General features: G+C 40.4%; 2 long non-coding RNA genes across 4 annotated transcripts; one reads left to right on the top strand and one right to left on the bottom strand.

Annotated features, from left to right (window-relative positions):
- The first annotated feature begins 17,855 nt into the window (after window positions 1–17,855).
- Window positions 17,856–43,266, top strand: LOC123023752. Of its 2 annotated transcripts, XR_006414788.1 has the most exons (4): window positions 17,856–19,304; window positions 38,548–38,703; window positions 42,524–42,562; window positions 43,034–43,266. It is a non-coding gene; the product is annotated as an uncharacterized LOC123023752 (long non-coding RNA). The 2 variants fall into 2 exon arrangements; XR_006414787.1 differs by having other exon boundaries at window positions 42,524–43,266.
- Window positions 43,267–44,922: 1,656 nt separating this feature from the next.
- Window positions 44,923–66,115, bottom strand: LOC123023751. 2 transcript variants are annotated; one of them, XR_006414785.1, is made up of 3 exons: window positions 56,040–66,115; window positions 54,304–54,462; window positions 44,923–53,582 (listed from the first exon to the last, which is right to left on the bottom strand). It is a non-coding gene; the product is annotated as an uncharacterized LOC123023751 (long non-coding RNA). The 2 variants fall into 2 exon arrangements; XR_006414786.1 differs by having other exon boundaries at window positions 65,154–66,110.
- Between the last annotated feature and the right edge of the window lie 5,974 nt (window positions 66,116–72,089).

The following is a 72,089-nucleotide window of genomic DNA, read 5'->3' as shown; positions in this document are numbered from 1 at the left end:
AGTTGTTTTCAGATGGAGTTAAAGATCATTTGGAAGAAGGAAAATCCATTATTCAGTCAAACCATTGCAAATGTGGCCCTATTTACAGCATATTTTGTGGAAATTGAACACTTGGAAGAGTGTTTTAGTAAATTTCCATTAAAGTTCCAAATACTTTCTGTTGCTTCCAAAAAAACACAGATCGGCTGTTGCTGTCTGAGTGATGGAAAAAGGTTTGGATGACCATCTCATGCCATGGATTAAAGAATATGTATTTCAAGAAGCAAATGGAAAGCAAGAAGAGGATTCTGACTTTTTAAAAAGCCTGCACAGTGAGTACAATTAGTGCTGCAATTATATGTGACTTGTGGGAAGAAAAGGAGAAAGGATACTAGAAGTGAGAATGTGGGTCGAATTATATAGTTTTCTGCTACACCAACACAAATCCTGTGATCTTGAAAAGGATTGTATCCAGGGAGACAGAGAAAAACCTAGCATATGACATGCTTTTGTCTAGAGTGAATATGCATGGCTGTGTGTGTGTTAGACCCAACTTACACAGTTGTGCAATGTACCTGAATTTAATTTAAATTTATATAGTTGAGTCATAACATGCTCGTTTGCAAATTAAAATGAAACGTTAAATGTTTATGCATTGCTGTTGTGTTTTTCATTTCCATATTAATGGTTCCAAAATGTCATTCAATATCTTCTCACTCTTTCTCTCCACCCCTCTGGTGATAGGAAAGTTTCCATGCTTTGCTAATTGTGTAAGCCTAAAAGCAAATGCCATTTGAAAAATATCTAAATAAACAGATTGGAACACTGAGAACTAGAATTCCTAATTATGGAGCATGTGTACAATATTGCATACAAATATATGCAGATCATGTACATGCTACTTTCAAGTGTGGGATATCTCTAATTCTTATAAATTGAAAACAAATTTATTTCCTTAAGAGCAAAACTGTAGGAAAATGCTTACCATATCCTGACCAAAGCTGTAATATTATGGTCCCTGGGAGGGCCAGCGAAGGATCCTGTGGTCCTTCCACAGACAAAGAGAGAGGTTCACCATCAGCTGACCCTTTCTTGTGGAGTCAGAAACTTCTGTTTCCATTACTCCCATGACATCAGTGTTCCAGTAGCAGTAAGGAGACAAGTATATCTTGTGTAGATTTGAAGTCTCTCAGTACAAAGTCCCTTCCTTCCCTGGACATCTCTTCCGCTACCCAAATGAAGGGAAGTACTCAGTCCTGGAGCTGACATTCTTCTGCTTCCTTCTATAGGAGCCAGTTGGAGGGAAAACAAAAAGGGAAACCAAGTGGGAAGGTTAAAAAAGGCAGGGAAACTTTCACACATTTTCTGTCTTGCCAGTGCAACCATGACGGACTTTGGATTGAGTAGTTCCTTCATCACTAACTCTTCCTTCCCAGTAAGGTTGCTCTTAGAAATTTGAGAGGCCCAGATGAAATCACCCAGCAGACAGGAACACTCCATCCCCTGGGCAGCCATATTGTCATTCTTCACATGGAGAATAGCTTAAAATTAGACTTATAACCAGTAGAAGTAATGTGTGGAATGTGGTCTTTCAAATGCTTCTAGTGTAAACCCATATATTAATTATAAAGCTGGGGAAATGATGTATTTATGACTAAATATATAATTATACATGCAATATCTTGAGCCTAGCACCTTGGTAGCAGTCTATACACATAAAAAACTTCCAGTTAAAATAATACTTTTCTGTTAATTCCCATAAATTAACTGTTAATAATACTACAATTTAAGAGAATGCAAAAAGACCTGAAGAACTTATTTCTCATGGAAAAGCTGAAAGTATTGCCATATTCCAAGTAACATAACCAAAGATATCTTACTGAATCATAGAATTACAGAATATTAGAGTTGGAAGATGCCAGTAGGAAATCAGGTCCAATTCCCGGCACAGTGCTGAGCACCAAGATTAACTATCTCTCTCAGATGGCTGTCCGGTTGATGGTTGAATGCCTCTAGTGGTGGAACAGCCCACCACCTTCCTAGGTCATTGGTTCCATTGCTGCCCTGCTCTAACAGTCAGGAAATTTTCTTCTGATATCTATCTGGAATCTGGTGTCCCGTAACTTGAGCCTGTTACTCCGTGCCCAGCATTCTGGGATGATCAAGAAGATGATTACTTCCTAGCTGACTTGCAACATCCTCTAAATCATTTGCAGTCTGTCTATTTCCTCACTGTAGCCTATATATTTTATCCTAAACTTATCCAGCTTCTTCAACTGGAAGTGTTCTTAGAAAATATGTCTTTGATCCAGAGTATCTAAGACATTTTCAGCCATTTGCACTCTTTCTTTCTCTTGCACATGTTGGAAATCAAATATACATGTGCCTGCCCAGCAAAGTGTTTTCCCTGCATAGCCTTGATTCAGAATGGCACAGACTTTAACAATCTTACTGATGATTTTACAGACTGAAATATATAACACATACAGACATATATTGTAATTATACATGTACATAAGGTTGCTCAAAATTATCTTAATCCAGTGCATGTGATTCATACTAGATGCAACATTGCAATCCAAAGTGTAAATGCCATTGAGATGGACCTAAACTTTGTGTGAGTTGATTGGCCCAAAGCCATCCTGTACAGCCTCTCTGCTGGCCACTAACTAATGACCAGTAATTCCTGTGCTGTAATTCCAGCATTGCAATTACTCCTGATTAGAAAGTGTGAGATTTTCTTTCAGTTTACAAACAGTGAGAACTTTCCTTGTACAGAACTGCAAGTGCAAACACAAAAGAAGCATGGTTTTCATAAAATGTGTATTTTTAAAATATAATGTGCATTTTTTCAAAAGATACCTATTTTCACGCTTAGCCAATGGTGAAAAGAAAGCAGTTTAAAAAACTACACACAGAAATGTACACTTTTCCCATCTGAATGAACAGTAAAACAGTTCACAAATGAAAATGAAAGCAAGCTGAACTGAGCTTTGAAGTGAAGTTTGGAGGATTTTGGCAAGTGTACCTAATTATCCAGTCCCTCAGCAATATAGAAATTTAATGTCCCGTGTGCTGTATCAGTAATGGCTATTCCATAGATCATACATTGTATAGCAGTAAAAAGGGGCACAGGCCACAAGTCACTAAATGCATACTCACAGCCCGTTCTGTCTTGCTTATCAATGTACCTGTATTTCCAAACACATATTTTTTTTTGCTCACATATTAAAGGTAGTGCTGGCATCAGCCATGACTGCTTAAAAAGGTAAGAGAAAATGCACTCTAGTAACAAATACTGTATTTTTTCATGACATGTGTATGTTGATTATGACTTTCAAACAGCATAAATTCAACTGGGCCCCTCCAGATATTCTGGACTTCAGTTTTGATCAGCCTCAGCTAGCATGGCCAAAAGAAAAGGATGCTGTGAGCTGTCGTTCAAAAAATTGAGGTCACCAGGTTGGGAAAGACTGGCTTAACTTGTTTCTGAACTCCACCTATTTAGACTTAGGATGGAGAGTCACATGATGGAATATTCCCGCTCACAGAAAGGAATCCCTGGAGATGAACACTGCCACATTAGAACACATCTTCTGGTCTTCTGCCTGAAAGGAATTTCTGTGGATACAGAGAGGAACGTCCTTTTTTATCTGTGGCACAGTCTAGAAACAGATGCTGACCTTCTCTTTCAGGAATGGCTTGTCCCTAACATTGGCTCAAAGCTGCCACCCTCTGACATGACAACTCCGTTTGTACTTGAAGTCTGTACATTTCCATCCCTAACAGAGAACGTCTGCTCTAGAATGTTTGGAAAAACTGTGCATGTCGTGGGTTTTGGATATGGTGTTTTATATTTCATTTTGGAAATGATTCCAGCTGAAGTTTTCCTTCCTGAAAGTGGAACTTCTTGCAACTGTTTCTCCAAAACACACACATGCACACACACACACACACACACACACACACACACACACCTCTAAGAGAGCTAGCTGGAGCGAAACTGTTATTTTTGATAAGCAGAAAAACCCAGAAACTCACCTTTCAACCACATGATTAGCAGTCAAGCGCTCTGTGCGTGTGCATGTGTGAAGTGACCCTCCTCACAGTAACATTTCAGCTTCTCCCTCTCCTCTTTCAAACAGGCACTCGTGGTAGAATACACAGAGCATAGCTAACGTTAAGCCCGGCTTAAAAATTATTGGTATTTAAGGGAGGCATAATACCATTAAGTCTAAAGCTATTAAGACTTCTCAGTGAAAACATACAGGATCATTTGATGCTGTTCTGACAGAGGGCTTTAAATAAGCCCCACCGTGCGGATGCTGTCGATTTTCTGTTTCCATAAGGGAGAGAATGTCAGGAGAGTGGTAGTGATGGCACTTGGTTTGTATGAGCCTAATAAAAGGACGAGATGTAGGCATGTTTCTCCAATTCTGACTTCCACCCCTATTCCTCCCCCACACCCTGCCGGTCAGAACTTTGAAGTTTTTTATTTTTTGTTGTTTTAGCTTTGCTCTCTTCCTCTTTGCCAGGCTAATAAAAAGAATTATTATTACTACCACATTTGTGTCTCTTGGATTTTTTTTTTAATTTTGGCTAATGCAAGCACTTTTACAACATAATTGCACAGAAAAGAGCAATTAGAATTAAAGGAGCCTTGGCCAATAAGTACAGCACTTATTGCAATTATACTAGTAACATAGGAAACTTGAAGGCCTACTTGAATTACCCAAATGATGCTTTAAAAGAGAGGGAGAGAGAATTGCTTTTAAACTTAACAAAACTCTGACTGGTAGAGAAGGGGAGGATCCAAGGGGGAGGTTACCAGATTTGCAGTCTGAACTGTTCATCGGCCACACCATTGGCCATCAAGGAAAGTCTGTCCTACCAAGCTTTCTATTTTCACAACAGGATATCTGGTTCCTTTTATGAGGATACAGCTAGGTTAATTTGGTTTAGTGGTTTGTTGGAGGTAAGCATGCTCTTCACAGCGCAGACACCAAAATCCCCCTTTAAAGCAGTTTCCTGCTAATAGCCAAGGTCTGATTGGCAGTTTTGCATTGTAAAGTGCGATTTGGTTGGATAAATATGTTTAGTCTAGTAAGCACTTTAGTGATTGAGTGTCTGTTAATGGATAAAGGTGGATTACGGAGAAACCTCTACAGCCTGTCATTGAGCACTTAGAATGGTGAGACATCAGAAAGAGAAGGAGGGGGGGAATAAATGGAAAATGTGGACAAACTCTGCAAAACCCGTGGCACACTGGAATGTTTGGTGGTGCTAATTGTGTGTATTGTTTGAATTCAGAATCTTATTGGAGAAAATTACACACACCACACGCGCACACAGTTGACCTCTTCATCTGACTTCCAGTTGCACGCTTGTGTCTGCAGAAGCATACAAAGTCTTTAGAGGCATTGCATGAGTGCAAACAGAATTCCTGTTGGGGCTTTATGTTAAGGAGTTGTGTCCTTTCTCCAAACATCACAGATCCTGAGAACATGGCAGATTTCATGCTTCACATACCTCTGTTTGGAAGCAGGCTCTTGCTTAGAAACATCAAATGTCCTGCCCATGTATACAGCCTCAACCTTAAGGATAATTAGATGGAAGTAACCTTGTGGGCCTTTCCATTCAGTCCGCAATAAAGATAATAGGGCAAAATAGGAAAATGTAACAGACAGAGGCATGGAGCTACAAATTGAGTATATTTCAGATTACTTTAAAATATTGGGATGTCTTATTATTTTTTACTTAACATTTTCACATCAATATTTGGTTTGATTATTACAGTGCACTGCTAAACCTACATGGCAATGAGGCTCCTTAATTTCAACTGAACTTATTCCCATGTGAGGGTGAATACTCTTGAACACTACGATCCTATGCATGTCTACTCAGAAGCAACCCCCACTGAATTTAATGGAGCCTATTCCCAGGAAAGTATGCATCAAAGTCTCTCTTTTCTTTTCTTTTTCTTTCTTTTCTTTTCTTCCCCCCCCCCCCCTTCCCTTCTCTTTTTGGTAATACCTGATTCTCAAATTACATTTTCCCCCCAAAGGAAGCTTGCCTGTCATTAAGAGACATTATATTAAAAATCTATTTGCAGCCTACAACTTCTGCAGGCACCACACCCAAGCATTCCTTCCTTCCCTCCACAAATTGGAGGATTTTCTATTTCTTTTAATATAGGCAATTCGAGCCTTCAAATAAAGCATCAGGAAAGAAAACATAAAAACAAAACAAAATGGAACAGTTATTCCTCACTTCACCAATGCCTTCATACTCAAGTATTCATCATATGGAAGCATTTTATAAGATATTGAAAACTTGCATTGTTCAGTGTTCTAATAGTTCCGGGTACCTAATAAATTATTTTTTAAATACCCTCACACATTTAATAGACAGGTTGAAAGCTACTTTTCTTTCTGGTGTTGTATGATTTCCACCTGGAACATTTCTTTCTTACATGGTCACTCTTAAACCCTTGTGAAAGTAACAGGGGTGCAGTATGAGCCGGGCGGGGCTGGCTTGCCATTACACGGCACCTGTACCTGGTGGTGGAGCCAGAGAGGCGCCATGATGCGCCATTCTCCTTACACTTCTTCCAGGAGGTTCTGTCCCCCCGCCATCTCCAAGGTGCATGCCAAGGAATCCCCCTCATCATTCCCCTGGGGTGCCATTTGCCACACCAAAGGATCAGCAGCCCAGGCTGTGGGCATCCCTCATCGTTGTCTGTCACTCTCAGCAAAAGCTGCACTGCTGCATTTCATGAGTTCCCCTGGAGCTTGCCTGAGCTGTGAGATCCTACAGATGCCCGGCCAGTCTTATGAGTCCCAGGAGGCCACGCAGCAAGGAAAAGGTGTGGGGGTGGAGGGGCATGCAGCAGCTAGGGAAGGGCATGTGTTGGCAGTGGAAATGGTCTCTAGTTTCTGCTACCAGCCCTTGTGTGAGATGGACTCTACCTGTGACAAAGCACTTGGACAGAAAGTGGCAGCTATTCTGGTTTAGAGCATCCCATGTCCCAGCACTGAGAAGTAGGGACATTCCGTGAGTTTCCACCTAAATGTCATTGCTCATAACGGGCTGTAAATCAGAAGTCTTTCTTAACAACTTGCATAACCACAAATATTTAAACGAAGTAAAATACAATAAAATAGAATACCAATGTGATTCCTTAAATAAAACCATATCAATTATTTCAAGTAACTTGGCTTGAAAGAGGAAATGATCCTGAAACAGTTCTGAAATATATCCAATTTGACAGCAACACTGGAAGAACCACCCTTGGCCCCAAACTCTCATGATATAGGTGGTGCTGGTGGGAGTTTTTTTTCCTAATGCTAAGGCCACATGGAGTGGGGGTAGAGATTTCATGCAGATTACCACTGGGGAGGGAAGGGTGATCCCCACATGTTGCAATCTCTTTATAAACATTTTATAAACATGCAACAAGCTTAAGAATATAAGAAAAGCCATGCTGGATCAGACCAAAGTACCCCGTAGTCCAGCACTTGGTACACACAGTGGCAAACCACTTGCCCACAGGATTGACTGCTCAAGCAGGAAGGGGGCAAGACCTCCTCCTGCCCAAGCTCCTCAGCAACTGGTGTATGCAAGCACGCCACCCCTGGTAACGGAAGTAGCACATAGCCACCAATGGCCTTTGTTAATCATGTGATTAATGCCATGTGTAGCTAGGCTCTCACAGGCTTGTTGTGAGGTTAAAATGTGAGTGAGGCTGGGGCCATATATACTACCTTGACCGCCAGGATGGGCAACTCAAAGCATAGCAGCAGATGAAAGATGTGTAACCCTAATCAGCCTTTTAACTTCTTTGCCACCCTTCTCTTCTGCCCCTACCCCAGCTTCCCAATTATTTCTTTTAAACAGATTTTTCAAAGAGATCAGTGTGGGTGGGGTAGATGGACGGGGGCTGTAATCTGTGCATAGTGGTGACTATCTGGGATGGATATTCATAAACATTCAGGTGCACCTACACAAGGTACTCACATATGTCTCATGATCTCTGCATCTGTGTTTAAAACTTTGGAGAAATGTGTCGTGTGTGTTTCCTTGCACCTATATGTTTGTTTGTTTGTATCGTTTTAGGTTATTACATAATGTAGCAGTACAAATGTCATATACTCACAATATATTTAGCTAAAATTCTACGTGATTTGGCAGGCTATTCTTCTATGTGACTATGTTAGTAGAAACAGGGCATGACTGAAAAAAGCAGCACTCCAGACAAACATCTGGACCACCATCTGTTAGTAATAAATATATTTAACCTGTGCAGTACTTACATTTGATACAGCATTTTCTCAGCCTGGCAATGCTAGGGAAACTGTCATAAATAAAGGCAATGCTATTTGCAGACAGAGAAACTGAGGCAGACCTTATATTTTCTACAGAGTCTAAAGAAATAAAGTTGATTGAGAGGACAGCAACAACTGTATTAGGAAAGTGACTTGATAAAAATGTACATTATTACCATCCATCTATCTATCTCATCCTTTCAGACTACAACACCCATTAGCCTCAGCCAGTATGGTCAATCCATGGTGCTAAGCCCATTCCCAAAATAGCTCCTGCTGCATTGCTGAAAACAAAAAGAAAATGCAATGACTTGGGAGCCCCCTGATGTAGGAATTGTCAGCCTCCCCTGTCGGTTGCACAGCAGCATGGAGTTCAGATTGCACATCCTCCTACAGATGTCCATAATCTGATGAACACCTGAACAGTGTGCATGTGTTCATCCAGGACCCATCAAAGGGCATCCCTTTAACTGGAATAACATTTGACCAAATTATGTAACTCTCACATTACTGTTGAGATATTCGAATTTCTTGATTAACCAACTGTAGAAATAAGGAATTTTCACAACTTAAAAACAATCAAGCAGTTTTTTGCAAAAGTATTGATTCATCTCTACACAGAGGTATGTCCACATGTGTTCAGTGGAGCTTATATGTGATTGTGTTCCCTGTAAAAGATATTAGTTTTACATATGCTATCATAACTACTTTGGATGCTCATTGCTTTAGAAATATAATCTACCCACCCCAAACACTTAGAAGCTCTGAAATCAGAGTAAGAGTGCTAATGAAAATATTGCTGACAAGGATTGCTGTGTTTAATATTAAGTGTGGAAGAGGGAAGGAAGGAACGGGAACAATTCAGATAACTTTACAATGTACGGTAAGTCTCAAAACAAAAGGAAAACAAAATTGGATCAGTGGGTATCCAGTAAATCAGTTTCCTGCTAGTGAACAATTACGCCTTTCAGCATTGGCCTGTCGACTGATATGCAGCCTAGGTTGGGATACAGCTAGAAATGCAGCTGGTCACTCTATGGCAGCCTTATGGACTGAAATACCCAGGATTTCTGTCCATTCGCCGTACTGATGGGGGATAAAGGGAGTTAAGGTCCAAAACATTTGACAGACACCAATTTGGGGAAAGCTGCTCTATGGATTCAAGGCTTTTGACAGCCAAATGCTGTGTGAAGGCATTTGGCTGTCATTTTCTGGTCCACTTCCTTCTCTAGTTGTCTGCTTTTTCTTCACTCCGCTGTGGTCACTCCAATCCCATCTCTCTCAAATGCACCACTCAACTCAAAATCACAGCACAAAAATCTCCTCTTTAAAATCACCAGGCTGCCCCTCAGGGCCAAAAAGTGTTCTGGCACCAGGCATCCTGACAGGGTCTATACTTTGTATGGTTAAGTAATGTGTAGAGGTATTCATCAATTCACACAACTATATGTACAACCCTGGTACAGAGGTACACACGCTGTGTTTGCTAGATTTGGAAGCTGTCCAGAGATGTGTAGTGATTGGATGGGTTAGAAACACCCAAATAAATACAAAAATAAAAATAATTGAGTAGGATTCTGGCACTTGGGTGCAAATTGCACATGAATGCATGTGGACACACTCTCAGAACCATCTAAACAAGAGTACTACTCTGTGAATGCACATTTAGTATAAGAATTGGGAGTCTCCTCCACCTGCAAGTTATTATTGTTAGCTGCTGACACCATGTGATTACTCTGATTCACAAGATAAGGTGGGTACTTGTGAGTCCCTATGGCAACTGCAATGCATTGCTGAATTCCCATTGATTTCAATGGATATTACATCCAAGTAAGTGTGCTTAGAACTACAGCCTTGATCACAAAGCATATGGCACAGGGGAATCGCTCTCTATAAAGGTCACTAGTTTATCTGTAGTCAATTTCCACGAAGTAATGTTACCATATTTATAGCAAGTTGTTTCACAATCTCACTTTCACAGACTTCAATGCAGGTGTTTGCACCAACCCGTTGAGCTCCAGCTGGTCCTTATGCCTCTTCTCTTTGGCTTGTATTTTATCTTTACTTATGTATGCTTCCAAACTATTTATTGCATTAATGCCAGCCTCCTTAACTTAGTTATCATTTTTTCCTCTGTTTGCTCTTGTAAAGACCCATATCTCACATTGCACTATTATATTCCCTTACATGAACAAAACCTTAGCAGATGAGACGTGCATAGGGAAATTATGCTTTGTAGCACAAAAATAATGATCCATATTTGAAATGCGAAGCATTGGAAGCACTGGATGGGCATGTGTTTTGTTCTGCTATGAAGCACTTTTCCACCTATCAAGAGGAAGCAGCTGCTAGCCTGATAGAGAGGCCTTCCTTATAAACAAAGGGCACCACCAAATCCCTTTGAGCATGAATATTAGATTTGAGCTGACTTTGGCTGACATCACTAGTGAAGATAGCAATATTCCAAAGAGTGGAACACCTTGTTGTCTAAGAGGTTGCCAGGCAAGATAAGTGAGTGGCAAAGTGGCTAGTGAATGCCAGCATTCTGACAGGATCCGATACAGCCCAGTGTCATCGCAGACCCAACCAGTCCACAACAAGGGGTTGAGATGACTGATAACCATTTGTATTCACCTTCCCTGGACAGCAATAGAACACCATCTGTTTCCATCTGCATACTGCTTGGAAGTTCTTCACAGCTGTATAATAATAAACAATGAAAAACTCAAATCAAGCTTACTGCTTCCATTGCTTTACACTTTCCCAATCTTTGCATTCATTAAACCATAATTTCACTTGTGATTATATTTTATCAGCCTATTGTTTATGGAGTTTTAGATTACATGGCAGGCAGATCAAAACTAAAATAAACATCCAGATAGTTACCTCCCTCTTCCTCTGTCTTTTTTTTTCCATTTTGTATTTGCAAGTGCATTATTACCAACTACAGAAGACAGCCTCCATTTAGCCATAATAGTCTTTAAGCAGCAAAGAATTAACTCCCCCCCACCCCAGCCCTGCACCACCACTACAAAAACAGTGTAGATGTATAACATGATTTACCAGTTGTAGGGCTCTAGGGTCTCCAATTCCCATAAATATAAGTGACAAATTATCAATAAATCATTCCTGGGCCTACCATATTGCACAATGTTTATTGAAATCCCGCACTAATAAATATAAGAGTCACCTTTTTTGGCTGTGCCCTGAGAAACAAAGATGACAGCAATTACAAACAGACGTGAAAAATGAAAAAGCGGGCCTTTACAAGTCACAACCCTTCCATAGCCTTCTTAGTCCTATTGACCTGTTTTACAAGAATTCCTTGTTCCACAATGCATGGCCCTGAGTCAAAATTATTTGTTGTATACCAACAAAATGATGTGTCATATAGTTCCAAAACGGGAAGTACTAACAGGTAACTCCTGACCTCAAGAGGATTAATTCCCTTCCTTTTTTTATTATTATTTGCAGATAATCTGTTTTAGGACCAAGAGTGCTATGTCAAAATAGCTGCTAATACTGTGCTGGATGATTTATGTTTTAAAATTCCAGTGTCACCACCATTAATCCCACAAAATTAAGTGGAAAGTGGAACAAACAGACGTGGCAATGTTCAGGGCTCAGTTATTACCCCTGTTTTATTGAAATGTAGAATTATGGCCAGTGAATAATAAATTTCCTCTCTGACAATATACCCAAACACAGTTGGGCTGACATGTTGTTTACTCTGTATAAATTGTCCCACCGCTTCCAAACAGTGATGTATAGAATTCTTGGTGCAGAATCTGGCCCTTCACCCATTCTTTCTGCTCTTTTGTACATACACCTTTACAATTTGTCAAAATACAATGTCTGCATTTAACCATGTGTTGATGTTTTCATCATTTTTGTGGCTCCATTTTTGGGATGCCACATCCCAGTCTTCATACCCAAGGAGAATGCATGGTGTGTATTTGTAACAGAGATATCTAACTCACTGATCTATCCTGCTTGCACATTTTCACAGTCTTTGCATTTACTGAACCATGATTTCACTTGCGATTATATTTTATCAGCCTACTGTTCAAGAGGCTTTAGAACACACAGCAAACACATCAATACTAAAATAAATGTACAGATGGTTATCTCCCTAGGAGGCATACTTAAAAACCACAGAATTAAAAGATGATAAATGTAGAAAACTAAGTAAAACTTAAAAGCATATAGCACAATATGTCTAACTTCCCCAGTACAGTCCTAACTCAACTACGAACCACAGTAAACAGGTTTGTAAAATGAATTACATATATTCAACTTTCAAGTCTGCCTTGATCAGTTTGGCTGGGATCAGCTCTGTTTGGCCCAAGGCTTCCACCCACAAAAAAGCAAGACAAAACCAACAAGCTATCTCTGTCAGCAGTCATTTTATAAGGCTGTATTTGAGCCGTGAGCCTTCCCACCATCAGCTTGGCAGGGACCAGCTGCTGTTCGGCTCCTCCCTTGGCTAGGCTCCATGCCACAGTGGCCATTCAACCTGGCTGTTATTTAGGATGTGGGACCACAACTGGCTTATTTTCCTCTGCCTACTTGTCCTTTTCCCTCTTATATATTACCAGGATTGTAAGCCCTTCTTTTGCAGTTTAAGCTGCCTTGAGTGAACAAACAGAAAAGATAAACAGAAAAGGCGCGTATAAATGTCATAAGGAAATAAATTAGGACAGAAGCAACTTAAGAATGAAAGAAAATATTCCAGATTGCTATAAATATACAGCCACAATATTTGGATTACAAGAAAACATTTGGGCGTATGGTGTGTGCTTGAAAATACACAGCAGGTGGCCATAGTCCTTTGAGGAGCTGGTGGTTTTTCATATTCAGCCCCACGGAGAACCAAATTTTCTCATATCTCCATTACACAGAAGCCCTCTTTGGGACAGAGGGGGAAGAGCGGTGTGTTTGTCCCCATTCTCCCTCAATCTTCCAAGCTGGTGAGGTACTCTTCTCCAGTCAGGGGGTTACCAGATGCTTTGAACTATTCCGGACGATTGGACATGTGGCTGCAGGTACCATGAGCTTCTCCTGAAATGTAGGGCCTTGCTCTTCCAGAGTTCTAGACGGCACAGAGAGCCTGCACAGTGGGTGCGCCAGTGCGAACGTTTACCCATTAACACATGGAGGGCCACAGGGATGGTGGAAGACCCAGCTCGCCTTGTGATTTCAGTCAGGTCACAAGCAGCCACTACTATGTGCATTCTTGCTTAGTAATCCTATCCTAAATTCTGTTTAACCCTGCCCCATAGTTTTTATCTGATGATCTTAGATTAGTATCAGGTGAAACCTACAATGCTTTTCTTCTAAATTGCCAGGTGTGCTTTCTCAAACCTCAGGCGAGGGGGGAGCAAATCTGGCCTACTTGGGGTGCAAAGTGGCCCCCCGGGATTCTCCTGGCCTCATCCATTTCCTTTAGTCCTACCTCCTTTCTCCCAACCACTAATTGTTTGGTGGTTTCCTGCCTTTTGTGTAGTTTCCCATCCTGAAAATTTGAAATGTTTTTCCAAGGTTGTGTTAGTTCTTCAAGGTAAAAAGTACTAATATTTTTGGCTCTGCCACTGCTAGCATGTATCTGCCCAACTTCTCTGAAAAGGAATTAGCTTCTCAGAATGAAAGAAGTTATGTATCCCAGCTGTAGGGTGATAGGAAAGATATTCCAAGGATGGGCCACATTTTAGAATCAGTTTCAGATGGCTGCCTGAGACAATGCTGATTCGAACGAGAATGTTATTTCTTGTTTCCAGCTTCAGTTCTTTGCTTGGATGAACTAATTTTATTTTGTTATGGCTTTGCAGAAACTCTACTGTTACTAGAAGTTGAAGAAGTAGAAGATTAAAGCTCTCCTAAAATGTTTCTTGTGCACGCTGTTTTATTTCTTCTTCTGACAGATGTCACTTGCTATAAACTTATTTTATTTCACCTATCTTTCCATAACAGCTTTTATGGAATTGCTGTATTATCTTTTCTTTTAAAAACTGTATATCTTTTTTATTCATTTGTATTTAGGCCTATGGCCAATCCACCCACTAAATAAAATACTCCATTATGTCACACTTTCTCTAGAAAGAATATGAAGAGTTATATGTTTATCCCTGATTTTTTATGAGATACAAGCCCACTTCAAGCATTTGCTTAAATGTATGAGAATTAAAGTATCCTGGGATATGGCCCCACCCCCTACATCTCTGGCCACCCTTCGATAGTTCAGACCTGGTTAAGTTGAACTGGGAATGTCTGAACAGAGACACCAGTCCTGTTCACCTGGATGTCAGTAGAACTGTCTGCATGCTTGAAGATCCCCAATTGCTCAAAAACCTATGTTCAAGTGAATGTGAATAGAACACGTGTTCAGACTTCACCAGTTCCGAGCAGTCATGGGTTCTACCACACTCAAGACATTGAAAAAGAAACTGGATAGTCATCTGAGTGGGATGGTATAAATTGGTGACCTACAATAACAGGAGGGTTGGACCCAATGACCTTCTTGGCCCCTTCCAACTCTTGTATTCTAGGATTCTATAACATATAACCTTTCCAACTGCTGAGCTGTCAATATATTCCAACCCTTTACAACAGGATTGGAAAAGCAATTTTAGGAAGGGGCAAAATTGCCCCTCCTACCATCCTCCATGTGCTGAATGATGTCATTGGGCACAATAATGCCCATTGTTGTCAATGCCCACCAATGTTGCTTTCTCATACTGATAGAAGCATGAATCTTCATGTCTTTCATCATGGAGCAAAGGGTTTGGTTGGTGCTGGGAGAAGCAGAGTAGCAAACTCTAGATGGTTTGCACTGTCCTCTTAGGTGCTGTGTATGTTGTACAAGGGGACTGATCCTGAGACTGGGGAAAGCACTGCTGATGCTTTCAAGACAAATTTCTCAAGCAGAAGATGCTTGGAGACCTCCATGGGCTGAATGGAGAACCTTTGTGGGTCAAATTATATCTGCAAGATGGAGGTTCTGCTCCTGTGCTTTAGAATGATGCAAGAAATGTAAAACTCTGGACACTGTATTATTGCAACTAGTCCAGACAGTTTTTGCTACTGTGTGTTGTAGAAATGCAAATCAATAAATAAATGCTATTTGCAAATAAGAGCCACACATCTGTGTACTATGCCTTCTGAGCGCACTTTTCCCATGAAACTTTTTTTAATTTTAAAATAAAGTAAAACAAAGGCAACAAAAACAAGCATATATATAATATAGAATTTATTACACTTAGAAATGAGAGAGAGAGAGAGAGAGAGAGAGAGAGAGAGAGAGAGAGAGAGAGAGAGAGAGATTTATTACAATGCTTAGTCTATGACTGATGTACTTTACAAAACAGCTACAGGGTTTTTTTTAAAGCCTAATTAGGAGCTCATTATATAGTAGAGCAGGGGAAAGATGAGCTATGCAACATACTAAAGGAGCGTCTTTGAATGCTTACTGCTTGTGTGCAGGGGTGGTTCTGTATGTGTGTTAGTCAGATGGGTAGCTGTACTTGGTTAGAAGTTGATCCAGTGCTGGAAGGGACACCCTAGTGCCACCATTCAGTTCCTAATCAAAGTCTCCAGTGTATATATGAGGAGTCTGATGTACACCCAGAGAACACGTTAATACTGGTTGCACATTGAAAAGAAGAGAACTCCCCATGCCTACATTGAGCTTTGCGTGGGCAGTTGACCCTAGCAGAGCTTTTACCACAAATCTGCTCTTATGCTTTTTAGCTTACCTTAATAGCAATGACTCAGGAGCCCCCTTTTTAGCAACAACAAATAAAGAGGAGAACATTTTGAGACATTTTAAAGAGCCCCTGAATGTCATAAACACACCTTAACGTGTCTGCTCTTTCCATCGCCAATCTTGTATGGATTACCAACTTTTGACTTAGCTATTCCATCCTTATTAGCTTTTATAGAACTAAGTAATTTTCCTCTTCAAGGCCACTCTTTGGCATACATTTATCAGTAGGTGTACTATACTATTTTATTCCTTATTTTAGAATGTGAGAAGATAACAGCAATGCAGCAGCCTCTTAATGAGCTGACATAAATCCAGTCTAGCCTGGAAGAGTTTTCACTTGCTATTTTTAGCCATATGGCCTGGCTCCCAAAAAATACTCACTGTATTCACAGCTTAGAGAAAGCTAAACAGCAAAGTAGATTGCATATTGATTACCTAGGCAGTACAAAGCTTGTGTCACGAATACTAATGGAGATAAAACTCTTTCTACCTTTAAACATATCTTCATAAAACTTGGTGGGGCAGCGGGGGGGTTCATTATGGAAGGATGTGAGTTTTCTAAACAGTTTGGCTGAAAAGTTTAGAGTTTTAAAAGATTAATTGGAGGGGGGCAGAGAAACTAACTCATTTCCTTATATATTTATTTGACAAATGTTCTCAGACGTAAACCAATGAAACGCTCAACACGTGTCTCTATAACATTGATGTCTTGTGTTATAGCACAGCCTGACTAACAGGGCATTCAGAGAAGCAGGGGCCGGGAATTAAATGCCCTAGAGCTGCTCAGCTTGTCCCGAGCTTCTGGGGCTGTCCTTCTGGCCCCAGTATGCGCTACTGTAATATCAAATTCTCATTATTCTTGGCTGCTTCATCTTCAGGTCCCCAAGTGTCAAGCCCTCTCCCCACAAAGCAAGACATGCTTAGCTTAGCTTCCTTCCTCCATACCTTCTTGCTGCAAGTGGCCTTCTTCCCCGCCCATCCAACCAAAGATCCCAGAAATACCAACTCGCTACTGACTGCTGGCTCCCGTGAGATCTACCCCTCCACTGCCACCTTCATGCCCCTTTGCTCCTCTTCTCTGTGTGCAATCAGGACAGGGTGTGCATGCATACAGTAGAAGACCCTGGCTGCTCACAGCCTTCCTCAGACCCTCCTGGCAACTCTGCCCCTCCACCTAGCTTTCTGTGTTATGCCAATGGCCACAACAGCCAGGGGTGATGGGAGTTGTGGTGGAATACATCTGGAACATGCCAACTTAAGGAAGGATGAGTTAGAGTATCAGACCAGTGTCTGGAGTCACAAGCTCAGGTCTCTGCTCAGCCATGTAGTGTAACTCCAGGCCAGCTGTTGCTGTTGCTGTTCCTACCTCATAGGGCTTTCATGATGATACATGGGGAGGGCCATGTATGCCACTTGGAGAACTAAAGGGTGGGATATCAGTGTAACATATACCCAATGTTAAGCTAGACTCTTGACCTTTCTAACGATGATAGAAATCGAAAGTGTATTCTGAACCATCCACCTTTCTGTTCCAGATGTAACTTTCTGCAGCTCTACCACTGATGACAACACAAAAAGAGAGGAATCATTCTCTTTCATATATTGGAAATGACGTTTTAATGCATCCAGATATCCCTATAATTGTCCCACGGTAGCTCATGTGGCCTGGCTTTCCCTACTAAAGTCTTGCCAAATTGCGATAATGATTTTATCCAGACTGTTTTAAGTACAGAGTTTTTGCTTTGTTTTTTGTTTTCTTAAGAAGAAAACCAAATACAGGGCAATTTTGTCAGTATTTTATGTATAATTATTTAAAGATTTCTGCAAGTCAAATATATTACCACTTCTAGAAATACAGGGTGTAAATTTATTTTCAGTTTTAGCCATAGCTTACTTTGAGGCAACGCTTCAAAAAGTGCAGCTCTGACACTTACCCCAAAAGTCAACTTTTAGTCCTGGAACAGTAATATTAATGCCTCTCTGAGCATGTGCAAAGTGGCAGTTCCTCATGCTTTACATGAAACATTTACACAATTGACAATTAAGTGTTGTGGGGATACACCAGAACATAGGATGATGCCATACCCTGTCTATGTTAAGTCAGACCCAGTGGAGTACTGGCAAAGTAGAAGTGGGGATCGCTTCATGATAGTGGGGGTTCCCTTTTAGCCACACCTCAAAGCCACACCCCCATCCAAGCCACACCCTCAAGCCACACCCATTTCTAAGATTATGCAACCTTTGATTATATAATAAAAATGAGCTTTGTCACTTTGTTTGTCACTTTGTTTGACATGGATGCAAGATGGGAGTATCTCTTTTTCAGGTGAAACAATGACAGCTTCTAGACATTATTTCTCATTATCTTATTTATTGTGAATAAATGATTTTTTATTACATAAATATCCTTCTCTCCAGACAAAAAGATCCCAGAGTGGCTTATGTGGAATAAATAAGGTAGTTCTATCCCACAGGCTTACTATATAAAAACATGACATAGAGGAGAAAGAGACAGAGAAGGAAGAGGAAAAAAGGAAACTCAGGCACTAATTGCTCACACTTACAGAAACATATGTAGTGATAGGTTTCCAAGAGCAGCAATCTGGACTGACACTGTTTGGTTTAACTTTCTGTGGCCTCTGCAGCCACTGCAGCTGTATAACCATATGTATGGGGGATCTTCCATGAGTCCAAAGTACATAGTTTAGGGGTCCCAGTTTCTCAAAATATCCAGTAATCTTTTTATTGTTTTCTCATTGGATCCAAGCTGAACCATGCATAAAGTAGCCTAACTGAAGTAAGAGGGAAAGCATGCCACTGCAAATGCCACCAAATCCTTTGTGTGCTGTTACATGCACATGACCACTGATTAGGAAAGCACATGGGATGAGCATTTCCGTAGTGACAAATCACATGCATTGCACGCATAAAGCTTCAGGCTCATTCCTCAGATAGTCCTGAAAAAGACTCAGTTACAAACCTGGAGACAACACTGAGTTAAATGGGCCAGTGGTCTGACTAACATAGGACTTAGGAGAAGTGATTGGGAAAAGAAATGGGAAAGAGCAAAGAAGGGAAGTTCAAGGATAGGGTAAGAGGAAGTGGAGAAGATCAGTTATTCTTCAGGACAATGACCTGAAGCAGATGTGTGGTTGCAAGCAAACATGGGAGAGGCCTACAATCAGTAGTATGAACCCCACAAGAACAAATGGACAAGAAAAGAATCGCTTAATTCCACGGTAAGTTCAGTAATAGATCCTCCTGACTCTGTAACTACTTCTCTACATCAAAAATCATTAGGTAAGCATTCACTCAGCTCTTAGAGCCACTTACCTTTCTTCCTCGATGGTCATTCAATGTAACCCCGAGTCTACTTACCTGCAACATAGACCTTTGGCTAGATCCTGCAGAAACGTATTGTGTCTCCCATTGAACATCTGTCCTGGTTCTGCAGCTGCTTATTCAACACTGACCTTTTATCCAGAGCCCGGCAGCATTCTATTGCTTATCCTGGAGCTCCACTTCATGAGACGAGATCCTCATCCTACAACTATTGATCAAAATGATCCTGTTTGGCACCCAGAGTTGAAGCCTATGACACACATTTATGTGATTATACAGATGCAAACAGGACAGAGGGACACCTTTCTCTTGGCAATGGGGCCACATCTTGTGACAGATTGTCTCCAGTCCATTTGATTTGATTTTACCTCTCTTGTGCCCTCATGAGCTCATACTTTTCTTTTAATGGACCTTAACTGGAAGCACAGAATTCTGTTCCCCTATCTCTTTTTAAATCAGAATGTTACCAAACAATGATTTCCCTAGTGATGAGGGAACTTTGCTTACCCATTCATTAAAGGGAACTTTGCTTACTCATGTTATGCTTACTGCATCAGTATAATTAAACTATGTCGACCTGTGCACTAGCCTTGCTACAGTGTGCAGGTCTGGAATTAAAACTGGCCACAACTTTTACAAAGAAACATTTATAGCATGGCTTGGCTGAATGAAGCCAAAGTGTAGGAGAGTTCTCTCAATTATCTAGACTGTGCTCCTGCCCAAAACTGACTGGCATTGACTCTGTGTCTGATAGAATCTGCTCCACCATAACTACCACCCTTTTCCCATTTGATTGGTGGCCTCAGCTATTGGGCAAGGCAGTGTGTGGGAGCTGAATCAGCTTGGAAACCCAGCGGAAGGTGTTCATCATGGGCAAAAGTCATATTTTTTACCACCAGACATGGGAAAAGCATGAACATATTGGAACTGAAGTCAGCGCTGTGCTTTATTTAGAAATAACATGACCTAAACGTATTTTGTTTGGAAGTTAAGGATTTGCCCGATTTGAAAACCTTCATCCTCTGCGATTGTTACAAGCACTAGCTGTAATTAATCATTCATGTCATGAGATTATTATTTTTTTCTGATCAAGTTAAATAAGTAAGGTATTCTTGGAGCTTGGTTCAAAGACCACTCGATAGGTTTATTTCTCTGAACATCACAATGAAGGTAATTAGTATGAGATGCAGCTGCATGGCTGTCTGGCTGGAGAAGTGTTGTCTCTCATGATGTATATGTGCTGGTTGGCTGCATTCATCTCCATTTCCTGATCATCCACATCCCAGGAAACAACGGATGGAGGCCATTCCAGCTGTATGTGTAGCTCTGTAGGCTGACTGCAGTATGCTATGATTTAGATCAGTCTTCCCCAACTTGACACCATCCAGATGTTTTGGACATCTGATCACTGGCCATGGAGTTGGAGCTGATGGGAATTATTCCAAATCAACTGGAAGGCAATAGGCTGTAGGACCAGGGATGAGCAGAAAGTAGATCTCCAGATGTTTTCAGCATCAGGTCCCAACATTCCAGAATGGCCATGCTGGCAGGGGCTTCTGGAAATTGAAGCCCCAAAAACCTTTTGACCACCTCTGGTTCAGACAGAACTGGAGAGCCTGTGTATGGATAATACAGTGGGGTCTGGGAAAGGCTGACATATAGATGTCCTTATCTTGTTGAAAGAGATTGGACGGCAGGAATGTCAAAACCTCCAATTCTGGATTATCTAACTTGCTAGTCTATATATTTCCAAGAATTTGATGGCATAGCAGTTCTCTTAGCATCTTCCTCCTTTTCTTTTTCTTTTCTTTTTTTCTTTTAAAAATATTCTGCTCACCCCCTGCAGATGTGTTAGCTTTCCAGGTTGAGTTTTATTTTTAATTTCCTGCTCTTACTTCTAACAACTCTGGTTCCTGTGCATTTTTGCTCTGTTCACACTGGTATTTGCAAGTTCTTCCAATGCCACATCATCAGCAAATTTATTTAATGTGATCTTTAAACTTCTTCCCAACTGCTAATACAATTCTTAATTAAAAGCAGGCCTGACACTAATCCCGGTGGTACCTTGGACACCATTTTCTTTTCCTTTTCACTGTTAACTCCTTGTTCAACCAAAGGGAATACACAGCCTCCTGATGGACCACTTTTGGTTTGGCTAAGACATAAGCATAAGCCTTGTGCTGGTAACTGCCAGACAAATAAGTTGCAGAGACCATTTGGGTCTGTGCCAATCATCTTTCTTTTGATACAGAAGAAGCACATAAACTTAGTCCAAAGTCTCCCCCCCCCCCAGTTTAAAAGAGATCAACATTGCTGAATATAGTTTGCCAGTGTTATATAATATAATTTGGGGGCAAGAAATTGGAACTCATGTGCCCTATAATATTCTCACTCGTATGTGGATCCAAAAATCATGCATACAGATGTATCTCACCTTCCAAAATGTAAACCTGGAATCAACCAGATGTACCACAATCTTAACTCACATCTAAGGTGTGGAGCCTCCTTTGACCAAAGGGCCAAATTCACTTTAAGAGAAGGCCTCAGAGGAGGGCTGCGGCCAAAGCTGTAAAGATGTAAAGAAGGAATGCCCACAGATGTTAGCTTAAAACTCTTACTTTCAATAACTAAGTCTTAAAAGAGCATTCCAGCGTTTTAGCACTGGTTTAACATCCTTGACTGAGCCACTGCTCAGGTGGTTTCCCCTTGCACGGGTAGCACTGCGTGATGCAGGGAGCAGGCTATACTTGCTGGCCATGTCCCTTCCAACCTACACATAATGCTGGAGGTCTGAACAAAAGAGCCTGCAAGAACAAGGACCCTGGCTGTGCATAGTTCTAGTCATAAGGAAAGCCTGGATGCACAGACCCTTTTCAGATCTCCCCCCAGTACATAGATGACATTGGTTCTCCATGGGGGCCCAGTGGTAGGAGTGAAGTAGGTGCTGAGGAAAGACTCATTTATATGTATGAAGCTAATCCTGTGAGGGAATAATTTATTCTGGCTACAACACAGCCTCCATGCAACATAGCGCTGGTCTTCTGGGGGACGAGAAATGATGCTTGGACTATCTGGGTTCCTTCAAGAGATGTGCTGCTCAGCTGATCTGCTGAGAGTAGTGGGACAGCCATAATGCATTGTGCGGGTCTTATAAAGAACAGGGAAACATCCCTACTTGCCAGACCTTCTCCATATGCATAAAGGACACATGGAGGCCATGCCACAGCATCTGCTATGTTCTACAGCACACTGGTTTTCCCCAGTCCTCTTACGCACAGCCAGAAGTCTGGAAAAGAACACTTGCATCAGTCCTGCTGAACAAAGCTCCTGCCCCTTCTGAACCTCTCTTCGTGTCTCCTCATACACATGTGTTGACCTGGAGTCATGGCATTGTTTGGAGGCAGGAAGCATCTGAGCAGTCCAAGGAGCATTCCTGGTTCCTAGAAGATCTGCTGTATGCAAGCAGACTAATATATTGGCTAGGTGGGAAGGACACCTGGATCCCGCCCACGTACTGATGCATTCCCCATAGCCCTGTGCTTGTGGTACCCCAACACTATATGCTCTTATTAAAGGGAACTGGAAGCATCACCCAGCATAACAGCCTCTCTGCTTGCTTGCCAGGAAGGATTGCCTGGACTGATGTAATAGCCAGCATTTTCTTTGCTTATACTGGCAGCTGGCCCAGGCACCAGTGGTGGAAGTGGGTGTGGTGGGGCTGTGAATGAATATGCAAATAACATGAGCTCGGTGGCTGCAGCTGTGCGCTGAGAGCCAAGCGTTGTTTTGCTTTCTTCTGGTCTCCCCTCTGGCACCTAGGAAGTGCTCCGCAATATCTCGTGGTCCTTTTCCTTTGATTTGCCTGCAACTAGGTCTAGGATTACAGAAAACCAAGCAGCTTTTTCTTCAGCACTGTGATGAATATTATCTTGAACATTGTTAATAAGAAGACAAATGCCTTTTAAAAGAATGATTAGTAGAGATTAATTAGAAATAGGCGTCCTGGTTGTTTTTTGAGATTGTCCTGTGCTGCATTTCCAAATCACAAAGGATCCAGGCTGTTTCAGTTTTGTACCTCCAGTTTATTGGCAGCTAGACAAGAGGCCTCTACTTTGATTTTAATCATAGCCAGACAAGGCAAGCCCTTGGTCTTTAGATGCAATGGCAGTGGCTAGCAGAAACCCCCCACTGGGTAATTTCAAAGCAATGTACTTCACGCTGCTAACACTACAGTAAGATTCCTGTTCTAGCAGCAGCTCCAATAGCACAGAGTTCAATTTGAACCTCTCACATAAATCTACATTATGCCAATACTTTGGGAAAGCAAGCCACAAGTTGCCCACCTCAGCAGTCAGAGAGCTGTTAACAAATATTTTAACTATGATCTACATTGTCCAGGAAAAGTGGCATTAAGGATGCAGAGTTTCTTTTTAAAGAGCTCTCCCTTGTGTTACCCAGAGGCATTTTGTGGGGCGGGGGGTACAGGTTAAATTCAGAGAATTCCAAGTGTTTATTTTGGCTCTTAACAAGTTTGATTGCATTATTTAGCATGTTCTAATTTTGCTATTGAATTAAGCAATAAAAGACTGCCAGTGCTCCCTCACTCTCTCACGCAAGGGTAACTGAAGTGCAAAGAGCACAGAATATGAGCTATTAAGGCAATACTTTTGCTAGATCTCACAGATGGCAGAAAAAAATAGCAAACTGTACAAATATTCACTAAGAAGTTGGAATGGAAGCACTGTCTTTTATTTAGTATATAGTAGAATTTGCTCCTTTTTAGGCTGCAATGCTAGTCACACTTTCCTGGAAGTACTTCCCATTAAACAGAACAGGCTTAATTCTGAGTAGACATGAGAAGGGTTACATTCTAAGTGTTCCTCTTTGCAATGGGACTCCCCCCCCCCCTTTCTAATGGTCTGATCTATCAAACATTAAAATAGAAGTTTTTTCATACACATTGGTTTGGTTCCATTGAAGTCAGTAGAATTAACTCATCCTCAGCACCCACAGATGCATTTCTCTGACGACATTACCATTTGATATCAATGGGCTAACCTGAGTGTATGTGATTTCTGAAATTGCCAAGGAAAAATAAAATTAAGCCAAGTAAAAATAACTCAAAATGTAAAATTGCATCTGCTTGGAGAGAGAAATAGGGGGAAAGAGGTGAGATGTAGTTAGCAAATTGAACTTGGGTCAAGTTTATTAAATAATAACATCTGTAATGGAATGTCAGTGTAGGATGTAACTACACTTCTTCAGGCGGCTACCCTGATTGGTATTAAGTAAGCTCAGTTTGGCCTCATTGAGTATGGGCATGATTTCCCTCTCTCTCCCAGTGCCACAGCCTTCCTAATCCCAGCCTACACTGCAATGAGTGAGTCAAGTCACCTCTCAAGTGAACCATATCTTGCCTACAAGTCACAGAGCTCTGAGCAGCAGACTTCAGGATGCACCAATCATCATTAAGATGCTCACCTGTGCTATCCCTTACCTGCCCTTCCCCCACCATTTACCTGCCAAGGGAAATGTGACCAATTATCCAAACAAATCCTCCATGCCCCAGCTAACTTTCATTCAGAGTGGAGAAAAGCCAGAGCCAAAAGTTCATACCGTTTCCCAAAAGGCAATCAATAGATTCAGCACTAAGAAGAGGCAGGATGAGGATTACAAAGTGGTTAAGGGGCTCGGGGCTGGGCATGACACAAGCTGCAGTGTCTCTCCTCTCTGATGCCATGTATGAATATATATGCCCCCCAATATTAGGCAGAGTCAGTGTGGAGGAATGAGAAAATAGCTAGTTAGGACAGACCACAATAGCTGGTTGTTGAGAAAGTCAAACCAACTAAATTATTTGAACATATTGTTTGACATATTCTAGGTGCACAGGTTTCTGAACAAAACCACTGTACTTAGCTATTGCTGAAATTCTATGGAACAGTTAAGCAAAGAATTTGATTTAAAAATGGGTGCCAGTAACAGTTGGTAAATAATTGCTTAATCCAAGCAATGTTTCCCTTTTTCCTTCTCATCCACCAACACCTTTACGAATTGAAAGATTTGTACAGATGGGTCAGATAATGCTTACAACAAACCTCCAAAGCAGCATTCTCCAGACGTAGCACAGAAACAAGCATACCCACCCCACAAATTTGGGCTAACTGGACGGTACATTTCCAGTGGCTCCCCAGAGCAGTCCTCCTTTTGTCTATCAGTCATTACAGGTTTCTTCCTCCATTATCATTGCACTTCAGTAGGAAGTGCCTTTCAAAAGAGTAAAAGATGTGTCTCGCTTCACTTCATAACTCTCTTGAAAAAAATCTTCAGGAAACACGTGTAGAATTTCCACACATGTTTAAATGATCTTGATAACTCTATAATTTATCTGTCCTAGCTTTCTAGTCATAATATTTACAATCTCTGTTTATAAGTGAATTTCCATAATACTTGGTTGGCCACTGGATGAACTTCTTTCCCATCCTGATCATGGAAGGTGTTATCCTGGCAAATTGTTTTATGCTGGGCTATCATGAGTACTTCATCATTGCTATTAGCACAGGATGATGGGTCACCCAGGTGCTGCATGCCTAGCTTTCTGAGCACAGCAGGATAGTATACAGTGAATTTTATGCTGAAAAAAACCAGCAGCGCCATATGTAGCCGGACACTAATATGGACAATTCTAACAGGCACATGAGACTGATGACGGGGGTGGCATTCTAGCAATCCTGGGGCCATTATGGTGCTGTTCTGCCTTGGTAAACTATTAGAATCAGATTGGAAATGATGGTGCATAGTAAAGCCATGCATCTTTTTGCATTACATTGAGAACACTGCTCTAGTCTGCAAAGCAATTTATCTCCAATTAAGCAAGAAGGACACTTCAGCACACTTATTTGGGTGGTCTCCGAACTTTAGTTAGGATCATGTTTTGCCAGGGGTATGTGATTTTGAATTTCAGCTGCTATGGCACTAATGAATGCAAAATAACAGCTAGTTGATAAATGTGAAGCCCATGGCTACATAATTACTATATAAAACCTGAGAAATTGTTCTGCATTTTTTAAAAATATTGTTTTTAAAAAATCAGCCAGATTCCCATTAATTAGTAAAAGCAGATGTAAACAGGCAGGTTATGAAAGCCTGTTTTTAAAAATAAGAGGCAGCCGAATGAATTGACCACAGCTGGGAGCTCTGTAGAGATGGGGCAACCACTGAAAAGGTTTTGTTTCTTAAGCATGAAAAAATTCCATTCTGTTTAAGCCTGATGGGATTTTGCAGCATTTCCGTTCTAGAAAGGAGTAATGGGCTGTAACAGATGTTTATTTCTGATTGCAGAAAGGTTTTGTGATTTTTTCCTGGGTGTGCAACTCTGCCATTTGCACAACTGGTGGAACTCCCACACATTTTGAAATGTTTTTATTGGATGTCTTTTGTAACTGCATAATTGTACCATAACTGTACAGAAAGCACCATAGATAAGTTTGTGATAAGAATCAGCAGATTACAGCAAAGAAGAATTGATGAAAAAAAAGTTCACTTTGGATATGCAACAAACTCTCCTTTTTGGAGAGTTGGTAACACACACTTCAGTAGTCATTCTGACCAGGATGGCCACCTAGCACAACCAATGTCACTAGAAACTTACTGGATTAAAATTTAGGAGAGATAAAAGGCACGCAAGACATCTTGAGCGAAGATTGTTAACCTGCATCCTAATGCTTGGAGCAATGTTTGCAAAATTGCATTACATGAACTTGTGTGGCAATGGAAAAAGATGCTTTCCTTATGGAGACAACTAACGCATCCAGAAATGCACTCATAGCAGAATACTGACAAGAAATAACAACACAAGGTATCGCAAACTATGAGGAAAATGGGTCCTAAGTGTCTACTATATAGCTTAGTCACAGATAATGGTGCAAATTTAACCCAAATGAGAAGAAATCTACAAGGAAGAGAAACCTAACTTCGTAACATATTACTGCAGTGTTTATTTGATGGACCTTCTAGTCAAAGCCCTCAGTGCTCCAGAAATAAAAGCTAACATTGTGGAAATTGCAAAATGCATCCAGGAATAACTACTTTGCAGCAGCTGCTTTGAAGAACTTGGGAGGAACCAAACTAACTCTCCCACAAGGCATGAAATGGAACTCATCACTGGACTCTTTTGTGCACTAAATCAAGAATTGACCTAATCTGCTGATCTGAGAACAAAACATGGAAAAAATAAATGGCACCATTGCAGCTAAAGTTCTCAATTTTGGACTTAGGGAAAACGTGGAACACTTGCTGACTATCCTATTTCCACAGTCTTGGACAAAGTGCAGGGAAATACCATTTTTATTGCTGATGCTGTTGACATTGGATGGAATTGAATGAGATCTTAAAAAGAGAAAGCCATAAAGACAGAGTTAAATTGCAGGCATTAAAGCAAACAAATGGAACAGGCACTATCCCTAGCTCATTTTCTTGCAAATATTCTCTATACTCAGTTCCAAGGTCAGTCCTTAACCAACTCCTCTTCCTCAGCAGTTATGACATGGGCATCCATAAGTAATGCTTCAGTGCCTACTATAATAAATTCCAATGTTAAGAGTGACTCATTCAAGTAATATATGTTTAATGATGCAGTTTTGAAGAATGCTGCACCAGTGCATTGTAGGAGTCAAGCGATTTGGATTCAAAGGCTGCTGAAGTGATAATCCAGCTTTTAACGGTAGCAACATCTTCTACTGCTGTAAAAAGAGTGTTTCCTTTCTTTGGACTAGTTCATTCTAAACTGAGAAATGAGACCTGAGAAAACAGAAAAATTTGTTTTTCTTTTCCAGATTACAGACAGGAAAAAGATAAAGATAATTGACACTGAATAAGCCTAAATGTTACATTTCTCATGTTGAGTTGGCTGACATAGTCTATTTAACCTTTAGTGTTTTTAAAATAAAAATCAGGTAAAAATAAACTTGATTTCAAAATATCTGAAAAAAATAAATGTTTATTTTTTCAGAACTTTGGAAACCCATATACTTGTGGAAAATTGCCTCCTTACTATTATAGAAGCAAAACTCCACACTAGTGTTTTAGTTCCAGCATCTATCTGGAGATGGTGTTGGTTGTTCTGATAAAGTAAGCTAAGAAAGGTCTCCAAATATTAATGCTGAACCTGGTCACTGGAGGTTCTTTACTTTCTAATGCTGTCATAAATATCATTTCAGTGAGCTTTAGTTAACTCTGAGTTGTACAAAATATGTATTAAGGTTATAGAAAGGAAGAGTGCAATTTTGGGGGATCAGGGAAAAATCATGTGACTACATCAAGTGTGAGCAGTGATTTCAACTATGTTTTAAATCAAGCTGATTTAAACCAAAACCACACTGCAAGAGTGCACAGAAGTAAGCAAAACTTTAAAAAGCAGGATCTGCCAGAAAAGTCTGCAGTACAAGCTCCACTGAAACGTGTGGGCAAAGTTGTGCTCATACACAGGTCCCATTCAGTACAGAACCTTTCAGTGGAATGTGTTCAAGATATGTCCATGCTATTCTTCAGCAGACCATCCTCTGCTGAATTTTCATGATTTTGGATACTGGTCGCAACCCAGGGATGGGCAGCAATCATAAGAAAACATGGCAGGGGGACTTAGGCCAATGGAACAGCTGAGAACACTGCAAAGACGGTGGCAAGTTCAGAGGAAAGAGGGCAAGTGCTGTCATTCATGTGACTACATGATTAGTTTTGCAGGGATTCAACAAGGGATCAGCTAAGTTTGCATGAATATGTATTAGTTTTTTGTAAACTGATAGATGTTAAGTACACATCTTTGGAGTAAAATCTTTGTTTTGATGTTGTTTAGACTGAAAGAAAGTACTTAATAAATTGCACACCCACAGATAAATGTTTACCAAGTCTACTGTTCCTAAGGCTACACTAATGATAGAGGAAAGGACATTTTTCAGGAAAAGTCATACTGTGAAATCATATGTGCTTGTAAATTCAGATTCATGTTACATTTGGGTTTACAGTTGTCTATGCAATCAGTGTTCAGATTATGAGATACATTGCAATCAAAACCTTCAATAAGAATAGCAAATTCTCACCCAGAATTGATTCTCCAAACTGGATTACTGTTAGAATAAGCATGTTATTCATGCCATAAAAGCATTTTCCATTTCCATTTAAAGGGAAGTGTGTGTGTGTGTGTATGTATCTATGGGAATGGCTCACATGACACATCTGCTCTTGAAATTTTCACATGCTATTTGAATGTGATTACACTCCTTTATTGTTTGTGTTATAAAACAAAACCTAGTTTGCTTTCGCTTTTTCTCTTTGAAGTGTTGTTGGTCTATACATTAAACTTTTTAAAATTTCTCACATCTTTGTGCACTGCCTTTAAAAGCACTGATATGTGCACATGAATAGTGCAAAAAGAGCTTGGTGGGCCTTTCTTATTATGCATGAAAGCACCACTGTTTGGGTGCTCTCATGTTACTCCCAGTTCTGTCAATGGGACTTACAGAGGAGAGTTTCCTAATGGATTTTGTCCTTGCTATGGATAACTTACTCCAAGCAAATGTGCTTGGAGTGACAAAAATGGACTGGTTCATCTTTGACAGTTTAGATGAGAATTTCCCTTTCATTTAAGATCTTCTGTATATATGAGTTTTTGCAGATGCACTGTATCAAACTGCATCTTGGCAGCTGTAGCTGGGAATTGCATAATGCTGCATGATGACCTGCATCACCATGTTGTGCACCCATTCCTGATTGGTCGCTTTCATACATCCTGCCTGATAATTAAGTCTAACTTTTGTTTATCAGAAAGGAAGCAGTAGGTTGGGGTGGGGGGGGTGTTCCCAGCTCAGCTTAAATATTGCCACATTCTTGATGAGTTTATCATTACTAGCATCCCACTCCTAAGAGCGTATCTTGTTCTGAAAAGTTTAGCTAATGGCTGAATAAGCAGTGAACTACATTTGGCAAAGCCATCACTCCGCCATGCAAGATTCTTCTGTGCAAATCCCCTTTCCAATATCCCTTGCACAGGCACAGTTCAGTGCAATAAAGTATACTTTGACTTACCAAAACAGAAAAAAAGTCCTTCACACAAGGGCTAACATGGCACAATCCTATTTCTTTAAGAAAGAAAGGGGTTAGAACAAGCCTTAAATGCAAATTGTACCTGCTATGAAGCTTAAACTAGTTCCAAAATTAATAACATATTTGTCAGTCCACAGCATCACTACAAAGGTGAATGTTACAGGTGCATGAGTTTGATAAACAAGCTGACTAATTATGCATTTTAAATATTGCAAACAAAACTGGATTCTGTATGCAGCATAATAATTCTTTTAGGGTACAATCTTAGGCATGTTTAGACACACAGTTATGCATTTCCCAGCATGCACAGCCAGCATCACTTGGCTGGGGCATGCTGGGAGTTGTGGGACCTTTTTCTGTTTATGCCTAGGATTACACCCTACTTATGCAGTTTATCATGATGTTTCTTTGTTTGCCGTTTGAACACTTGCACTAAATGATAAATCAACCAGGAACCACTTCCAACAATGTCATTTAACTAAAAATATGGAGGCTCTGGGGAGGTAGTGTACATGCCTGAAAACACGGAAATTCACGTGTAACAAATATGCCCAGACCACAGCTATGGAGCTGCACAGTCCAAAAATGCCTGCTGTGTTGTCTGCACGTAGCATAATTTTGTTTTTCCACCAAAGCATAGTATGGAGTATGTGAAACATTCCAAAAGGGCGCATTGACCTCCTTCAAGATTACAGCCTCCATGACAAGATTAACCTAATAAGGCTTTTGGATTAGACATCTGATGCTTGCATGAGTTAATTATAGTAACAATGGCAATTTGATATGCATAAAGTCCTTTCTGGCAAGCAAAAGGAATTCATTATTATTTGTTTGAGCCAGTTTAGAGACTTCAGATCCATCATTCCTGAATGGAGCTATGGACTCACTGATTTCAAAGGGATTTCCTTGGAATAAAGTGAAAAGCTTGTGTCTGTACAACTTGACTCATTTCCCCTTACTATCCTAAAATCGCATAGAAAGGTATTCTGAGACTCTCCTCTCCTCTCCTCTCCTCTCCTCTCCTCTCCTCTCCTCTCCAAGGGCTGGGGCTGGGAAGAGCAATGTTAGGAGAAAATCTAACTGTGGGATCCATGATCCATGTTGCTGAGGCAACGTCCTGTAGGAGAGGATTAGGCAACTTGTGGTCCTCCAGATGTCTTGGCAATAAATTCCTGCCAACCCTGGCCAGCACAGCCACTGCTAGGGGACCTGCATGCCAAAATATCTGAAGGCACATCTGCTGCAGGATCTCATTGTACAAAACTCATGTGAGCGATAAGACATAACCAGAGCACTAGTGGTTTCCCTGGCATCTCTTCATGCATTGTGCAGCATGGAAGAACTCTATCACTCTGGCGAGTGGAGGTAAGCATGTCTCTGGCTACCACTTGCTTTGCATCCTCTTGGTCAAGTGATGTTTGGGTGCTGGCACAAAGTTATGGTAGTGTCCAAAACTGCACCAGGGATACAATGTTTCTGAGAATTAAAGCAATGCAGCTGCCTCAATCCCTCTTGCCAAGGATAGGATTGCACTTCAGACCCAAGGGTCAACCTGAGTGGCCTTCAGTTTAAGGCGAACCATAGGATTAGGCTACAAGGTAGCTTTCCATATTAAAAAAAGGTAAAGGTTTCCCCATGACATTAAAGTCCAGGGGGCAGTGTCTGACACTGGTGGGGGGGGGGTGCTCATCTCTATTTCCTAGCCGAGGGAGCCAGCGTTTGCCCGCAGACAGTCTCTGTGGTCATGTGGCCAGCATGACTAAACACCGAAGTGCACGGAACACCATTACCTTCTCACTGAAGTGGTACCTTTTTATCTACTTGCATTTATATGCTTTCGAACTGCAAGGTTGGCAGGAGCTGGGACAGAATACGGGAGCTCACGGATTCGAACTGTCGACCTTTCGATCAACCAGCCCAGTAGCTCAGCAGTTTAACCCACTGTGCCACTGCATCCCTAGCTTTACACATTACAAAATGCAATTAAAAACAGATACGCAAGTACATGTGTGTGTGTATGTTTTCCATTGTATATTGTATCATCATCAACATAATCACATTGCATTGCATCACATTTATATGCCACCTTTTTTCCTCTTGTGAGAAACCCAGGACAGCTTACATGGCTCCATTTTGTTCTCGCAACAACAACCCTGTGAAGTAGGTTGGGTTGAGAGTCTGTGACTGGTCCAGAGCCACCCAGTGAACTCCAAGGCCAAGTGGGACTAGAACCTAGGTCTTTCTTCCTGGTCCCCAGCCCAGCATTCAGTCCACCACGCCACACTGGCTATTGTGAAAGTGCAAAGCAGCTTTCTGGGCTGATCTCCCTGTGCAGCAGCCTCATCACATTCTCCACGTGTGGTCATAGTTCAGCATGTATTTGCCTGCCTTTGCATGGAGGAAACTGCTAATGACCTGAAGAGGCCTGTGCATGTGGGTATGTGAGATCACCATAGCTCAGCCCCTCTTCAAGCTGCTGTAATCATAGGAATTTCAGGATGTTCATACTTCTGGCTCAGTAGTTCCTCCTTTAAATGCAGGCCACATGTAAGATTTTGCAACCACATGTAAACGCATGCTTATAACTAGGATAGGTACCATGGGCAGGTTGCATTGATGGGCTTTGCATGGCATAACAAGCCACAGTGGGGTTTGCATGGCACAACAAGCCACAGTGGTTTTTTATTGTTGTTTGCCTGTTGTGTTATCTAAACCCAGTCTTGGTATTTCGCCATGGGTGACCAGGCAGTTCTGACAGTCCAGTGGACAGAATCATCCCAGGTCATCTAAGGCCGCTAGATTAAATGCAGGTGTGATTCATTTGACTCTAGTTCAGCAAGGCACTGGCTGATGTACTAACCTCACTTCAATGAGCGGACCTGGCTTTAAGCCAGAGAGACTAAAAAAGACTTAGATCCAAATGCTGTAGATTTCCTGCCATTTAACTTTAGCTGTTTCAATGAAGATTCACACATAAAATTAGTCTACTGAGGTTTAAAGCTCTTCTGGGAGAACCATCCTTCTTTTTTACACAAACTGTATTATCAGCCTTGGCATTATCCTATCCCTTTACCTTCAGAAAAATAAAGATGACATGGTGCTGTGGTAAGAGATTTGCTTGCAAAAACTGAATTGCCACGTGTCAGAAAGCCTCTGTGGAAAAAGAGCAAACAATGGCATTCCTCTGATTGCATCTGCTGTAGGTTCTGCTCTCCCAAAGTTTATTTTGCTGTGAATCCAAGGCTGTGCACTTGACGCATCTGTGAAACCATCATTTCTTGATGGTCTCTTGCTGTTTGTAAAAACAGATGTAAATTATGACATTTCCATTTGTACAGCTTTGGAATGCTAATAGTACAAGAGGAAAAATGGGAAGACTATGAAGATCATTCTAAGCTTTTAATTGCAAGAAGCTATTCATTGCATGAATAATTCAAGTTTTTGGTTTTGATTTTATCTCTTTAAGGGTATACCTAATTTTTAGATATTGTTGCTTAGTCGCGGATGTATTGAAGATACCTTCCATTAAGTTGGGTGGAGAGAAATGCAGCTTTCTTTGGGGAAAATTCCACAGCCATGGCTCACACCCAGTTTTAACTGTGCTTTTTTCATTGCTGGAAAGAAACATGCCTGCAATTACAAAGGTGTTAATTTCAGCATTGCCTGCTTTTTTTTTTTTCTTTTATTAGATTGGCATGAACATTTCACACTCAAGTGTGTGCTGTAATTGAAACAAACTGCAACACCTACTACTAAAAAAATGCCCTTCTTTGTAGACATTGCATGTCACCTCCATTTAAAATTCCCTAGCCACACTTCTGCCTCCCAAGCTGCCTTTGAAGGCAAATTTATGTGTTTGGAGGACAATCTGAATGCATTGGGAGCACAGTGGGAGACCGTAAACAATTGGAAACCCAACAAGACCAAGCTTTGGCATCCTTGGGTGGCAATCTAGAGAGAGAGAAAATACCTTTTTTAAAAAAAGTTGGCAGTCTACATGACAGAAACAACCCAGCATTTCCAAAATATTATATTAAAGAAGAATACATAAAACAGGATCCAGGATCTGAGATTAATTGGAAAGTTTCCTTGCAGATTGTTCTTACGTTTTATGCCTCAGAATGAAACTTAGCAACTTTGACAAGGCCAAATCCCTCAGTGGGTGTATTGTGTGGTGGCCAGAGTGACTGCATGAGGAAGCAAATACAAGAGCCAAAGGCCTGTTCAGTCTGCCTCTTCAAGGGCTGGCCGGACTCAAGTGAAAGGAACTCAACTCATAAGGTGTGTGTCCTCTTTTACCAAGAACAATGCTGAATTTTCAAGGCATCTCCTAGTTGAAGGGCTCTCCAGTCCAATTTAGAGTTAAAGAACCTACAGAAAGGAGCGCTGTACCTTGTAGTTGGACCATCAACAACACAAGGACAGTGGACTCAGCAAAGCATGCAATTCACCTAGTGACAGTCTTCCACAATATGGTGAAATGTACTTTATTTCTGTTCAAATAATAATAATGTCCCAATTTCTGTCTAGGTCTGTAAATTAATATATGTCAATTGTACATGCATTGGTGTCATCATTCATCCTCTTTCTTAGAGATTCAGATGTGGCCGAGCTACTTCATATATGCCAGTAATGGAAGGTCTTCTGTTTTGTCAGTGCTCCAGTTCTATCACCACTCTCACATCTTGGAAGATATGCATTTATCCCTCATAAGAAGCTATATTCTGGTCTGCCCAGTGTGTGGGCATTGTTTAAATCAATTAAGCAATCCTACGTACTTGGTATGCATACCTAGTACTTTAGACATTCCTTTTCCTTTAAGCAAAGGTAAGTGCTTTAATTGTTATGTATAGGTAACATTGCAAAAAATATTTTCAAGTTTGTAAAAAAATTCAGTATATATTTCTAAAAACCTAGCTGCCTTATGTTTCTTGCAAAAGGAAGAACAGTGGGGAATAAATGTAAAGTAGTGATAACAGCATGGCTTTGGACCTTCCTCAGCTACCCAGCAACCCTGGAATCCATGATCCTGAACCATCCCAAGATGTCCCTCTAGAAGAGTTATGTGTTTAGTTTCACCAAGAATAGTTAACAGGAAACTCATAGTTCTACCATCAGGTCAGTCTATTGCTTGACACAGAAATGGAAGGCATCAGAGTAGGGAATGGGTTGCATATGAGATGGTCAATTTCTCAACATTCTATCCATTACTTCCAATAATCTGTTACACTATAGAGACTAATAAGCAGAACCAAGGATGGAACAACACATCTGGAATATCTGAACAATTATTTTCTTCTTTCCTACCCAAGGTCCTTGAGCAAGTGGGCATGACCAGATCTAGGTATTCTTGGATGAAACTGATTTGCTGGATCCATTGCAGTTGTAGTTCAGGCCAAATTTTGATAGGAAGGAGATTTAGCTCAATGGCCAAGGATCTATTTTTGATGCAAAAAGTCCCAGATATGAACCTCAGTATCTCCAAGAAGTCACACTGCCAATAAAGGCACACAACTTGAGGGTACTCATGGATCCATCTGTGTCATCAGAGATAAAGGAGGCACCAAGTACCTTCTACCAACTTCAGCTGGAAACCCAGTTTTGATGCTATCTAGATGTAGATAGCCTAGCATCCACGGTGTACGCATCGGTAATCTTTAGGTTGTTTCTATTATGTGTTCTTTGCTTGTTTAGTGGTAGTTTGCTTTTATTCATATTATAGTGCTATACAAGTTTTGCTCCATTTTTCTCTCTGGTCTTCCTTACAATTCACAAGAACTCACAACCATATTTCCTTCTATTATAATACAGGTGTTTCCATTTGTGGAGCAGTTACCACAGTTAAGCAGGGGGCATGCTGCAATTTGCTAAGAATATATCCTTTAAACTGGATTCACAGTGGTTCATGGGAATTCATCCTGACACATCTTTGGTTGTAGTTTCATGAAAATTAAATAGTGACTACTTTTCTGTGAATAAAATAAACACTTGTTTTGAGAAAGGGGCCGTTTTAATATATGCTTTCATATAGCAGATCTGGTATGTTTCCATCCCCCAACATTACTGATATATGGACTTGGTTTTCATATTTTTAAGGTTTCTTTTGGATTTGATCTAATAAATGGTAAAGAAAACATTCAAATTTCCAGTGAAATTTGCTACTTATATTAAAAAGATAGATATAGGAATTATGCCTCATGTTAAATTACCTTCAGCATAAAAAAACACTTTGGTGGATTCAAAAACCAACGCGGAAGAACCTGAGAAAAATATGAATTAATGAGTACCACATTTCTGCAATACACATTTCTGCAATACAATGTTTTTGACTACTATAGGCCTATAAATAAAATATGCTGTGTGCATACTTGACACCCTCCAACTGCATAACATTAACATAAGTAGACACAGATTTCTAAGCCTTTTTATATAAAATGTGGTTAGTTCCCGCTTTCTGAACTATGTTAATGAACGCCAGAGAGACTATGGGGTGCGTTTTAAGTTTTTGTTTACCCCATCAGACACATGCTGGGAGAGCCATTAGTGCCGTTCCCATGGCAAAGTGGTTGCCACATGTACTTAAAAGGTCCACAATTGAACAATTAATCACATTTTTAAAAATTATTTGCTTTCACACATTGAACACAATAGGCCTTTGTTATATTTAATAGCTTTGGCTTGAAAGCAATGCACTAGCCACAAAAACACTGTAATGGCATACCTTTGGCCACAATAAATTGCTACATTTTTAATATGTCTGGACTGTAACAGACTCTTGATTATCTTTGCTCAAGCAAGGCTTTTGCTTGCTATTTGTGCTACGTGTGAATGTTCTTAATGCAGGATAGAAAAGCAAGAGGGGGGAACCAAAGATATGATATTTTGCATGTGATTGTTTACAATTGTTATCTACTATTATTCCACAAAAAATTCTCAAAACTGACCAACATAGCAAAACTGAGTACTGTAAGCTTTCTGGTGCAAAACATGGCATTTGTTATCACCCTCGTCCTTAAGGATCCATACAGGTTGCCAATTCTGGGCCCAATTCAAGATGTTTATCTTGCAATATCAAGCCCATTATAACCTTAGTCCTACAAGTCCAAAAGAGTACCTCTTAGGCCAGCTTGGGTGCTAAGATTAGCAGGAAGACCCTCTTATCAATACCACTGCCCTCACTAATTCACGGGGTGGAAGGGAATAAAAAGGGCTTTTCCATGGTAGCCCTAAAATGGTGGAATTCCTCTCCCTCCTGGTGCACTTTTTTTGTATACATTAAATCAGCAAGTCAAGATAAACCTCGTTATCTAGGTCTTTGGAAGTGGACGACAGATACCACACTGTGTTTTATCATTCCTGCATCAAAGCTGTCTATAGAACTGGTGTTTTGAATTCTGATGTGAACTGGTGTTTTGACCATGTAGTTTGGTTTTGTTTGTATCGTTGTATCGGTTGTGGGTTATAAAATTTAAGAGAGACATATAAATAAATAATAAAATGCCTTCACTCTAAAGGTTTCACTTCAGTTTATATTCTGCTCTTTTTCTTTGACAAAATGGCTTAGATCCACATTTAGTTAGACATGGAGTTGAAAGTCTCTCTGACTTCAGTGCATGAACCCTAAGTTTTGACCAACCTGAAGTTTTGCAAGCCTTGTTGGGCAGTTAGTATCATACAATCACTATCATTTGATGCTCAACCGGAACAAATGTTGGAGTTGCTGGAGACAGAATGGCACTCTTCAACACTCTTGCTCTTATCTCAGTGTGATCATTCGGAAATAGCTCCTATCCAACCCCAAAATGGATCACAAAACTAGGGATGGATGTGAATTTTATTTTGTAAAACTTTTCCAAAATTCACACATTTCTTCATATTTCAAACAGAGAGATTTTTAGAATTGCAAGGTAGGAGAACCTGAAAGAGTCTTGCAGCTCCGAGAGTCTGCAAACGTGTGCCTTAAAAGCTTGGATTTGAATCTAACCATGTATCCAAATGTGACATTGCTTAATTAGGGATGCCACTTCTTTTTCATGGCAGGGGACTGCTCACCACCACCAGCCTGAGGACAACTGAAGGAGGTACTGAGGGTAACTACTCAGAGGAGGGCCTTCTCTGCGGTGGCGCCCAGATTATGGAGTATGCTTCCCCAGAGAGGTCCACCTGGCACTGACTCACTACTCTTTTCGGCGCCAGGTAAAGACCTTTTTATTTACCCATCATTTCAATAATTAAATTAATATTTTTAATAAGATAATAACAATATTTTACGGTCGCATTTTCTTTCTTCTTCTTTCCCTTCTTTTCTTCTTTTAATCTGGATTAATTGTTACGGTTGAATGTTTTAATGTTTATTATTGAATATTTTAGTTGTATTTTATGAGTATTTATTGTTGTAAGTTGTCCTGAGGCTTAGTGGCGATGTGACTGGCCAAGGTAATGGGCTGGATGAGGGCCAACAAACTGAGATATTATGGGTCTCTCCTTGGTGGAAATGCCCATAGCTACTGAATTCATCCATTGTGGACAAGCAGGGATTTCATTCTAGTTTGTTTTTTATCAAAATGCATCAACATTCACCAACTTCTTCATATTTGGCATGGAAGGAATTTGATATTTTAAAAATGTGAATGTAGGAGAAAGCAGACATTTGTCAGACCAGACATCTGGCCTGGTTAACACAAGAATGTAGCCAAAGCATAGATTTTACATTTTTTAATAGATCAATTTAAACACAAACCAAATTAAGCATCAGTTGGTAAAATGTCCATCACTTTTACTGGTTGCTTTTTCTATATATCCCAATCACACATCTCCAAGAGTAACTCTTTTTTTCTCTGTCTTTATGACAACTCAGATTTAGTAGGTTCTGGATTCTCTGTCTTTCCATTGTTTGGTTGACAAATTCACATTATTATGAATCACTTAACATTTCTCAATCAAGCTAAGCAATACGACTTAATTGTTCTTCCCCTTATCAGTTCATTTTGTTGCCATTATTGTCATCATTTTCCTTCATAGATTGGAGCTGAGGAATCTTTTTGTTCTCCTTGGGCCCATGTGTGGATGGTGGGGGTGGATAAGGCAGGCTTAATTATTCTTTCCCACTGCACATTAATAAAGGTCTTAGAATGTGGGCAAAACTAGAAAACTGAGCTTAGCTGGATGTAATACCATTGATACAAAGGAAATTGGCAGATAAAAGGGTTTGAGGGACTCTAGGCCCAAGGGGGCACCTGACAGACACGGAGGGTCCAATTCTATGCCAGCATCCATGCATGGATTGTTCACAGCTTTCAAACAGGTCCTATGAAATGTTCTTTAACTTTTCCTTTCATTCAGGTACCTCTTTTTCAATCTATGTCCTTTGCAAAATGTTTCTTCCTTGCCTCTGGGATCCCTATCCATTACATTTTCTGCCCTATGTAAGATTTTAATTCCAGCCAAATTGACAACCCTGGAAGTGGAGGAAGAATATGGTGTTGTGTTTCATCTCCCCTACATCAAAGATGTCTACAGAACTGATGATTTGGATTCTGATGTGAAATGGGGTTTTGGTGGTGTAAGATTTTGTTTTGTTTTGTTGTATCCATAGATGGGCTACAAAATAGAAATAAGAAATATAAAGATTTATTTATTTATTTATTTATTTCCATTTCTATGTTACCCCGTAACCTGAAGATTCTCTGGGCAGCTTGCAAATGCTAAAACTGCATAGAATACATAGAATACAATAAAAACAATTAATAAACAGATAAAATAGATAAAACAATACAATGATAAACATTTCATAATAAAATATAGCCACACACTCCATAATAAATATAACCAATAAATTAACCAATGATTAAATTAAAATAAGTAAACAATAACAAAATATAAAAGTATTAAATTCAATTAAATTGTTAAATTAACCAAATATTTGTTTAAATAAAAAAGTTTTCATCTGGCGCCTAAAAGAAAGAAGAGTTGTTGTCAGCCATGTACAGTATCCCTGCATATAAATTCTAGCCAAATTGACAACTTTCCCTTCCATTGCAGAACTTTCCCTGGACTGTAAACTGTTAATTTCCGGAGTAACCAAACATACTGAGCCATGACTCCAATTCAGCCAATCAGAATCAGATTTGATGGCATTTGATTGGTCAGAATAGGCCTTCAGTGTGCAGTTCTTTTACAGAGAAGAATTCAAGTATTTCTGGGAACTCACATTTCCTTCTCCAGTATTCTGTGCATTTATCAATGGTTCTGGATCTCCTGGCCAATTTTAGTGATACTTTGTTTAGCAAAACCACACATTTTGATTACTCAAATGCATAGCTGTCAGCATTTTCAAAACTGGGAGAAGTGGAAATTATATAAACTCCATTTAAACTCCCCAAAGGCCAACATGCCCCCTGCCAAATCCAGTTATGCTTGTGAAAATACCAATTATTACATGCCTGAATTACAATTTTTTATCACACCATAAGCCAACTGATGTATCAGTGGAATCAATTTGGCAAAGCTTTCATAAACAGAAAAAGGAAAGCAAGAATTCAAAGTGTAGTAGCTTTTAGCATTTCTTCTAGCCAAATTGTTTCCTGTCCTAGAATATATATATATTGAAAGCAACAGCAGCATCTACAATTATATTTGTGTCGATTTAATACTATTGTGTTGGTAACATAAAAAGTAATAGCCATATTGATTTTTTCCTTGAGTCATCACCATGATCTTGATTAAAGCCAGTGTGGTGTAGTAGTTAAGATTCTTGGACTGGGAGTCAGAAGATCTGAGTTCTAGTCCCCATTCAACCATGAAGCTCATTAATTGGCTTTGGATCCATTACTGACTCTTAGCCTAATCCATCTCACAAGTTGTTATAAAGACACAATGGAGAAGAGAAGGATCAGGTAAGAAATCTTGTGGAATATGGATATAATAATAAATATATGAATAAGTATGTAAATGCATTAAATTTGACAAAAACATAACTATGATTGTGTGCTGTTTGCTTTCTGGCATTTATACATATGCTATGACTTGCATCAGGGGTCTCAAACTCAACTTACCTGGGGGCCACTGGAAGTAGAGTCTGGGTGAGGCTGGGCGCATCAAGTATTCCACCACCACGGTGGTGGTGGGCTGCTCATCCCACGTCGCTCCCGGAGGCCGGCCCGGGCGCCACTGGCGCTTTGAAGGCCGCAGGGCCCCTCCCCCATGCCCCACCCGTCCCGGCAATTGGCCTGCAGGCCACGAGTTTGAGACCCCTGACTTACATGTTTTTTATCAAAAGAGCAACTCTTGAGTTTAACTGTAGGTATCATCAGGTTGTATCTCCAGGCAGTAGGTAGCCACTTAACTATAGACAACCCTATTGTATTAACAACTCCAGGCCAACAAAGAATGGTGACTTCTGCCCTGATCTTAGAACAGACCGTCTTATGCCCTCCTTTATTGTCTAAAGCAAAACTAAAATTCTACTTGCTTTAAGAGAGGTCTGTGGATTATCTGGCCCATAGATATGGCTTATGAAAGTTCCTTTGCCAGACTGCAAGATTCTTCCCTAGGTTCCATCTCTCCTAGTAGGGAAAAGCTATCAGCAAAGGTTGAGAGAGAAGAGCTTTTCTTTGGCAAACAGTGAAAAAGCCTCCTTTTATCAGCACTCAAGGGAGAAAAGTTGCTGATCAGAGATAAAAGCATTTCTCCGCAGAACAGAAGGCATAGACCATGGCAAGAAAGCTTACAGGGGAAGAAAGATAGGAGAATGGGATTCTGCTGATCATGGACAAGCATCAGAATTTCTGAATACTCTTTCAGTGTCCTGCAGCTTCTGAAAGAACATCTTTCTAGTTCTGGAGGTAGGAAACCTAAAAATCTATAATTAGGCATACAGCTATAACACCAGGAAAATTAATTTAGTTTGAGTAAAATCCAACAAGAGTACAGTCTTTTAGGGTCATAAGCAAGGAGTATGCAAGGAAGTTATTCTTGTTGCTAAGTCCCATACTTTGCCTTTTGTTTTTCTTTTCAGAGATAAGACTACACTAGAGGCTGCAGGCAGATGCATCAGGTACTCAAAAACTTGATAATGGTGTTTAAAAAAAAACATGGAGTGTGAGGGATTGTGAATACTAGGAAAACACAGTAGGGGTTATTGAAACTCCCCAAACAACATGGTCCTGATCTGAATTGGGGCCATGTGAGCACACACAGGAGTAAACATGCTGCATAATTATTATAAAATGGAATATAAGTTCTATTGTTAAAGCCAAGCAGGTCTGGTCCTGGATGGCAGACTGCCTTGGGACCATAGTTTAGCTTCTCAGACTCAACTCTGTACGCAAACAGTAAGGTATGTAGAATATTTGCAGTTGAAGTAATACATAGAAGTCCTATTGCAAAGAAAGCAATCAGAATATTCTACCCAAACCGAAAGTCTGCTAGCACAGAAGCCCACACAGAATATCAAGTATTAGGGCTAATGGCATGCCATCTGCCTGTATGAAATTGGTTTAATTTTACACTGATTGCTTCCTTCTAGGCATGGTCTCCAATGCGATAGACAGCAACTGGCTTTGTTTATGATGGGCCTCATCTATGTTCACCCGTTTATTTGCATTTGACAGCAGGACATCAGCTCAACTGATTAACAATTGAGTTTGCTTTGTTTGTATTATGTTTGGGTTCTTTTATTGCCCTTTAGTAATAATGCCATAAAGAAAGCATCCTGTTGCTTTTTCTATTTATTTTATTAAACCTCCTCCCTTCAGGGTATTTGGCTGTTGTCATGTAGGTTTCTCTTTAATATCCCAACTTTACTTCATACTCATTCATTTCCTCTGTCCTTAACTGTTCCTCAATAAACGAAGCAAGCTACATCTTTATTGGAAGGTGCTTGCAATATTTGTGGTACACTTCAGTTCTTTAAGAGGGAATGGGTTTTAGTTCATTTGCAATTACAAAAGATCCCTGAACTTACATGCTGCGGAGATCAAATTGCTCCCCAATATTATATGTTCCTCAGTATACACCATTTGTATATGGTGAAGAGGCAAAATAGACAGTACTTTAAATTTGTGTCTAGACACTCTGTTACAGTAGGTTCAGGGAAACTGATTTGGATCGCAGCACGAATGTGTGTGTGGGTAGGGAGGCTTTCTAAGATTCAAACTGGGGCCCTAAAATTTAAGGGGCTAGTAAAAAGATGTTGCTGCTAGACAGAGATTTCAAGTAATGTCAAGTTTTATTCAATCTTTTTCAGTTAAAGAGAAAACCTAAAGACGAATGCTATAAATTCAGTGAGCCCAAATTAATTTGGACCTCCACCAACTCCCAGTGCCAGGGGTGTTTTCATGTGTAGTAATGAACACTTCATAGTGAATGTCTCTCTGCAAGTATGGTGTGGAGAGCCAGTGTGGTGTAGTGGTGAAGAGCCTGGGACTCAGAGGATCCGGGTTCTAGTCCCCGCTCAGCCATGGAGCCAGCTGCGTGACTTTGGGCCAGTCACAGACTCTCAGCCCAACCTACCTCACAGGGTTGTTGTTGTGGGGATAAGATGGAGGAGGAGAGATGATGTAAGCTGCCTTGAGCCCTTTCTAGGAAAAAGGCAGGATATAAATCGCAATATATATATAAAATTATTATTATTATTATTATTATTATTATTATTATAAGAACATTTCTATGCCACCCCTTGCCGAAGCCTCGGGGCGGCTTACAACACAATAAAATACAATACAATATAAAAATAACAATATAAAATTAAAATTAATAATATAAAATAAATAAAAAATATAAACGATATAAAAGAAGTTATAAAAGAAAAGTTATAAAAGAAAAGAAAAGAAGTCACCCTGGCCAGATAAATAAGTGAATATTGTTAACAATTAAATAAGTAAATATTGTTAACAAGTATCATGGATCTTAGAAAGAAATAACTGGTTTAGGTTGGTGTTCCATTCCTACCACCTACAGCTAGAAGATAGAGGGCAGGAGAAACTGTAAGAAACCTGTTGCTTGTGATTTTAAAAACTTAGGAGTCTGTTAGAAAAACAGAAAGGGATGAAGCATGTTGAGGAAAACACTTTTAGGATCTGTTAATCATTTCTTATAACCTGAAGAGAAAATCTCTTAGAGATGGTACCTTTGGACTAGAGTATAAAATGGAGTATAAAATGAAATGAACTAGATTTTTGAAACTACATCTTCTCCTAGATATATGACTGACTATGCTCTATGTATCATCTAGCAAACTAAGAGCAAGGTCTGTTGCCTTAATATGCTGTATTTGGACTGTTGTAATTCTGGTGCACCAAACCAGGTGTAGGAATCTAGCAATGCATTAAAATTAAGAAGTCCTAAAACATATGGATTTTTATTATAAAACATATTTCCCTTCAATATCATTCATAAAGGTTTTATTTTGAATTATTATTTTAGTGATTGTACGGTTGTTGTTCTTTTACTAGTTTGACTTCTGGAATGTATTCTATGGGGTATTCATCTCATACCCTATTCTCTTTAGAAGCTACACAAAGCCAATGTTTCTTCTGTGCCAGAAGTTGTTCTTATAACCACATTTTTCCAGAATGAAATCATAAAATGTTAGAATTATTACGCTAGAGTTTCTTATAATAGTGTAGTGCAGAGCAACTTTACTGCTTACAAATCTGTACCAATAGTGCTTCCCTTTATGTATTTCCATACCTAAATTGCTGGAAATAATTTTATTACCTTATTTCAGAGACCTACCATATTGGCATCTCCATATTTCCACATCCACTAAATGCTAAATGAGATGTAAAAACAAACCATCCAAAATAATCAGCTCCACTACCAATTTTGATTCATCTGCTATACATCCTGAAGTGTTTACAATGCTCACCTTCCCTTTTCTTTCTTAGCAAGTTGTTTTGCACAGTTCTGCTCTTATGACTTTTCTTTGCACAAAACAAAAGATTTTGTCAAATACCAAAGGTCTCATTCTAGGTCATCAAGGTAGGTTATAGTCATCAGGGTTCAACAATAGCACAAGACTTGTTAGGGCTCAGTTTGCACTACACAGTGAACAGCAGAGGTTCATTAGTGCCAAAATCGAATGGTCTATAAGATTAGTACACACTGGTTCCCTTTATGTGATGGAAGAAGCTTTCTCCAACAGAAGATGGAAGCTCCTTCCATGCCTGTAGGTGAAAACCTTCAGATCCAGGATTCTGACTAAATATATACTCCATCTATTTTAAAATTCACTGTTCCTTCCTCCTAGTTCCTTCCAAGATTGCTACTGATTACCCTCAAGTCATTTCTTAACCAATACAATAAAAAAATATATTACCATGATCATCAAATCAAAGATTTAGTTGGTTGCTTCTCTGGTTTGCAGCTTCCTGTGTTCTTATATTGCTTTTTTCTTTATGAAAGCAGAAAGATCCTAAGCAGAAAATTCTGTACTAATACAATTCATGCTTTAGTACAGATTTTCCTCTAATACATTGCTGCCTAAAAATTGTCAGGTTAATTTTCCTGTGTGATAGATTCCACCTGCTGTATGCCCCTCCTTGTGTTTGAGGGGAATCCACTTGCCACTGAAGGATGGGAGAACGTAACAGAGAGATGCATCACTCTTTTAAGTATAAAGGGGAGCGTAACATTCTGGCCATTCTTACCCATCTTTCTCTTGCTATATTAAACCTTAATAGAAAAAGTAACCTAGCACAATTCAATTTCAGTTTCATTTAGTAGTCCATGTAGGGATGGATTAGTTGCTTTTCTTAGGAACACAAACTAAAGTGATGCATTTTAGGAAGGAAGCACTGGATAGTTTTATGGACACTGTACAATAGAAATAGCTACCCCATGCATGTACTAGACTGGTTTTATGGATCTGTTCTGCAATTGTTTCTACCAGAAACTTGAAATTATAATCAATGGGTTGTATTTTGCTAGCCCTTCAATAAATAACATGAATAAATTCTTCCTAAAGAATCAGTGAGTCACAAAACAACTTGAACCAATGCCATCAATCAATCTTATATATCCAGCCTGTAAGCTGTTTAAATAGAGCAAACATGTGGTAATCATTTACAAGGAAAATCCTTTGGAAAACTTTGTACAATGTTCCTTAAATAACAGCTAATCTTTGACATAATCCAATGGGGAGGGAAGGAGTGAGAGGAAGGGAAATTTGTTCCCTCCCACTGATTATAAAACACTGGGTTTACATTAGTGCCCAACTCATCAGAATTTGTCTTTCTCAGTCTACAACTTTACAGATCCACAGTTTTCACTGTTGGTCCAGTTAATTCATCAGAGATCTGTGATATAAATGAACCACAATTAAAGTTATCATGTTGCCAGAAACACAGATACTGAAAGAGTATTTACAGATCACTTTTTCTCCTTACCCTGTAATATGTCATCTGCTAAGCCTCCATCTGGCTTTAGCAAGGCTGTGTTCACATGAACAGTTACTTTCACCTGAACAGGCCCTTCATGTATACGAATTCCTGTCCTCTTCTCACTGCCAGCCCTTGACCAAAAGTACTTCCTCCAGAGTACTGTAAAAAAATTCCCTTTTGGCTGAGATCATGTTGGTACATGATGGTTCTGCACAGATGCTATCAATGCAGTCATGCAGGAGCTCAGAAAAAGCACAGAGTAGTTTGGAGCCAGAGGAGCCCAGCCATAGGCAGAAAAGTCCTTCTAATCATGTCAGGGCTATTACCCACTCAGCAGAAGAACTTTGCACAAGAGAAACAAACTGAAATCCAGAGAAGTTCTTTCATTTGCACATGTTCTTCCCATTTGCACAAGACCATTTGCTATTTTCCGCCTCTGGATTCCATATCTTATTTATTTATGATTCAGTTTATAGCTTAAATACCTTACACATGCTCAGAGCAAGCCCTAATGGCTCGGCTGTATGTCGTTTCCTATTACAAAGCTATCTTACTGCTTGCAAGCAGAGCCGCTGCTAATTCCCAAACCCCTCGTTCAAAGCAAGCCCTCCTTTGGAGTGGTGATTATTTGCGGTCTATCCAATACGTCCTGCTTTTCAATGGGAAATGGCTTGTGGTCCAACCAGCAGGGCTTTCTTTACCAGGAGAAGCTGGGTGAACCCCAGATATGAAAATGCATAATCCCTTCTTACAGAGTAATATAGCCCCAGGCACTTGGTTATGGAATGACTTTGGCTAGCCTTCAAGCAATACTTTGCAGAAGAACACTCATGGATGAAGCAGAGGTTCAGAACCACTTTCCAAAATTTGGTGGGAATATGCCAGTGTTGGATGGGGATTCAGGCAAAAGAGACAGAGCCAAAAGTAATGAGTGGAGTCCAAAAGACCAGCACAATTTAGCTTAAAGCTCTTACTGCCAGTAAGTAAGCCTTAGAGCAGGCATTTCAAAGTTTCAGAAGGCAGGAAACCACCTGATGGTTAAGGGAATGGGGCAGGGCCACAAAATGGGATGCAATTGTTTTGGGAATGCCAGAGCATTAGATTGCTCCCCCCAGCAGGCTGCATTTGAGGTTCTGCATCTCTGAAACAGTCTTCTACTCATGCTTCTTAGGACTAAACCTACCTGTTTCAGCGTACTGAGAATCTTAGTTTCCTGGGCTTCTTGTCATACATAAATGCATGTCTATCTTTTACAGCTGTCAAAATGAGATGTCTGGGCAATTCCTGTTGAAATTTCTGAAGTTAGAGGGGTGGTTGAATCCCCAGTGACCTTGCCTGAATATTGACTGCTGGAATCATACATATATTGAATCCTGTATACATTAAATGATGTTGAGCAACTGGGGGACATGTTGGATGTTACATTTTTCCTTGGGAAAAAAAGTGGTAACAATGAACCATTCTCCTTTTCTAAGCCAACATATTACTATTCTCTATGGTTTGCTTTCAAAACAAAGCCAAGAGTTTGAATACAAAATAGACATTTCTACAAAATGCATAAATATAGAGAGACGTGAGACACTGAGGATACACAGGATAAAGCAGAGTTGTATCAAAGCTTTGCTATGCTCCTCTGATTAACTAACCTACCCCATTCATTCCAATGAAAGTATTCTAAGTATGACTTGGTCTGGATAAACACCTGTTACTTAAGGAGTCATGCCATTTGCTATTGAACGGTGATCTTAACTTCTGAAACTTAGTAGTGAAAGATTTCTTGTGCTTTCCTCAGCATTTGTGACTTGGATAAATCCTATTATTACTGGAATTCTGAAGCTGAATCCCCTGGCTATTTTAGTTCTTATTTGTTTCTGAAAACATCAACCCAATCCTGATGGAGGAAGCATGAAAGGCTTATAGACTAGCTTTGAGATTCTATACATCCCAGGTCCAACAAGGACAATGGCTGCTGTATAACGAGGATGACATGTACACCAAAGTTTAGGAACAGCCATCTTGTGGGCCATGGATGGTGCAGCAACTGACAAGAGCTTTTCCCTGCAAGGGGGAGTAGGGTGGGCACTGGGGAAGAAGCAGCTGGTGATTCAGCTCCTCGTACTTCTGAAAAGACATGCAGAAAAATTGTCTGGCTTACTTCTGAGCAGGCTTAAAATCAATAATAATCAGTCAAAACCCACTCCAGGGGGTTTTGTGCACCAAAGTGCACTAAAGCTCGGTGGATCCTGACCCTCCTGAAGCTCTGCCCAAAGCCTTGAAGTCAAAGCCAAGGGCTGATTGGAGCTGGTTCCACTGGGGTACCCTGGCAGCAGCTTGCAAGAGGTTCGAAATGATGGTCTCCAGAGAAGAGAAACGTGAGCAGTGAGCAAAGCTGGCAGCCACAGCCTAAGGGGACTCTAATGTGGCAATGACCAAAGGTTCCACTTGTCCCGCATCTTTCCTGAGTAAATGGGTATAAGTGTGTGAGTGAACAGATGGCAGTTGCATTCCCGTCAGGCTTGATTCTGTTGTGCCCACTGATGGTATGCAGACCCCAACAGATTTCCACAGAGACAATAAGGCCCTTAAGCTGAAAAGCTTCCCCACCCCTGTCCCAAACAAAACTAACAAACTCTGCCATTAAAAAACGGTGCAGGTTTTGAAATGGGATCTAAATTTGCTGAAGTTATAGAAAGTTTCAGAAGTTCATAATTAACACACAGTGGAAGAATGGATTACTCCACCAGTTCCACCATGACACTCTTGGCATCACACTGAAAACACCTACACAATTGTTGCTTTGCTGTGTAGAAGAACTTAGAGAGAGTGCTTGGAAACACGTTTGTCTGTCACAGCTAATAATTCACTCGATATCTACCCTTCCAGAATTGCAGCTTTTCCAAATTCAGCCTGCAATGTGTGACAAAGCAGCTGATGAATGGTAATAGTAAGCAGAAGTGGTAATGAGTCTAGGGATCCAGGGGACCTTACCTGCCTTCTGTGGCAGAGAAATTTATGGAGATAACATGACAGGCTAATATATTTTTACAACCTAAACAAGATATTTTATGCCAGCTCTGGGACCCGCACCTAGTTTATCAATGAAACTTCCAAGACCTTTATCCCAAAGGGTGATTTTCAGTATTTCTCACACAAATATAATTACCAATGAGATGAAGGTAATAAGGTCATGAGGAAAAGTATTGTCAGGTTCAAGCTTTTGGTTCAGCCCCTTCAGTAGCAGTCAGCCTGGAACAAAGATTATCTGCAGGACTCAAATTATATCAATTGAGTCTTTTCCTTGACTTCTATGTTATAGCATCTGGCTGATCTTTTAGTGAAAGATAAGGATTCTGTTACATTAAAAAGGCAAGTTGTGTTTTCATCAGATGTTTCAGTTACTTTCTCTATATCAACAAGTTTATGGTGCTCAAATACCTGAGTGGCATATTGTTGATCAAGATTGTTGAACCCTAATTCCTTTCTTAATGTTCCTGAAGATGTTGCACCCACACAAAGATGGGGTGCAATGATTTCTTGTTTGCATACTGATGGGATTACTGTTCACCTCAGCCAAATGAAATGTATGTGGATTCTTTGCTGTTATTTCAACTTCAAAGCAATGTTCCTGCATCACTCACAGAGCTGAGAGGCTCTCCCTGCCACTTCCTGCCTCCCACACTTGCTAAAATGTCTTCTGAGAAATACAACACAATGTGATGTCACATTGCTCCCAAGCCACTCCGAGATGTGTGGTTAGCCATTTAATATCTCTGGGTAGCAAAAAGCAACTGAGAGCATCCCACACCACTGGAAGAAGCATGGGGGCCTTGCTTTAAGGTTTAAAAGGGCAATCTCCCCTCAGCAGCCTCAGACAGTTAGGGGAAGCAACGGGCCCTTCCCCATACTGCTTTTGGAAGACATTCTTTGCCCCTCCTACAACCTTTTTGGAAGGGTTTCAATTTGCCACCAACCTGCTCACAGATGGTTAAAAGAAAAGCATGAAGAAATTTCAGTTTGGCACTAGTGATTATGTTGAGTCAATGGCTTGAGAGGCACTACAAGATATTAATTTGCTTCAAACAGGGATATAAGCATGCATGAGGATTTGGTGTCATATTTTGCCAAGAGGATTCTCAAAAGTGCTAATGCAAAAAGCAGGTGATAAAAATGACAAGTCATTCACATGGAGGTTTGTGCTTGACTGCAATACATTTCCTTCTCAAATAACCAGTACTAGGGACCCAAGCTAGACCTTGACTGCAATGTGGCAGGAGGAGGATGCAGAGGGGGCCATTAACCTTTTGCTTCCTTCTGTGGCTTCCATTCCTTGTATTAGTATGAAGGGAAAGGGGTAGAAAGCAAAGGCCCTCAACTTTTGAACACCATAGTAGTTATTTATGAAAGAAAAATCTTGCACTCGAGGACAAGTCATGTGAAGTCCACACCTCTGATGCGAAATCAAATTGGACATACTTCATTGTCAACAATAACACCATCATTGCAATATTTATTTAGAAATATTTATGGCCCACCTTTCTCCGAACAGGCATTGACGGTAGCTGACAATAAGGAGAAATTAACACATAGCAAACCTAAGGTTGTTTTTGGTGGCTTCTGTCTGTGCTGGGGTGGGAGAGGTTGCTGCGTTGCTCACTCTGCTGGGGAAAGAAGGGGAGTTGCAACTGCTGTATTTCAAAGGTTCCAGAGGACCACTGAGGAGGATCCCCACCATCCTGGTGAGGATGGTGGCAAACAAGGACAGATAGCATCAGATATTTTGCTCCTGTGGGAGGGGCAGAGAATCTCCTTACTTGGGTAGTGGACCAAAGTAGTCTTCTTGGCTTTTCCTGGTGGTTCTGATGCTAGTGGGAAAGCACTACTGGAAAACAAACCCATCCTAAAATGCTAAATACCCCCCCTTTTGAAGTCTGCATTCAAATACAATTTCATTCTCACGTACAAGATGCAAAATATATTCTAGCATCTTCATTTGAAGTTTGACAGCAGCATTAAAATCCCCTGCAAGGTATTAAGGAGAAGGCTTCAGGTGGGTGAACAGGGAGCTGTTTGACAGATCACACAATAGCAAAGATATCTTAACACATGTCTATGTTAGGAATCTCAGCCTCCTAGGTGATACATTTTAACATGCAAGCAGTAGAAGACATGTGTTTGTTGGGTGAACATGCAGTGCTTTCTTGAGTACACATAGAGTGTGAGATGTGAAGCAGGGTTTGATTACATAATGACAAGGAAGGTGCTCACCTTTACTGTGGTGTCATATACATTATGCTTTGTAGAGGAGGACATCAACAGACGTTTGTCATTGTTCCTTACCCGGCAGACTAAGAACCAGGTTGGAAAAGAGATCATTCATATAGGAAGCTCAGATAAGAAAATCAGATTAAAATACATGATTTCCTCTCTTTTGGCATGAGACATTCCCTGAGGATGATTCCTTTCTTTCCACATCCTTCTCATTTATGTTAGTGACTGCATGGAAGTAAAAGCAGAGATTCCTGGTTTGGCCAGGGATTTCTGAGATTGGTCATGAATCAAAATACTTCTAAAAATAAAAATGAAAAAATAATCTGCAGAACAATCCACCAGCAGTTACTCAGATTAAGCATTTGTACAACAGAAATCAAGCCAAAATAGCCAAAGAAACACCATTCAGGAAAGAGGATCCTTCAAATGTAGAGAGGCTCAAACACCACCAAAAATTCCATGGCTGAGGATTGGAAGGACCTTCTCTTGGGAGCTCCAGAACATTGCTGCCACTGCCAAAGGCCCTTTCCTGGGTAGCACTGCCTGCCCCCAGGCTTGTATTTCCACTGGTGAGGCGCCTGGACAAGGGTGTCCAAGGAAGATACTGAACTACAGATGGGAGAAGCCATTCCTTTAATCATTGCCAATGTATCTTTATTGTGGAATCGGAGCATTTTGAAAATCTCCAGTATAACATTTTAGTGTCTCTGTCATGTGTTTTTGCTAGGTGCTTGATATGTGCTGTTCTTAGCTATTCATTTAACCATTTTTCTTTCCAGACCTGATAAAAAAGTCTCTTGTGGAAGCAGAAATAGGCTTCTGTGATGGAACACATCTTGAACATATCACTTATACTGAAATCATTTTGAGATTAGCTTAACATTGTACATAGCCGGGCTGAATTTCCACCTCTGTTCAAAACACTCAGTGATCTTTATGTGTTTAAAATATTATGCTTTAATTTCTGCAATTTTTAATGTAATGGTAAGATAAAAAGCAACCTAGTAATATACTGCCTTATTTGCTAATGTTATCAATATGATAGCAAATAATTGAAACTTAATAACAATAAACATCCCAAACAATAGAGTATTATAATATTAAAACAACTGGATAAAATTAACTATCTGTCCATTGTATGCAATTGTTTATTGTACAAAAAAATTGTCATAGTAGTGATAACCTTAGGAGCAATTGCGTCAATAGCCCAGAACATTTTCATATTCCATAGATAAGGCAGAATTTCAACAGTACCACTGACAAACAAGGCAGAAAGTTCCCAAGCACTTCTGGGTCCATCACTCACCTGGGACAGACCATTTTAACTGGCTCTCCACCCCTGTGGAGGTCCATGCCAACAGCCAGTCCAAAACTAACTAGGTAGTGATATATCTCTGACAATGGAATCACACAGAACTCCTCCACCTACAAAAACAAAATGCCAAATTGAGAGTGCACCCTGTTGCATCCACAAGGCTAGATCCTGGTTGGGGCAGGTGTATGGACTTCAGTCCGGAGCCATGACACGAATGCTGAAATCCACCAGAAAAAGAAGTCTGGGTTGATCCAACGCCTGCCTGGGAGTCACCCAGGCTAGATTACCAGGGAGGCTGTTGATATACCAGCAGAACTGCTGCCTGTCCCAAGCACACAGCTGCTGCACCATGCCCTCAGAGTTAACGAACTGCTGAATGGGCCATGTGGTCAGCAGCATTCCTACCGACTGCTGTCACCCATTTCCCCATGGCATAAACCACAGAATATACTAGCAGGGGGTATATTGATAAACTCTTTCCTCAGCTAGGTCTCTATAATACATGCCAGCTCTGTATCTTCTTTCAGAATTAGATCCTGAATGAGTGATGAGTAGACCTTCAGGCTAGGATGATTACTTCCACTCGTACCATGGCTGGTGCCCTCTTTTCAGGCTGAAAGGAGGGAAGGAGCAACAGAGGACACCTCTTCTTTCTGCACAATGGCCAAATTCTAATCTCCTGCCAGCTCTCTCCAGCTCTCTCCTAGCAATGGCCCAAAGGGACTGGAGGTTGCCAGCAAGTGCTGAGTCACTGCCATGCCTCCCTGGGGATTCTCAATCTACTCAAGAAGGTCCACCAGGGAAGTAAGAAAGAAAGATGCAAAAACTCACTTTCAGTTGTAGAATAGCCTTCCTTTCGCTCACTCACTACTGGAGTGGCTGCTGCTGTTGCTGCTATCAAATTGTGGTTTGTTTTAATGTTTCTTCCCAGAATGCTGTTCAGATTTTCCACTTCTGTATCAGTTAACTTGGCAGTAGTCATATCATTTACTAAGAAAGGGAAGCAACACAGAAGCAAATGAATAAATATGCTTTTAGGATTGTAACAGAAATGGCATGTACTCAGTTAGGTAATCCTTTTACTAAAATAATTACAACAATTGCAAGCATTAAAATGCGAAAAATACAAGCCTGGATTGACTGGGAAAACTGGTTTTTGCTGCTTCCTTATACAGCATTTTAGATATCTCAATCAAGCTCTATAAAGGTAGCTTTCCACTGTTAAGTCAACCTTGGAAACAACTGTTAATAAAAATAGTTGGGGTTTGTGCATGTGTCTCAGGGGATTATTACCTTATTCTACAACAGCTTATAAATTCATCTGCAATTTCTTGAACTTTTCAAAACCAACATTGACATTCAAATCCAGATTTAAGGGAAGCAATTTGTCTTGGCCTGCCACAGATATAAAAGCTTTAGAACACAGTGTATTTCCATCATTGAACATGTGCCAGGTCTTCTAAAGGTAGAAGAGAAGCATTAATACATCTGGATTGCTATCTTTCCAGTACCACCATCATTTTTGTGAGCTGAACTTGATAAGCATGTCCTTCATGTCAGAAATCCTTTCCTGGTAGAAAAGCAGTGGTAAGAATAAAGGGAAGTATTCATGCCAATGTTTCTAATGGCCACTTCTGTGAAGATTTGCAGCAAATAATTTTAAAAACCCTCACAAAAGAGGGTTAGAGCGAAGTTGGAAGAGAACAAGAGCATGCTGAAGTCAGAGTAGAGGACTAGGAGCTTGGTGGGTTCAACCTTCAGGATAGTCAGTGACAGGACGGGCATGCCAGAAATGGCAGGGAACAGTGGGGTCTGTGGATCAAGGGTATAAGAAGGGAGGGCTTGCACTGCTATGGGGTGCAGAGAGTAAGAGGGAAAGGAAGGTGGAGATATGTGTACAAGGGGAGAAGGATTTGGAGAGGGGGCTGGACTAGGCCAAGGACTGGGAATTGTAGTGGCTCTTGCCAGCTGGGCCCACACAAAAAGCGGATGACTGCGGAAGGAAGTTCAATGCAGCTTGAGTGGGAGGACACCAAGGGAGAGTATGGCTCTGGAGTGGAGGAAATACCGCACTGGAAATGGTGGAATCAAAGAAATGGATTGGGAAGAGGCGGACTGCGTAAACCAGTGTGGGAAGAATAGCTTCAGGTTGTGAGGACTATAAGGCAAAACTGTATCACCAAACACAGAAACGCCAGGGGTGTTGGCATGACTGTATTTCTTGAAAGCAAAGTGATGGGAAATGGAGGCTCACTGCTGTAGTTACTCACAGCCAGCCCTGACCTACCAAAGCAATTTGGTGTTTCCCCTTCCTTCACCTAGCTGCTTCTCAGAGAAATGACTAGGCCATCTTCCCGAAACAACTGCTGTCCAGGTACAGGATTTTTTTAGCATGGGGAAAGCACCGAAACTTGCAGCCCTGACCTGAAATTGGAAGGTGCCTGGAGGGCTCTCACATATCTAGTCCTTGCATTGCTGGCTGAAAACAGACATATTTTGCATTCAGATGTATCATTCCCTACGTAGTATCCATCCACAGTTTAATGGCATGTTTTATGTTCACATACATTCCTCCATGTGCAGAAATTCTTCCCCTTGAATCAAGTCTTCATAGGTGTTTCAATAGATTGACCTCCTGTCTGAGATAAGATGGGAAGAGGGTATTCATGACTTAACTTTTTTTTTTCACTAAAAGGCATATTTGGGTTTGCATTTCCCATCATTAATTCTTCTTATACATTATTTTGATTGGAAAGTTCAGTTGCAAAATTCAGGGAACATTAAGGATAACTGAGTTTTAGTTTGTATATTGATTTGGAAATTCAAAACAAAAGATATTCATAATAAAAAGCAAACTTCTGCATCCCTAATTCAAATAAACAACTCTGGGTTTGAGATGCTTTATTTTATAACTATTAAGATTTTGAAAATGCATATCTGTTGCAGCCTTGTTTTAATTGTGAAAAGGATCAAATTGGCTGTTTTTGACAGATACAAGGAATTATTTTATGAATATAATTACAGTGTTTATCAGCAACTTGCAGCACAAGAGGACACAAGTCCTATCAGTAAGAACAATTAGATCATGGAACAAATTTCTCACGGAAGGAGTGGAATCAACTGTCTGGAGATAACATAAAAAGGCTCTTAGTGGAATCCTTTCATTTAACATTTTCTCTTGAACATGGGCTAGCCAGATGATCCTGGAAAACTCACAAGCAATCAATGAAAGTGACAGCCTTCATTCACCATTTCCATTGTATTTTTTGTAACCAAACTAGTCCCAGATTTGAGAAGCTTTTCTTCCTAACCCTCTGATCATTTCAAGGTTAGCTTACATGTAATCTTAAATACACAGCATGCTGCAGATCCTCACCATTGTTGTTGCTGTTGTTGAAGTTTTTAACTTGGAAGATCCACACAGATGAGGAAGGTGGAAGCATTCTCACACAATTACTTTCCTACCTAAATTGGCCACACTTCACAGAGGCTAGAGAAAAATGGAAAATGTTCCACTAGTGAAAATGATAGGGATTTTTTTTCTTTGTTCCTCTCTCTCTCACACTCTGAAGTAGGAGAGCAATTTTCGGGTGAAAACATCTGGATGGAAAGATTAAACCTCCCCTACTTGCATGCTGATCCAGAGCAGGATCCTATGCACCCTCTTTGAGGATGAAATATCCAAAAACTTCAGGTTCAGTTTCCTGCTATTGACCATGTAGTTTAGGCCACGTAGTTATTTCTGTGGGCATACAAGTCAGCGGATGAACAGTGGCTGCATTTGTGACACATGTACTGTCTTTACACACTAACTGGACTCAGAGGAAACATTGCTAAAAAAAAATTGGAAATTATTAGCATTCCTACGCATTTTTCCTCTTCTCAGAGCAGGGCTGTTAACACTGCTGACTGGCTAGCCTCTCTGTCAATCACAAAACTGCTTTTGGTTTACATGTACTAGATTTTAATTGGATAATTATGCCAGATGCTTTGAGAAGAAAGTTTAAAGTGTGGATGCGCCAGGATGTGGAGCCTCATCTTCCCACCTCATCCCACAGGGCCACTGCCTATCCAGAACTGCCTTCATCATTTCCACAAATGGGGCAAACAGCAGGGCAGCCTTCCCTGCCAAAATGTGGCATTCCAGCATCCCTGAACATGCGGGCTGGTGTTGATAAGAGTCAAAGGCTAAAACCTCTGAACCATACCAGGTCAGGAAAGGCTGCAGTGCAGCATCCAGAGCTCTAAAGGTTTCTTCCTGTAAGGAATTCATTATAGATTTATAAAATAGCATTTAAAATCTTTCCAGTAACAGAATCAGTAGCAATCAGAGGTTATTTTGAGTGCCATTAATGTTCACAATACCTTCTGCCCTGCTTTCAGGCTTTACCATAATGCAGAAATAACACCTTAAATGGGAGTGGAACCTGCCTACATGGTTTTGCTTTCAGGAGAAGCAAATGGATTTTCACAAGTCATTCCTTGAAACCTCCTAACCACACCACTGACATTTCTCATGAAATGCTTGAGTACTGGAGGCCTGTTTCAGTGGGAAGACCAGCTATCTCATCATGCCCTTTAACCGTATTTCTCAGTGGTACTGAGCAATGTTTTGGCTCAAATCTTACTGCATCTTCATGACACCCCAAAGCACTTTGAAAGTGTCAGGTGAAATCCTGTGGCCTCCATCCAGCTGAATGGCAAGAAGCCCGTCAACTTCAATGGGCTCCTGGCAATTTCATGAAGGCTTTTAAAGATCTGGGTTTATGTAGCATACAGCACATGTGATACAAGACACAGTTCTTATTTAAGAGCAAGAAGGTACAGACCTCCTCACATGAGACAGATGATTTTCATTAGCATAAAGAAGATTCTCTTTCTAACAAGGAAATTTGCAAGTGAGGCTGAACACACTTAGCTGAGAGCGAGTGCTGTCGAACTTAATGAAGCTTGTCTCTGAGTAGGCATGTGTGGGAACTGCACTGTCAGTGGAGCCAATAGCTAAGAAACCGAGCTGTGAACACGTAATTCTCCTCTCCTGGTTTAATCTCTCCTTTCTTGTGAAGTCACTAAATGGCCTCAACCATTAATCGAAGATCTTTTAAACAAAGTTATTAGTTGCAAACTTCAGTTTTGTTACAAAATTGAGACCTGAGTGGACACCAAGAGCTTTTCCTTTCCCATTATTCCTCTCTATAATCTCTAGCCGGTGCTTACTATAGCAGAATAGCTCGAATACAGAAATAAAAGTAGCACTCTCAGAAATAATTCCCCATTTTCCCCATTCTAAAAACAAAATGGGAACATGCTCTGAGAACCAGTAGAGGCAAGAGAGGATCACAATAGTGCCCAAGAAAACCTTAACTGTAAGTGAGGAATCTTGAATGCACAGTAAATAACTTGTGTAGAATAGCCCAGCATTTCAGATTCCCACCTGGGAGAATAATACTGAACCACCTAATAGCACTGTTGTGAATGGACCATTCTGGACTGTTTAAAACATTCCAAAGTGCTATATAAATGCTAAAAGAATTATTTGGAAAGCCTTTTATTCTGATCTCAGTTTTGTGGTAATAGTTTTCACTTGTTCATCTATACAAATCAGGTTAAAAAATCCTGGAAGACGTGTGTTATCAGGCACTTAATATAAAAGACATGAGTCAAAACTGACAGACTCCAGTAAAGTCCCTTAGGAATGAAGTACTGCCAAGATTTTTCTGGCTCAGGACCATGGAGTTGCTCATGTATTTAGCAAAGGAAAGATGACTTCTAAACATGGTTTCTGTTTTCAATTGCACTGAGTAGCATAAATCTTTATTTCATTCCTCCAATTGAAAGTATCTGTTTAAACAGTTTGTTTACAGGTGGCCAGAAGGAAAACTCAGGACTAGCACTTTGAAATGAAAACTTCAAATAGGCTGATTATAGACTACAAGAGAATTCTAGTTTCAGACTCAAAGCACTCAGAAATGTTAAATGCCTGCCTTGTGCTAAACATTTGTGAAAAATGAAATGTACCAAAAAGAAAGAGGGGAAAAAAGTCTGGACACTTGCCACAACACCCATTATAGTATAGTCTAAGGCCTTGACCTCTAATGTTATACTTATTGTGTTTTTGACACATTTAGTCAATTAAAACGGCTGAAGTGTAATTTGTTTTTCTTAAGTTTAATACAGCATGTCAATAGAAGTTAGCCAAAATTTATAGTAGGAACACTAAAACTGCCATGTGCACTTAAACAAATGAACTACCATTTATCATGGTTGAAATAAAAATGAACATCACACACGTTGGACTTTATGCTCCACATACACATGTTGCCAAATATAGCAAAGCATGTTACAGCTGACACTTCCAATGGAAAAGACATTTCAGTCCGTGTTAAATATTGGCGTGAAAAATCTGGACGCCCTCCAAACCTAAGAAGTGTTAACGTTGGCACTTCCACTGTGTACTTTTACTGTAAATTGTTGTAGCGTTTATTTGACATGGAATACCCGGTGGATTGATGACTGAAGAAAGGAAGACTTTTTATTGTGCCATGTTACCTTTTTCAGTCATACATACTAAGCCTTTATGTCTTAGGAGTTTAAACAAGTCTCCACCTGTACTCAATCGGTGAAAGTTATTTTTCATGCAACCATAGTTTGCCTTTTTATAAACCCATAAAAGCACATATTTTCCATTTTATTGGCCAAAAACAATGGCTGATTTAACAATAAAACTTTTAAAAGCTGGGCTTTTTACAGAGATCTCTGCTTTTCTTTTTTTAAAAAAAAGAGGGAAAAGCCCTCAAAATAAATCTATTCCATTCCATACTTTTTGTATTATCGACAGGAGAGTGTTCTGATTATATATCTTTTTAAACTCAAAATATGGCTAAGGTAACACTATAATCCTTAAATTTTAAGAGAAGAAAAAGATAGTGATGTGAAATTTTGTCATCTGGGATTAAGTAGCTACATTTATATTTATGACAGGGAGGATATACACCCTGAGGGGAAAAATACAGATAGCTTAATTCCCTTTAAAATATATATTATTAAACTCTGCAAAATGCATTTGCTCTGCAAGTGGGGATATTAACAATCTTTACTGACTCTCTGGAATTAAGAAAACTTAGCCAGGTAAGATAAGCTTCACTTTTCCATTCAAAAACTCTGCACCAAGGATGAGAAAGTAATAGTGCAATGCTGTACGAGTTTACTCAGGAGTAAATCCCATTAAGTTCAGCAGTGCTGACTCCCATGTAAATGTATATAGGATGGCAGCCTCAGACTCCTGTCATGTGACCCCTGAACAATTGGGGAGTATGGAGTGCGTAGCTTCTGTGATATCCGGCTTGGCAGCAGGCATTCCTGAGGGAGAAGGGATTGGACGCAGGATATGATTATAGGCAAAGGAAGTGTGCAGGAAGGAAACTAGCAGAAGGGTATTAGGAAGCTGATAAAGACAGAGGTTTTGTTTCTGCGTGACATTTTTCAGGGAGCTTCTAGATAGCACTAAGATCAAACTCAGCAAGCATATGGGAGAAGCAGAGTGTGTCTGATCCTGAAGCAGCCCTACGATCATCCTTACGGAGCCGGATGCTCTCCAGAGGGGATGGAAAGCCTCTAGCAGAATAGGTTGCGACTGAGGCAGTCCAACACCTCTGGAGAGCTCCAAGTCAGGGAAGGTGGATTAAGGCCAACAGCATTTCAGAAAACATTGTTTTGTGTGTGTATGTTCCCCATACATGAGCCACCGTTTCCCTCTTCCTCCCAGAAATATAATATAGGCGGACATGCCTCTTTTTTGGCACACTCGTGATAGTGTCCAAGTGTCAGTCTGAAGTGTGGAAAGGTTAACTTTAGGTCTGCTTTTAATTCATATCCATCCCATTTCTGTGAGAATATAATGGTTGGCAGGATGGATGAGTATTCCATCTTCGAGGAACTGTGCCACTTCTGCTTCCCGATTGTGCTATCATCTTTAATGGTAACAGTAACTCACTTCTGTCAGGAAGACAATCTTTCTTTGTTATTCATAGATCATTAGAAAAAGTCTGGCTGCTACATTAATGCCCGCTCAAGCTAAACAGGGTATTCCTTTTTATGGCCTTCTGTCAAACCTGTCTCTGATAGCTGGGTTGGAGCTCCAGTCTGTCTACTCTAAACAATCCCCTTTTTATTAGACCCATCTCATTAGCACATGCTCACTTCTTGGACTTTTATCATATTACTTTTTAGTGTTCACCGATCAGCACCTTGCCTTGAGGAACAGAGGGAGGGAGTTGCAAAGACCTATATAGTTTTAGTTTTGCTTTTTGATTGCAGTAACAACCTTCATGAAAATGTGACAATGGGATATATTTTATCAGGACAGTATCACAAAAGAGATAATGCAAGGGCAATCAACTTGCCCTTACAAGACTTTAAAGCAAGGATGGGCAACCTGTGGCCATCTGTCTAATGTGGCTTTCAACCTAATTTCAAAGGCATTTTGCCTGCAATCAGTTCATGCCATTAACAAGAGCAATTTATGCCTTCCTTGGCAGCCTGCTACATGGGAAACAAGCAAGCAAGAAAGAAAAAGATTGCAGATGTAGTGAGAAGGGGAGGTTTCAGAAAGGAGAAGCAAAAGGGGGTGATCCACCTACCTTTGGTTAAGATCCTACCTATCACTGACATTGGCTCCATCCACTACTGGTTTTGTTCCTGCCCCCAGCCAGGCTTAGTACTGCTTAAGCATCTTGAAGTAATTCAGCCCTTATTAGAAAAGGGTTGCCCAGCCTTGCTTGAAAGTATGTTGAGGATGGAAGCTTATAATAGTCTTCTTTGATGATCTTTACATTAAGTTCTTCCAAAAGGAAAGGCAGAAAAGGAGAAGCCTTTGGTACAAATAAACCATACAGATTTAGATTGCCTTTATAAGCCCAGTTGAAGCCCCTTTAAACTTGGAAGGTGAAAATGTCCTCACCATGCACACAAGTAACCCTAATGCACAGTCCTCTTCCTAGGAAACATTGCATCCTTCATAGAGCATGCTTATATGTCCTTTTAATTTCAACCATATAATTGAGCTATCAAAATGTAAAAACCTGATCTAGCAACATTCTGTTTGCATTATCCAGTGCATGTCAGGATTTCTAAAATAATGTATGTGAAGCTCTTAGAACAGTTGAAATCTGTTATCTTTATTATGACTACAACTACTTCTTCTATTCTTTTCTTTCTTGAGACAGCTCAGAGCAGCTCACACGTAATAACAAACACATTATTATGTGTTCTGATCAGATGTGTGCCATGTGGGAAGAAAAAGAAAATTGGCAGAGTATATTTACAGAGAAAAGAATAGAGAAAATGACAGTGGCATAATTTTATATTGCTCTCTCATTGTAAAGTTAGCTGTTGTCTTACTGCTGTTATAGACTGGTAAATATGGAAGAACAATACTTATTCAGACAGACTTATACTCTACATGGTTTTGCTGTTAAGTACATGATATGGTCACTGCTTTGATTTATGGGAGGGCAGGGGGAAAAAACCTGCTTGGCTGAAGATGCTCATTCTCCTCATTCAGAGAGGAAGAAGAAGTCCAGAAGTTTAATGCACTAGGTTGAAGAACATGACAAAAAAACCTATAAAGCTGGTTTGACCAAAGGCCATGGAAGGAGACAAAAATTGAACTTCTGTCCCATAGGCTATGATAGCATTTCAGTACTAGCTCCGAAGTTCTGCAATGATATCATCTGTACGCAATCCTCTCTTGCTTTCAGGTTGGAAACATTCAAGTATATAGCAAGGTTCCTTGCATCTGTCAGTTACCTGCTAAATAAAATAAATAAATATTGCATACTCTCAAAATAATGCTTCACTAAACCCAGGAGGGTTAACACCAGGGATAGGTAACTTGGTGTCCTTCATATGTTTTGGGCTACCATGCCCATAAGACCTAGCCAGCATGGTCAATGCTCAGTTGTGGGAGCTGTAGTCCAAAAATCTTGAAGACACTGGATTGCCTTCTCCTGCTCTTTCCTATCTTGCAGCAGCAATTCAGAGTTTCACAGAAAACCCCTGACGGCTGCTCCACCTGATATCCTGTCAACCATAGTTTGGTGATGGAATCAGGGGTGTTATCCTACAAAGCACATCCTCCACCACTGCATTACCACTGATCCACTCTGGGGAGTAGAGAGGTTCTTTAACTGTTTCTATATCCTAAAGGTGCGTTAATTCATATTTTGAGGACTATGGATCCAGGGAATAATAATTCATATGTTCATGACTTGGTATTTATATAGAAAGGTTTTTCCCAATCTGGTACCCTTCAGTTTTCCAGCATTCCTGATCATTAGCCATGTTGGCTGGGATAGAGGGAGTTGAATTAAACATCTGGTGGGCTGCTGCAGACAATATTCTTGGCAGATGAGTGTTTCTTTGCAAAGCTGTTAATCAGCAGTGAACCGAGTTTGTCACAGAACTGAGTTCCAAGCATTACATGAAGAGCATTTCCTTTAATGGTTTTCTACTATATAACCTCTAGGAGTGCTATAGCGAAATAAAACACAATAGCATGCTTTCTTTTGCTTTCACAATGAAATGCAGCATTTCCCATGCTTTGAAAAAAATGTGGCTTAGACACGCAAACAAAGCTGAAGCATTGCCACATCACGCAAAGACTCCACAGACAATCATGAATAAGGAATGACCAAAGCTGAGGCTTTTCTATCCTCCACATCCTGCCAGTGCTATAAGACCTTATAAATCCTTCTACCTATCCCACCTGCTGAGTAGACCTTTTCAGGTGTTCATTGGAATGTTGCAATACTACTCAAGCACATGGAAGGCACATAGAAGCTGATACTTTTACTGTTGCCCCTGCAGCAGATGAAAGGGGGGCTTATGAGCACCCAATGCTATGCTGCCATGTCTCTGTACCCTGCATTTTATTTACATGGCCCTCTGGATAGAAATACAATGGCCCTGCCCAGCCCACCTTACCCCCAGCATGCCTCCTTTTCCCCTTGGAGGTCCAGCTGTGTCTCATGGGGGACAGCCAGCTGTGAGAGAGGGGAAAGTAGCTTGGACTCCAATGATGATGATGGTGGAAGGCCATAGGATTGTGCTATTAATATTTGCTGCATGGGATTTTATGTCATGCATCACCTGAGCGCTATTGAATGATGACGGGTGGCCTGTTGCAAAAATATGCTTGTTAGGCAGAGGAGGAGGAAGGTGCCAGCAAAGCAAATGCAGTGGAGTGGCAAAAATTAAATAATCAAATCCTTGCTATTACCTGTTATAACTTCAGTTTACTCTTTTCTCTCTGAACCTGAAATCCTGTATTAGAGGCAGGATCTCTTTATTATCCTATTCTGTTGCAATGGCCCCATCCTTTTCTCCCTCTGCTTTTGGCCAATCCTGACACTTAAGTGAAGAATAAAAACAAACAATCCTGAACATTAAGAGTGAAGCTTCCCATCTGTTCTTTTTTATGGAAGCTACTGATGCTTCAGATTAAAAGCTCATCCAGTGATGCATCTACTAAATAAATCCAGCTCTGTTTTAAAGCTAAGCGGGAAGTGCCTAAAACTATCCAACACATTTTGGATAAGCCTTCTGTTTTACTCATCATTTGTAAAGCTGTAATATATAAGAAAGCAATGATCACATTTGAACTAATGATAAACAGTGCTTACATCTGGATTGGGTGGTGGCAGGCAGGCATTCCCAACAGCAAGAAACTATAGAAGCTTTGCTTTTCTTTCTCTTACTCTTTTTCCCAAGCTGTCTGATTCTGTCATCCACGGGAGAGCATGTTGTTACCTCCCACTTTGGACAGGAATGCCTTGGCTTCATTTTGGTATATATCTATTAGGTGCAGAGTGATGAGTCTATCTGACTGTTGATTCACACAGACCTTTCCAGGGGTAACATGACTGCGATCCCTCGGTGACCAAAAGGATATTTTCCATCAGCCGGAACAGATGTTACTTATTCAGAAGGTCTAAATAAAGCATAAGATTTTGCAGGCATTTGCCTCTTGTTCATCAGATGGCTGCTAAAACAATACGTACACATTGTAAAGTATTTTAATATGACTTTGGAAGTAATCGTTCATAGAATTGTCATTTTGCATGAACGACACCACAGTGCTAAAGCTGGAGCTTTAATGTACGCTCATGATCTCTCATTCACAGAAATTTTCAGGACCTTTTCATGGTCTCCTCCTCCTCCTCTAGGTCTTCTCCTGAGTTTTCCAAGCATTTTTACAACATTTTTTAAAAAAGCAAGGAAAGACTGTTCCTTTCCTTCCATGGCACCATTATCTCTAGAGAAGCCTAGTGCAGTTTCACAATCCCACTCTATACCACAGCACCACCTTGTGCTGTGTAATGGTGCGTATGGAAAAGTAGAGAGGGACACACACAGAAACACACACACACACACATTTCTACCTAGCAGGGGAGCACACACTAGTGTGAAGCATGCTTTAATCCCCTTGCAAACAGGAGAAGTAGCTTTGGTAAATCTTCTGTCTCATGTGAAGACACTCCTATTGGCAGAATAAAAAACTATATATCTGGGAGTGCATAATTTTCAAATAATTTCTGGGAGTCTTTATTCAAATTAATCCTATAGCCTAGTACATGGTTAGTTTGGACTGTCAGTCTATAGTTTTCCAGCTACTTCACTTGTCTCTGCCACAATCTCCCTTCCCTTCATCCTGCCAAAAATACAAAGCATGTCTTGTCTCTTAGCTCTTTATGGAGAGAGAGAGAGAGAGAGAGAGAGAGAGAGAGAGAGAGAGAGAGAGAGAGAGAGAGAGAGAGAGAGATCGACTGTTTGCTCCCCATCAATGGCAATTCTCATTGCTAAGGTCTGATTCCCATGATAACTTCAAGAAATGTCACTTGAACAGAGAGCCATACAGCTGTCATTTTATGGGAGCAGCCATTCCTGCAGTATTCCACCCCTTGCCCCATGTAACTCAGGTGCCAGTGCAGTACCCCAAAAATTGTTTTCTTAAAATTCCTACACAAATGTTTATGTGAAGTTTAAAGCACACATCTGTTAATTCTGTGCACATTTCTGAAGACAGGGTTTAAAGGTATGATGAAGCAGCTGCAGTTCCAATTTTAAGACTGTTGTTAAGACTTTGAAACTACACAAGCATTTTTAAACTTAAGAATACATGGTAAAGATCCTATGCCTGAAGTTAATTTGTGCCATAATGATTTTGAAATAGAACTGTGGACAATCTTGGCTTTATTTTAACCCTAAAATAATGGATGTGAACATTCATAAACAAGAGAGAACACCTGTCCACTTGGGTTTAATCTCAAAACTCAGAAATCAATTAAATTATCTATATTGAGGATCAATTGCAAAACAATGTAAACGTTTCTAAAAGAACATGAAAACTTGCTCACTATTGAATGGCATTTTTCTTGGCTCTAACTGATGAAAATATTGCTCAACTATGCATTTGGACATTTTTCTTTTGGACCAACAAGACTTCTTTTGCTTTTTATCTGATAGTAACACTCTCAGTGTGGTAGAACTTGGTAAACAAGGCAGTACTTTTCAGTTAGGGAAACAGCTAAGACCTAATATGAACCAGTTCTTCAGGTTTAGCCTTGAAACCTGCGTTGAATGTCAGGATCTAGTCTTGGAACACAAGAGCAAAAAAAAAGCCATGGTACACATGAATGCACGGGAAGGTACGATTGGGGTTGTGTTTGCTGATGTGCCATTACACACATGTTCCTCTGAACATGCGTAGTGCCCTATGTGTATATGCAATGGGACAATTCATTTTCCGAGGCATTGGGTTAGAGCTTCTGTACATCTAAGTGTATATACAGAGGCCAGTCTCCCATAACCTACAAACCTCCATAGGCCCAGTACATATCCTAAAGGAATTTGACTTCAGCACACCTGGAATAAGGCTGAGTTAGGAAGGATTGGCTCTATATAAACAATATTGAATACTTAGTGTCGGTGTGGTGTAGTGGTAAAGAGTACACGACTGGGACTCAGGAGATTTGGGTTCTAGTCCCCACTCAGCCATGGAGCTCACTGGGTGACTTTGGGCCAGTCACAGACTCTCAGCTCAACCTACCTCACAGGGGTGTTTTTGTAAAGATAAGATTCAGAGGAGAAGAATTATGTGAGCTGCCTTGAGTTCCTTGAAAGGAAAAAGGCAGAGTATAAATATAATACATACATACACAAACATCATTTCTTCCTCACATTGTACTTACATGAATATCAAAAGAAGGCTGATACCTCTAAACATGCACAGAGTATTTTTCTACCACATAAATAACACCAAGCCTATCTTTCTCCTTTTCTAAACAAAGCACTGTGAAAAAGCTTGGTTTGCAAGTTATACAAGGGGCATGTTTTCTCAGAGGGCAATAAATGCTTGACAGACTCTAGGAGCAAGACTCTTCAAAGTCTACTCTAATTTCACTTTGGTTTCGTAATTCACAAAGGCATTTGTTTCTATCTTGCTAATATTGGAACCAAAGTGTCTTGTTTATTGACATCATGAAAGGTATGTCAAATATAGACCTGCCCACAGGAATTTACTGGAATTCTGGAAACATTCATTCTAATTCAACCTTTTGGTTGTGTGCACATTAAGAAAGTCTCCCAAGAGTAAAAATGAATGTCTCAGATGAAATACCCTCTTCCAAAAGCTAGAAGGTCTGTCATCTTTCTCAATGTACTCACTTCATTAAACAGTTTACAACTTGCAAGGGGATCACAAAATTGGGGTAACCAAATGACTGTCCTGACAGATTCAGACAATAAAATGACCAGATTGCAGCATGAATGCTTTCTCAGAGACTGCTGCTGCACCACATACTAAATACTAATATTGAAACACCTGCATGATGTTCATAATACTTTTAGCAGATGTTAATCCCCTCTGCATGGAACCGATAGATTTAGATCACGTTGGTGCACCTTACCCCCTTCAGCTCTTCCTGGAAACGACCAGCTGTCTGAATGCATCCCAACCAGGCCCAGGCTTGCAACAGTTTACAGCTTGCACTTTCATTGTGGAGACTGGAGGCATGCGAATTTCACTCTGTAATTAGATATATTTGTCAATGGGGCACTTCCCTGCTTAGCGTTTTGCTGTTCTACTTTGTAGCTCAAGCCAGATGCAAAAGGGTATTTATTTCAGACAAGTGCATGCCGTGCGCATATGTGCGTGTGCACGCGCGCACACACACACATACACACACAATTAGTTATAGAGTTCCATCTGAACCCCAAAGTGGTTCACAAAAATAAAATAATGAGCAAAGGCAATCAGACCAATCAATAAAATAGTAACAAAAGAATAAAATATCTCATTAAGGGCACAATCCTGCAGAATCCCAACAGTGATGGGGAAGGAACAGCATGAGCTGCCGCAGCCCCTGAAATTGTAACTGGGCCTCAAAAGGGTCATGCTGGGCAGTGTGGGAGAGGAAAAGACCACCAATTTGCATCCATTTCAATCTGCATACCTCCCTCTCACTGACCCTAAATCTAGGTGACCAGACACAGGCAGCTAGTTACGATCTATGATCTGAGGCTGAGTGGCAGCAGGAATCACTGCTTCCATGGCTCCTCTTGCACTGGATCCTTGGAAACCTCTGAGTTGTAGACAAATCAACGTAGCTTCCATTTTCAGCAGAAACACCTGACACTGGAGCTTCCTTCATCTCCACAGAGGATGGGTCCACAGCACAAAATGCCCACCTCTGCACCATGACCAAGTGAAGACTAGTAGATACAGTAAACAAGGCCTCCTCTTTAGAACATAAAGGCTGAGGTGGTCCATATGGATGAAGGCAACCTGTTCTAAATAACCGCTTTAGTGCCCTCTAAAAATTGCAAAAGCGGCCAACAGTGTTTGAGTTCAGATAAAATGCAGAAACATAAAAGCAGCTGAATTAAAAACACAGCAATGAAAGAAATAAGCAGTACCTAATCACTTGAAAAATGTTTCAGCAACAAATTAGTTACATGCCAAGGTGTGCCTACATAAAATACATTTTCCTAGGAGCAGAAGGACAATACCGAGGGAGCCAACCTGGCCTCATTCACAGAGAGTTGCAGAGCCCGGGAGTGGCCACCAAGGCCCCCTCTCATAACCACACCAAACATTCTCCAATGGTGGTGGGACCAGGACAAGTGCCTTCCCCAAGACAGTGATGCGGAACATCAAGTGATAACCTGCTTGCATGAATGACGCACTGCAGATCATATGCAAAAGACAGAACATTCATAGGCCCTGGCATGGACGCCCTTCCAGGACGCTCTACTGGAAAGAGTACAGTGATGGTGAATATGTGAACCTGAAATTATTTGGAGCATTCCTCCAGACTAACTATTATAGGCTACTTGGTGTAGATATTGCCCCTGATAGTCTAGTGCTGGAAAGAAAAATCTTCACTGTCCACACGATTTGGATAGTGCATTCCCTATATTTGTTCAAACTCACCCTGCATTGATAAGAAAGCAACGCAGACACATACGAGTGTCTATGGTCTACTTTTTTGTAAATCCCAGCCCTGTAGTTGCTGGTTTGAATAGTCCTCTTAAATAGATTGGAAAAATTGCATTCCTCTGTTTCTCATCCCCAAGCATTAAGTTGTATTCTCCCTTTTTCTTTTGTTGTTTTGTCAGTGTACTGTTCTTTTGCAACTGAAATCTACAGTACTTACCAATAGATGTGATTAATAATTCAATTGATAACCATTAAGAGGTGCACAAACATGTGGACCGATGTGAAGGGGCAGCCACATGTAATTATTCAAATCCGCCCTGTCCCATTCACATGGGAAATCAATGAGGCTGGGATCTATTCTTCATGCAATTAGCAGCGGAGTCCTAAGTCCCATAGAGGTCAATGGGGCTTATGCTCAAGAAAGTTGGTATAGCATATAAGCCTAGAAGTATGTGGGTGGGGGATCCAAAGCACACACACCCTTTCCTAGAAGTCCTTCCATTCCTCCACTGTTTCAAGCCATTTTCTTCCAGTCCGATAGCTGAAGTGAGGGTTGGGCTGGAGAGAAAATGGTTTGAAGAGATGCAACACAGCAAGCTAAGAAGAAAGGAGCAGTTTGGGGGTAAAAAGGAAGCCACACAGATGAATATGCCTGAAGATGCAGCTCTAAAATGCATTTCAGATAATGAGGTGTTGGTGGAAGCATTTTTTTGGATAATAATCCAATTAAAACAAAAATGGACCCAAACCTTCATCCTTTTTTCCCATTTTCTGTGTATACAGGGAAGATGCATGAATAGAACAACGCATGTGGCTACCCCTGTAGAAGATACCTAAATATGCTCTTGGTAACATTAATCTGCTCCTGTAGCTCTTCAACGCAGGGCATGTTAAACATTTTTCAAAGAAAGTTCGAGATAAACAAGCAGCTAAAATAAGCTTGCACTTACTCCAAGCCATGAAATGACAGCTTCAATTTTAAAAAATCTTCTTATATTAGCTCTGATAGATGGTCAGGCTTGAACTCTGGCAGACCTTCAGGAGGTGGAAAGTTTCTAGAAGATTAGATATTTATAATGCATTATAAGAAAATGCCCTTGCATTTTAGTGGCTATGCAAACCTGGCCCTACCATTAGGCAGGGTGAGAAAGTCATGAAAGGGCAGCAAATGCTTAGTCTTTTAACATATTATTGTTGTATATTACTGCCAAGGCAGGGGGAGAGATGCTTGAGGATTTTCTGCCCCAGGTGACAAAGTAACTTGGTGACTATGCTCATTGACCTGGGCAGGTAGCCAACAGGTCACTAAAATTCTTCAAGTTTCACTCTGTAGCTCACTCACATTTTCAGTTCCCTCCTGTTTGGGTTCATTCATTGAGTTCATTGGGGAAAGTATGCATTCCGAATGAAGAAAGCATGGATTCCCAGGCATTCACTGAGGTTTGAAAATGTGCATTTTTCAAATGCAATTGTAAATGCATTTTTACATTTGTTGTAAAATGCAAAAACAGGGATGTGCAAACAGGTTCTGAGAGGCAAAAGTACTTCTGTTCACATTCAGAGTTGATTACACACAAGTTTGTGTTATTTGGAAGCTAAAAATCCATCTCATGCAGCCCTAGTGATAGTACTTGCTACTTTCCTGCAGACACAGGAGGGTCTTTGGCTGCTCTTGATCATGGTCTAAGTTCCATTTATTGTGTTTAATTAGTGCTACAATAAAACACAACCAATTAAATATGATCCATGGGAATATGCAAGCATTCAGCTTTTTCTTGCTTAGTACTTTTCTGTGAACTATCCTCCCTACCCCAAAAATGCATTCTTTTGCCTAGTTTTGTGCAATAATTTGGGATTTCAGGGGAACAAACAATTGCCAATTGACCAAGGAAAAATCTGACATAAAATCCATCTATCTCAAATCAAACCTTAAATATATTCAGAATTCAAATATCCAGGAAGCAGGAGAGATGCCTCAATTCTTCTGGAAGTACACTATGAAGAACTGAGCACCAGTTTCCTTACCGGGTTGGTCGTCTGGGCCCTCACTTCAAGCCTGAAGCAACAGATAGAAAATGCAAGTCTTTTACTCCAACACTGAGAACTAGGCTTGAAATGA

Source organism: Varanus komodoensis, unplaced genomic scaffold (assembly GCF_004798865.1).
Source record: "Varanus komodoensis strain SLA01 unplaced genomic scaffold, ASM479886v1 scaffold21, whole genome shotgun sequence".
Lineage (NCBI taxonomy): Eukaryota > Metazoa > Chordata > Lepidosauria > Squamata > Varanidae > Varanus > Varanus komodoensis.
The sequence above is the reverse complement of the archived record's forward strand: the minus strand, read 5'-3'. Positions and strand labels throughout refer to the sequence as shown.